Genomic DNA, 72089 nt, shown 5'->3' with positions numbered 1-72089 from the left:
GTCTGGAATGAACAGTATCAGCAAATGTTTCTATATGACAAGCATGAAAGGGACAGATGTTTAATGAAAGAACAGTCACTGTATGTCTGGAACACCAATAGGGTAAACTAGGAATTGTTGAGGATTAAACAGGTCTGTTGTTGTATTGAATTTAGGAGTGCTAGGTTAAGAAGGGAGGTGATGATTAGTGAACAACAGTATGGTTTAATGCCAGGAAAGAGCACTACAGATGTGATGTTTGCTCTGAGAGTGTTGATGGAGAAGTATAGAGAAGGTCAGAAGGAGTTGCATTGTGTCTTTGTGGATTTAGAGAAAGCATATGACAGGGTGCCCAGAGAGGAGTTGTGGTATTGTATGAGGAAGTCTGGAGTGTCAGAGAAGTATGTAAGAGTGGTACAGGATATGTACGAGGGTAGTATGACAACAGTGAGGTCTGCGGTGGGAGTGACGGATGTGTTTAAGGTGGAGGTGGGATTACATCAAGGATCAGCTCTGAGCCCTTTCTTATTTGCAATGGTGATGGACAGGTTGACAGACGAGATCAGACAGGAGTCCCCATGGACAGTGATGTTTGCAGAATATATTTTGATCTGTAGTGAGAGTAGGGAACACGTGGAGGAGACCCTGGAGATATGGAGATATGCTTTAGAGAGAAGATGAATGAAGGTCAGCAGGACTAAGAATATATGTGTGTGAATGAGAGGGAGGACAGAGGAATGATGAGGATGCAGGGAGTAGAGGTGGCAAAGGTGGATGAGTTTAAGTATTTTGGATCAACAGTTCAGAGTAATGGTGAGTGTGGAAGAGAGGTGAAGAAGAGAGTACAGGCAGGATGGAGTGGGTGGAGAAGAGTGTCAGGAGTGATTTGTGACAGATGAGTACCAGTAAGAGTGAAAGGGAAGGTCTACAAGAGGGTAGTGAGACCAGCTATGTTATATGGGTTGGAGACAGTGGCATTGACAAAAAGGCAGGAGTCAGAGCTTGACGTGGCAGAGTTGAAGATGTTAAGATTTGCACTGGCTGTGACGAGGATGGACAGGAATAGGAATAAGTATATTAGAGGGTCAGCCGAGGTTGGAAGGTTTGGAGACAAAGCCAGAGAGGCAGGATTACATTGGTTTGGACATGTGCTGAGGAGGGATGCAGAGTATATTGGGAAAAGGATGCTAAGGATGAAGCTGCCAGGTAACAGGAAAAGAGGAAGGCCTAAGATAAGGTTTATGGATGTGGTGAGAGAGGACATGCAGGTGGTTGGTGTGACAGAGCAAGATGCAGAGGAGAGGAAGAAATGGAAACAGGTGATCTGCTGTGGCGACCCCTGACCGGAGCAGCCAAAAGAAGAAGAAGAGGAGGAGTGGATTCAGAGGTTTCTTACAGGAGACATTCTAACCACTGGAGACGTAGACCAGAAATGACAAAGCTGAAGAGAACCTGATTTAAAAAGTTGGGATAGTGACTGTGTTAAATTTCCAAACAATGAACATGACTCATTTTCTAGCCCTGACCTGTGTCCTGACTCTATACAAGAGAATATCATGCTGAATAATGGCTCTGTTGTGTGAGTGAGCCATGAACTAGCATGAGAACTACAAAGATTGCAAAGGGTAAGAAAATCACTTCAGTGTCTGACTTAGTGCTTTTGAAGTTTGTTGTAACGGCATACCTGTCAGCTTCTAGCATTAGAATCATGGGAATGACCATCAAGAATCGTAGCAGAAGTTCAGAAGAAAGAGGAGTACTTTGTTATTTGTCAGAATAAATAATATTGTGATATTTACACCCCATAAGTGATAAAGGATTTGTGTACAGGCTTACTTAAGTTATTTCATAATATATATAGCCTTAAATTAGGCTGCAAATTATAGAGGAGCAAGGCTAAATCCGAGGGCAAAACTCACAGTACTGTGCCTCGATCCTAGCAGTGGAGAAGTATGTACAAAGGTTCTGAATCTAACAATAAATGGGTCTTATTTGTATTATTTTTTCCTACCAAATCTAGAGAGATTGTAATTCGACACTGAAATGCCATTTTACCCAAGCAAAATTTTAAATGGGTGTAACTTACGAAGGAGAGTGGACAATGTGGTGTATTCATTAGGGGTAAGTAATTACGTAATTGTGTAAAAGTGAGCCTCTGTATAACACATTAAAGTGACTATGCATGTGTGCAGCAAGTTATTCTATGCTTAGTCTTTGCTCAAGCAACATTCTGTTTATGCTGGTAATAAAACAGGTTCAGACACATTGAGCTAAGTCTTTCTGAGTAAATCCTGTAGGGGTCATACAGTGGGACTGTAGTCTAATAAGATGTGATCCAGTCTAGAAGTGATGTCCACCAGTAGGTTATTCAAAGCTAGTACCTACCCACCTACTAGTACAACTTACTAGTTCCAAACTACTTACAAGTAGAACCTTTTGGAGCTGTTGTGTGTATTACAGGTGGGCAAGCTGGTTAATAGGTAAACTGTCTTAACTTCTTTTAACAAAACAATATCTCAATAAAATCTTTACTAATCACTCCACACACAAGCTTTCACACAAAAGTACTTTCTCAAGTGTGACCAAAAAATGGAACAAAGGACGTGGCAATTTTAAATACTATACTGCACAGAATATCAATTATTCAGTTAAAAACTTTAAGAGATACAGCCTATTTTATACTACTAAAAAATAGCTTCACTTACATATACATTAACAAATACAATATATAATATAATATTAAGTAATATTTAAGAATGTCCACATTAGATCATATGTATAAAATTTAATAAAATATTATTTCCTCAATGGTATAGAGTTAAGAATTGGTTTTAAACTACAAACCCCATTTAAGCCTGGTGGATGATCTGCCCAAAGTATGCACATCCATCCATATTCTTTCTTTTTTAGGTTCATAGGTTCATAGGTTCATACTAGGCTATCTGCCCAAGGGCATTTATAAGCCTAGCCCATAGTTATGTGGCTTTCACCACCCCTTTAGTTTGAATAAAAACTATGCCTATCATTTTGCTGTGCCTCTGTCAAGCAGTGACACTGAAGTAATCCCTGGGGTATATCTGCAATCTCCCATCCATTGGTCAAGATTCCTCTTGAACAAGGCCAGAGAGGTGCTCTGCCTCACATGTACCGGGATTTTGTTCCACAGCATAGGGAGTCTCTGGGTGATGAATCTGTCCCTCCAGCACATTCTATTTATAACCGTGTCAAGGTTTAAGTCTCCGCCCTTGTGGTTCTGAGGGATCTAGATTTTTTGAGGTGAAGCATATTCATCAAATCTGGGTTTGACATGGCCTTATATGTCAGGCACAGGTCACCTCTGAGCAAGCGGTATGAGACTGAATAGAGCTGGAGTTCTTTCAGTCGGGCAGCATAAGACATATTTTTGAGACCCTTTATCCTTTTGGTGAGGAACTTTTGGGGCCTTTCAAGCTGCAGCAGGTGTCTGGTCAGATACATTCCAAATGGGGCATTGTACTCAATCATAGGTCTAATAAGTGATGAGTACAGGGGGGCGATGACCTCCCTTGATCTAGATGTGAATCCCTTCATGATCAGGTGGGTGATATAGAAGGTTTTCCTAACTACTTTAGCAACATGAGTGTCAAACGAAAGGCTACTGTCAACCTGGGTCCCCAGATCTCTGATGACTTTTTCTATGCTCAGTGGATTGCCACCTATATGGTAGCTAGGGGTAACCTTGTTTTTCCCGAAGGGTATGACTATGCATTTTTTGGCGTTTAACTTCAGGCCATGGCTCTGGCACCAGTTATCCGTTTCTGTGAGGCCCTTCTGGAGGATATCTGTGTCAGATGTGTTTTCGACTATGGCGCCCAGTTTGCAGTCATCTGCAAACTTTGTCAGCCATAACCCTCCTGTGTTTGCTTGTACTTCAGAAAAGTAGATGCCGAACAAGAATGGACCCAGGACTGAGCCCTGTGGGACACCACTTGTGACAGGCTTTGAGTCTGACATGGCTCCAGCAACTCTGACCCTGTGGGTTCTGTCACTTAGCCAGTTTGCAACCCATCTTGTGATGTATGGGTTTACATTCAAGCTGATGAGTTTTTCGATGATACCTGAGTGGGGTATTGTGTCAAAGGCCTTTGCCAGGTCGAGGTAGGCTGTATGGACTGCCTTTCCTCATCAATGGCCTTGGTGACTGTCTCGAAAAAGTCAACCAAGTTTAAGAGGCAGGATCTGCCTTTGACAAAGCCAAACTGAGTTGGATCCAAAGTCTGCAAGTTCCCTATGTCTTTATTTATGAGTTCCATTATGATCCTCTCCATGGCTTTGCAGATAAGGCTTGTCAAGCCAATGGGGCGGTAATTTCCAGGGTCTGTGGAGGCACCGCCCTTATGTAGTGGGACCACTGTCGCCGTGCGCCACTCCTTGGGTACGTATCCTGAGGTGAGGCTAAGATTAAACAGCTGTCCTAACTGTGGGTTTAATTCCTCGTTGAGTTCATGAAGCACACAGCCGCGGACACCATCCGGTCCCATGGATGCTGTGTTTTTTGCCTTAGTGAGGGCAGTTCTCACCTGCGCGTTGGAGATGTTTGGGGGGCTACAATCCTCTGGAATAGATATCTCTCCTTTTGGGGGGGAGGGGGGGAGAAGTTTGCACTGAACCTGCCAGCCAGTATGTTGGCAATGTGTGTAGGTTCAGTAATTTTCACATCATTTTGAACTAATTCTGAGCATATCTGGGAGTTTCCTCCTAGGTTTCTAACATAGCTAAAGAAGGCCTTATGATTCTCTTTAGAGTCCCTGGCGATTTTTCTCTCAAAATTTGCCTTGGATGATTTTATGAGAGCTCTTAGTTTTTTACTTATAATGATCAAAGGTGTCTTACCTTTCAAGGATTTTGCTCTATCTTGTAGTAGCTTCCTCCTTTTGTTGTAGAGCTTGTTTATGGCTGGGGTCCACCAGACTGGACGCTTGCCTTTGGTACAGAGAGTCTTAGTTTTGTTTGGGATTGCCTGATCCATGCAGTCCTGTAGGTGCTGGTAGAAGGCATTTGTAAGTGATTCAGCGGTTTGAGTAATGTTTACCACTGGCTCAGGGGCCTTAAAGGAGACCACACTAGTTTTTAGAAGTGTGAAATCGGCTTTGAGAAGTTTTTCACTGTGGTCTTTTTTGTTTCAGGTGGGGGCGGGATGAGGACCTCCAGCGAGATTAGTTTATGATCTGATCTCACCAGTGAGGGGTATACTTCCGGTGTTGAACATTTTGATCCCATGTTCGTGATGATGAGATCAAGTATGTTTTCTCCTCTTGTGGGGATGGTGACTAGTTGTTCCATGGCATTTGAGTTTATGAACTCCAGGAATCTTTGGGTTAGAGTGTTCGGGCTTGAGTAGTGTTCCCAGTCTATATTAGGGTAGTTGAAGTCACCTAGTATGATGGTGTTTGGAGATACATTTATCCCCTCCAATGTTTTCAGGAAGGCCATGTGAGGTTCCTGAGTTTGAGAGGGTGGCCTGTAACATGCTACAAATTGCAGAGCAGTCTTACCTATGGTTAATTGCACCTGGATGGTCTCCGATGCATCGTGCGTTGCCACCAACCTTGAGGTGTGGGTGTCCTTTATGAATATGGACACCCCCCCCTCCTTTCTTGGTGTCGTCCGGATTTTGGGGCGGAACGCATGATATGAGGTGAAACCTGTTAGTGCTGGGGTGCTCTCAGGAGCCTTGAACCAGGTTTCTGTCACAGCACAGACATCGATGTTCTCCATATTGAGAAGGGCCTCAAGTGCGTGCATCTTGAGATTGAGACTTCTGGCATTGAGCAGCATTACCCTTAGTTTTTTTTCCTTTTGGTGTTCTAGGGTGGTAGGTTTAGAATTTGAGCCTTGCCTAAAAAGGCACTATGGGGTGGCAAGACCCTTTGCCAATATCCGAAGCCCAGGGGTGACAGGTGCAAGCCGTCCCTTGCGAAGCAGCGTGGCTTGTCCAGCATGTCATCCCAGGCAGACAGACATTGGATCCCCTTTGAATGACACCAGAATTTAAGCCAATTATTAAAGCTGATCATCTTATCACTGTATTGTGGCATCATTCTAGGTGAAGGTAGGATACTGCTCAAGGTCAGGGTCATACCTGCCTGGGCTACATAATCAGAGAGCTCCTCGATGTCCCTTTTCATGTAGTCGAAGGAGGTACAAAATTCCATCAACACCTTTTATAACCATCCTCACAATTTATATCACATTAAACATGTGGTCATTACCTTCATTTTATTATGCTTATACATTAGTCCCTGTATGTATGTTTATTTATTTATTTAATTTAACATTTGTTTATCGGGAAAGTCCAACTTGCAACAAAGCCAATTTTCAGTGGAGGCCTGGGGAGAAGCACCCCAGATGCATGTCTTTGTAACGTGGGAGGAAACCGGAGCACCTGGACACAGGGAGGACATGCAGACTCCTCACAGAAGACACCTCAGCCGGGAATCAAACCAGAGAACCTCTTGCTGTGAGGCGACAACACAGTTGCTGCACCACTGCACCGTCCGTATCCTGTATGTCAGGATAACATTCACAAATTCTATCTTTTAATGTTCTATTACTTTTATCCACATAAAATACCAGACATTTCTAACATCTGGCTAAACAAATAATATTCACTGTATTGCATGTAGCAGATGCATCCAGAAGATATTCCTTCCCTGTTACTGGACAGATACAAATATTATCATCAGCAACACACTTACGGAATGTACAACTGGCTTCTTCAGGTCTTCATTCCTCTGGCATGAATCCAATGGAGAGGCTGAGGTTGAATAGGCATAACAGGGAGACTACTAGATAGTGTCTGGTGTTGACAAGAAGGCAGCGTAGTATATTAATAGGACTCATGGAATAGTTATTTTTGACCTTGATGAGGGCATTCAGGACCTGCTTGGAGGTGATCAGAGGGGGTGGTATGAGTGTGCTAATAAGTTGAAGAAAGCTTGGAGAGCTAGCATTAACCTCTCAGATTTCTAACATAGCTGAAAGAGGCTTTTGGTTGTCTTTACCAGAGGTAGCAATTCTCAGTCCATAGTTATTTTTGGAGGATTTGATTTTGTTTCTGGGTTCTTTGTTGATCTTTTTGAGTTCATCTTTAGATGATGGAGTATTATGTTTATTTTTATTGTAGACCTTGGTTCTAACAGAGTTAATGTATAATGTGAAGTGAAGAGAAGGATCCATACAAATTCCCAAGTATTTCAAAGTTTCTATCCTTTCATCACTGTACTGCAGAAGCATTTATCACAAGCCTTGCTTAATATCTTGGAATTGCCAGAAAGCATACATTTTTGTGTTAATGACAAGGTGTGTCTAATTCAGCCAACCCTGCCTGACTTTGCAAAGGGCTGATTAGATGGCTCTCAAGGAACAAGCTGACTTGCTGGTCTATAGCTTGGTACTGTATGCACATTTCATTTGAAAGATTACCGAGTTTTATGTCAAAGGAATTAAAATTAATTTGTCTGCAGTGACATGAAGACACAAAACAGTAGTAGGGAGACAAATGTTTGCCCACATCTAAGAGTGACCTACACTTTTAGGGGTCTATATTAGTTCTCCAAAAGACATAGTCATTGAATACATCTTCAGTGAACACCAGCCACTGAAATTTAGTTCAATCAACTGCAGAATTTTTCACATGGTTTGCAAACACTTGGCGATCACCTCAACTTTGCACTTTTCCCCACTGTAGTGTGAAAAAAAAAAAAAAAAAAAAAAAAATATATATATATATATATATATATATATATATATATATAGTTAGGGGAGGTGTGGGGGGTGCAGCCTCCCACTTGGGTGGATTTGATTTATACCATTGTTTGTTCCTGACAGTTGGTGGGAGAGTGTTTGCGAACAGTGGGAAAAATTCTGCAGTTCACTGAAGTGAATTTTGGTGGCTGGTGTTCGCTGAAGATGTATTCGATGAATACGTATTTTGCAGAATTAATATAGACCCCACTTTTAGACACCACATTGTGCCAAGAAAAAAAACCCAGAGATACTTATTTCTCTTTCATGTTTTCATATTTTTATTTCACAATGATACCGTGCCACTGGTAGAAAATATGGCTTAAAAGGTCTCATAGAATTAATGTGATTTCATACTCTCATATCAGACATGAAGCACAACCTCACACCTCAGAAAAAAAAGTTTTACAAAGAGGTACAGATGCATCATTATCTCCTACCTAAACATAATCATTTGGTTACTGCCTTCCCATAAAAAGTGAAATTCCCAAAGAAGAATTATTTGATCAGCTGTTTGAACATTATAACCTCTACTCAGACCTCATTAGGCCAATCATTGAATATAATTCCCTGTTTGACATATATCTGTCCAGACAGGTTTACTTCAAAAGATCAAAGACCCATATAATTGACTTTCATAAGAACGAGACCTCATCAGCGAAACTCCAGATAACCGAAAGCTTACAACCAAGAAACTCAGAACATCGAACTCTACAAGTGAGCAGACGTCTGATCGTTACTTAAAGGTACAGTTCTGCAGTGAAACACTGCCTACAGCAAATAACTATCACCAGTTTTGCAGGGGAGCAAGGCCCCCCACACCCCCCTAAATTATATATATCAACTCCAAGATCACACTACAGTGAGAAAATGATACATTTCCCAATGCTCAGTGTACGGTGATCTCCAGTTCAAACCTGTGATAGTTATTTGCTGTAGGCAGTGTTTCATTGTAGAACTGTGCTGTTAAGTGACAATTGGACGTCTGCTCACTTGTAGAGTTCGATGTTCTGGGTTTCGTGGTTGTAAGCTTTCGGTTATAGGGAGCTTCGCTGATGTGGTCTCATTCTTATTAAAGCCGATTATATAGGTCTTCAGTCTTGTGAAGTAGATCCATCCAGACACATGCAATAACTGAAATACCTCAGTTATTCCCATTAGAGGTAATATATAATTATTGACCATGAAATGGAATGGGTAAGGCAGTCTTTAACTAAATCTGATAAGTTATTTCAAGCAGAAAAAGGAAAATTGGCTAGGCTTAAAATGGTCCACAAGGGACAGTGATTTGTTGTGTGTCTTTCTCTCTCTCTCTCTGTCTATATATATATATATATATATATATATATATATATATATATATATATATATATATACATATACATATGCATATGCATATATGTGTAATTTGACATGGCTGCATTACATTGTAGTGATCTGTGGTGTTTTCACAGATCACTAGTCTCCTTTAACAAATAAACTATGGATTAAGGAACACACATGCATATTCCAGTTTAGAGTGCCAGAAGTCACCGCTGAGGCTACACAACTCACAAAGCAAAATAAATTAATACATGATGATAGTATCTTCTCCTTGCTTACTCCATGATATGCTTTGCACTTTCTCTATAGAAGAATAACTGATACCAAAAAACAGTTTAGATCTTTCCTCCTTCTTGCACTAACTAGAGGGAAAAAGCTACATGTAAATGTAGTCTTCATGTCCTCTGCACCTTTAAATCTTTCAAAGTTGTAAAATCCATACTTAGATTCCTTAGTAATCCCATTCTAATCATCCTCAGGATGCTGGTTATGTCACATAAGACTGAGCAGATGTATTGGTCTCCTGGGTCACCCATGTTGTGTTAATTATTTGACAATACAAGACGACTGTGTCTGACATTAAGGTCACATTTTAGTAATGCACATTCATTATGCTACAGGTAATCTCATATAGTGGTTTAAACATTAGATGCACTCGGTGTCTGTGCTTACATTCATTGCTTTGAAGTCTAAATGTATTTCCACTGACCTGCACTGAGGTATATTATCTAAATCCTCTATTAGACTATACCATTTGTTTGTGTACATTAGCAGTCTGTTCTGAATGTTGATGTTTTTTTCTTAAAGCGGTTTTTCTATATGTTGATGTATTTTAATTTTGATGCATTTGAGAAATAGTCTCAACTTTGTTGTTTACCTGGGCTGTGCTATAAAAGGTCAGTTTTCAGTCAGCATATCATGGGTTCATAGGTAAGTACTAGGCAATTGGTCTACAGACCATTTCAAGCCTAGCCAAAAAAATCTACTCAAAGCTTTCCTCTAGCCTCAAGGAGAGCAACACAAGATAGACCATGAGAGAATTTGAGGCTGCCCATCCAGTTATCTAGGTTTACCCTGAAGATGGCAAGGGTGCTACTCTGCTTAACATGTAATGGAAGTTTGTTTCAGAGGTGAGGGATACATTGGGATATGAATCTACCATGCTAGAATGTCTTATTTATCTGCTGATGAAGGTTTAGTTCTTTTTACTGAGTAATTGATGTACTATAAGTTCTATGAAGGAATAAGAGATTAAATAGGGTTGGTTCTTTCATGGCATGAAAGGCTAGATATAGATTCCAGAAGGAGACTGAGTACAGAGAAATGGATGCTAGTTTCTCCTGATAACAGAGATTTTTGAGGCCACTGATCTTTTTAGTTATGAGTCTCTGAGGTCTGTCAAGTTGTGTGATATCTTTAGATAAATACATGTCAGAAGGTCTGCTATATTCAATACTAGGTTTTGTAAGATGTCAGTAAAGGGCAATGAAGACTTTTCTGGATCTAGTGGAGATGTCTTTGGAGATTTAGATGGACCAGATAAAAGGCTTTCTGAGCTACTGTGACAACATGATGTTCAAATGATTAAGAATGATCAACAAGAATACCTAGATCCCTTACAACAGTGTCTGATTGGAGGGGGGGCATCTCCTGTATGGTAAGTGAAGCTGTTTTGGTTACCGGAATGAACTATGCTACATTTATTGCATTTAATTTGAGACCATTGTCCTTACACCAATTGTTAACATGGCTTAAGCCATGTTGCAGCAGTCATGAGTCAGTTGAAGATAACACCACCCAATCTACATTTCTCTGCAAACTGAGTTAACCATAGGCCAAAAGTGCTGGCCTGAAGGTCTGAGAAATATATGCCGAATGGAAGAGTACCCAAATCTGAGCCCTGTGGTACACTATTGGTAACTTTTTTGTTTTCAGAAGTGGCACCTGTGACTCTAACAACATGGGTTCTGTCAGTCAACCAATTGGCTATCCATCACATAATATAAGGATTTATATTCAGATTTTCAAGTCTATCAATAATGCTTGCATGGGGAATAATTCCATAGGCCTTGGCCAGGTCTAAATATTTTTTATGCACTGCATAATGACTATCCACCATATGCTGTATGCCATTATGGCTTTCCACCATATGCTGTATGCACTGCATAATGGCTTTCCACCATATGCTATATGCACTGCATAATGGCTTTCCACCATATGCTGTATGCACTGCGTAATGGCTTTCCACCATATGCTGTATGCACTTCATAATAGCTTCCCACTGCTTTTATTACCTTTTGGAAGAAATTAATGAGGATAAAGAGGCAGGAATTTATTTTAATAAAACCAAATTGATGAGGGTTCTGAGTTGAGAGATTTTCAATCTCCAGAATAATGAAATATGAAATTATGCACTCGATAGCTTTACATATGAGGCTAGTGGGACTAATGGATCTATAGTTAGTTAGGTACGTAGTTGGGCCACTCTTGTGTAAAGGCATTACAATAGCTGTTTTCCATGTTTCAGGGATGTAATCAGTGGAAAAGTTTAGACTAAAGATTTTAAGTAGGGATTCAGAAAGGGCATATTTGGCACTGATAATCAGGCAACCTGGTGTGTTATCAGGGCCCACTGGATGAAGTATTCTTGGTTTTTGAAAGGGCTGTGAAAACTTGTTCCATAGTATTTAATGGAGGTGGCTGGGATTGAGGAACGTGTGGGACAGCTAAAACTGTGGGTGGAGTAAAATTTGCAGTAAATTTTTTAGCTCGGATACTAGCTAGTTCCTTTGGTTCAGAGAGTGTAGTATTATTGTTGACTAATACTGTTGGTGTTAGTTCCTAACTTCCTGACATAGTTAAAGAACGATTTGCAGTTATTTTTGTTTTTAGTGGCTATTTTAAGTTCATACTCAGCTGTAAGCTTCCTAATGGTTCCGTTAAGCTTTGTGTTAGTTTGCATAACTTAACTATGCTGTTGAGGTAGGTAGAATGAGACCTCTTATAAGAGCCGTTTCTTTCTCTTGTTATATCATTTATTTATATGGGCATTCCATCACATGAGTATGTTTTGAAACTTCTCATTATATGTGTTACAGATAAGGACTGCCTTATCAATACAACTGTTTAAGTGGGAGTAGAATCAGAGGCATAGGGAGCAGCTTTAACAACAGACTCCTTCGGAGAAGGATTACAGAAGAATTTATTTAGATCATCAAGTAACTGAAGAAGGTTTTCTTTTGAGAAGTCCTTAAACACCGAGCTATTTACAGGGGAAGTACCACCAGTTTTAAAGGAAAAGGTCACTAACTTATGCTCTGTTTCACAATACATGATGATACATATGGATCTCTGCAAGAAGTGGCCATATTTGTGAGGACTAGATCCAAGATACTGGAGCCCCTATTAGGATGGTTAACTGTTTGTGAAAGAGACTTAGCATTTATAATGTCAAGAAAGTGCTGGGCATGCAACCATTGGCAGTGTAGTTCAGCCAGATTATTGATGGGTAGTTGATGTCCCCAGTAGAAAAGTCTTGGGTTTAATAGGAATTTCAACTCTTATGTTAAGATAGCTGTCTTGTTCAGAAGTGGACATAGATGGTGTTCTATAGCTAACTATGAAGTGGCAATTAGTCTTGTTTATCGTGATTTGGACATCTAGGAGTAGAAATGTGGTGCCCCAAGGAATCTGTCATGAGATGGTCATATCCTTCACAAATACTGATACTCCCCCACAATTGCCAGTAAGTCTGAAGACATGATGAGAATTATACCCAGGGGAGTGTGCTTTCATTAGTCTTAAATCTTGTTTCTGTAACTATACATATATGAATGTGTTCAAGTTGCAAGAAAGCCTCAAGTTTGGGCATTTTTTAAGACTCCTGGCACTGAGTAGAGCCATTTTAATGTGCTCCAAATTAGAGTTTACTAGATTGGAATGTCCATCAGAGGGACTCTGCCTAAAAAAGGCACTATGCAGACAGCAAAGGCTTTAGCAAGAATGCAAAGGCCTTGGTAAGTGAGGTGAAGGTCATCCCTGGCAAAGCAGGAAGACTTGTCAGCTATCTCATTCCAAGCTGACACACACTGTATCTCCTTAGAATGAAACAATCTACATAGCCAAATATTAAAGCCAATTACCTTGTCTTTGAATCTCTGCAACATTGTGGGTGATGGCAAAATACCACACAAGACCAGCTCCTTTCCTGCCTCAGACACATGCATAGCAAGCTCAGATATATCCTTCTGCATGTCCCTCTGGGTAGTGTGTCTAAGGCAGTTCACCTTCATGTGGACCACTATAAGATCACATTCATATTTGTCAGGATGGAGAGATCTAAGAACCTTTGTTACATCCCAGATCCTGGTTCTGGAAAGACAGCTAGCTGTCACTGTATTCTTATCCAGCCTGGTGTGCATGGTGTCTCTATGCCTTACAATAGAGTCACCCACAATTAAAACATTACCATGCTATGAAGCAGTTTCAGTGGGCCCTAAGTACTCAGAGTCTGCACCCTTGTGACTCTTAAAGGTATGCATCCTAAATGTGGGTGTGAAGGGTGAAGGTGGGTGTGTTGCTGTGTATACTAATGTTTGACATTTCTTAGCCTTTAGCCTGGGAGGCTTAGAGAGTGGTCTGTTAACGACCTCAGTATAAGCTGGTTTAGTGGAAGTGCTCTGTGCTGTATGACTACGTGTTGTGTTTACTGAATGTGTACCGAGGTGAGAAGGTAGCCTCCAAGTTAAGTAAACACTTACACCTCACGCATACTGAATCATTGTGAGGTAACAATAATGGGGTTTTGGCAAGCATGAGGCAGTTACTGCACTGCCCCAAAATATCTAATTCTATCAGGCTGGCTATAGAAGGGGAAGTAGCTGACTGTGATTCCATACTATCCAGTACAGATGAAGTGGTATAAGATAGGTTAAGAAGAGGATAACTGACTGGGATAGAAAAAGGTGATAAACTAGGATGTGGCTAAAGGATAAAATAATGAGCTGTGACCACTGTCGTAGTCTCAATGTGCAAAAAAGAACTGTAAACGTGACTGACTATGTACGGTCAGTAAGGAAATGAGTGACAGTGGTAAATTCAACTAAATAGCTTCACCCAGTAGGCTAATATGGTTTCTACCTAGGCAGTAAAAACAATGAACAATGGATACTCTAACTCAATGAATCCGGATACAGCAACTGTAATGGCTACAGATTATGTAAATGAGTAGTTTCAAGTGCAGTAACAGTAAAGCAGTCAGTCATGTAATAAAGGTATACCACAAAAGTAACAGTGTACTCTCTACTGTGATACTGTAGAGAAATAGCTTTAAGTACTGTTACACTATAGTAATTAGAGCAAGGAGAACGTCAACAATACCAATGATAAAAGTGGTTTGTTACTGAGATAATAAGTAAATTTGTTTTTATGTACGCAGTTTGAGCAAAAGACAACATTGCAGTATTATCTTAAATAATGCCAGTAGTAACAGTACCAAAGCAACTAGGTCCAGTTGTACAGTATTATCTAAGCTTAATACAGCCAGCAAATCAAAAGTGAACAGCACTACAATACCAACAAGGAGCAAAAGTGCAATGCTGTTTAAACCCACAAAATAACTGCAGAATAAAAGTGCTAATTTTAGCAATGTGTTCACAAAAAGTACAGTTAGTAACGTAATAAAAGACAATGATTTCCCTGCATGAAATAAGGCTGTATAAAAATCAATCACAGTAGTATAACAAGGTTGTTATAAAGAAGACACTGAAATTTATATCGTATAGAACAAAGATGAGAGGAAGCTCGCTGAATTGAGCAAGTCTCTTGGTATTTTAAGCCTGTAAGGCTCTGCCCCTGCAGAAACCATCCAGTCAAAATGCAGACAATACCTATGCAGAAACTGGCTAATCAAAATCAAGCACTCCAGTCCTTCACTGGAACCAAAGCTCAGGTAGCTGTCATGTAGAAGCCTGTGCTCTCTCCAAGGGCTGGAACACTGCAGACCCAGTCCTAGGAAGCCGATGAAGTAATTGTAGTGAGATTAATTTACAGGAACCCAGACGGAAAAAAAAATTGTACTCTTCTTCTCCTTTGGAGTAGCTGGATTATCTGGCTTGTTAATAAACACCAGTAAAGAGGATTATAATCTGGTCTACAATCATAATCAATTTATTATGTTTTTGAGACATGGTTTTTAAGAAATTTACCTTGACAGTGACGTTCGAGAGGTGAATCTTAGCATCCATGTTGAGAACACATAATAAGGGTTATGGTCAGTGACTTAATCATAATTCATAGTAATGTATGAAGCTTTATTTGCTCCATGTACTACCAGCTGCAGAAAAAAAGTATAGGAGTGTGTAGTGTTTTACTGCCTTTTTAAGCTTTTGAAAGCTGGTAAAACAGTGCTGCCAAAAAGACAGCAGGCTAAAACAAAGCATCCCTCTGAAGAATGAACATCTTTAAACACTGTTGGACATTTTATTTTGCCAGAGATTTTGTTTATATGTGTGGCAGAGAGACGGTATATACTAGCTATTAAAGCTATTTTACCTTCTTCTATTGTTGTTTGCCAGATGGCACTTACTGCTGTTAGTTCATAGTGTGAAACCTGGCTTTGTTGAAGTGTTTTAACCCACCAGATGCGCAGTAACAAGCCCCGCCCAACACCAAGGAGCAGACTGATTTTACATTGCATTCATGAATAAACATTTTCCTGTATTTGTTGTCTGCATGAACATTCATTGGGATCAGCAAGCACATACTGCGGACATGTATAATCTTTGAAAATTCAAAGAAGGTGCCCTGAAGGTTTGGAGCTAACCAGCTGTTATATCATTGGCAAGATATAACCCCATGTAGCTAACACTACTGCAGCAGTGATTAATATGAACATCAATCGTTACTGAATGCAAAAACTCCTACTGTCTTTTTACACCAGGCAAGTCAACACCCTCAGTCCAAAAAACAAAGAGCAAAATGAAATTAATTCCTTTTTGAATGTCTTAATGGCCTCCTATGCAAAATTATTGAGCAACTGTCTATATGGTATATCGCAGTGGTGTGTTAAAATGTTGTAAGGTGAAAGTATTACACATACCCGATGAGAATCTGAAAAATCAAGAAAATGAGCAGACTTGTGCAGCTTTAAAGCTGAAAAAAGTTACTCAATATTCCTTGACAATTGTTTTAAAGAATCTATCAAATACTGTACACAGCTTCAGTACATTTTTATATGTAACAAAGTTGGTAATGAAGCACCAGCTAAGTCAGCATGCTGAGAAGCCAGTCAGTACTATAACTCACATCATCACTGACCTACACATGCTTTTTTTTTTTTTTTTTTTTTTTTATATATAAAAGATTTGCGCTTTTCCCCATAATTTGACTTGTTTTGTGGTGGCACTTCGTATTCTGCTCAGACAGTCTGCATACCATGTAACTAACTTTAATTGTGCACTTAACTTTGTCAGTTTTCCTTGTTATGTTGTGACAGTCATATACTGCTTGGTTCTCTGATTTGGCTGTTGACACAGTTGTCTTCAGTGCAGTGGATGGTGTGCTCACTGCTTCCTTACATGTGAGCAACACCAACATTTGTTTATTAGTCATATCCTAAACAAATTTTCCCTGTCTGTTTCCCCATCTGTGTTTGCTTGTTTTTTGATTTTTAATATACCTGAACTACGAGATCACAGTTCATGCCTGTACCAGGGGGACCTATATAAACATATAAAGGAATCTAAACTGCTGCGAATGAATATGCAAACACCGACGAAAATGAGAGTACACCCTACCACATAACACACTCAATATTTCACCCCTAGAAACAAATCTTGAAATGAAGCTTTTTTTAAATCGAGATCTCAAGGTGCATGTTGTGTATCTGTAGATGCTTTTACTTACAACAGTTGCTATTACGAACTACTTGCAAATCCCAATATATGCTGTTGCCAGTACTAAGCAATTATCAGTTAACGTTTGCAAGAAATGGAATCAAATGTTGCTATTTAACCTGACAAGTATGTAAAACATTTAATAAACAACTTTCAGTCAACTACAATAGAATCATGGATTTGCAGAAAAAAGATGCGGTGTAAGCGTATTTGTAATATATTTGCAGATGATTTCCTTTGGCAGTTTGGCAGAACATACAGCAGCCACACAGCAATGTATGATGTCACTGGCAAATCTGCATGCCATGCCAATCATGTCACATTTGCATATTACATCACCGGCTTTCTGCTTGTCAAACATACTGGTCACGCCCATTCCTGCACGAATTGGCCAGTGGATTAAGACAGCTCAACAAAGCCTGAAACCTGATGTTAACAGCACTTAAGAACAATTAACAAAAGTTTGTTAAGCACCTTTCTGACATCAGGAAGCTGTTTAATAAGCTTGTCATTTTCCAGTTTTGAAGCATAATTGTGGCATTCCATGCACTACAGATAAATAAGAATGGGAGTATATTATAATTATATTAGGAACTTATTTCCAAGTGACAATCCATTTAGATACAGTCATTCATTTCAGTTGTGGTTTCAGTAATGTAAGCTTTCATTTACTTCTTTTTAAAGTGTTCAAGAACAGAATAAACACATCTTACTCAGTATGGTGTACACAACTTATTGTCCCTGGAAGCATTTTCCTCAGTCTTGTGTTTCATTGTGTCACACTGCTGAAATATATCCCTTGTTAGTTTTGGTTTTAATGTACCCTGATGCAGATAACCTTTGTGAACCATGAGTAATAGGATTAATGTCAAGATGAGTCACAGACTTTAATGGAAACATACACCGTTTCTGTGGATTTATCTGGGCTGTGGTTTAAAAAACGTCTACATAGTTTAAAAAATTGCCCAAAATATTAGGAGTGACAGGTGGGGAAATGCATCACAGCATATGGTTCACCACATGCTGGGATGCATCAAAATCTTTTCCAAAACAGTGTGTGTTTTATGACAGATGAGTAACAATAACACAGAAGGGTATTATTTTAATAGAACTATAACCATACTTTCAGTACAATAATCAGTAAAGTATTTTATAGCTAATTTTTTTATGTTCATTTATACAAGCAATTGATCTGGTTTGACATGCCCTTGGCAAGCTTACCACGGAAGAGTTGTTTGGCTTCAGTGTCCTCCCACCTATTATAGGTACTGTCATTTAAAGAAAGCAGGATACATTTAAAAAAATGTATTATTCTGTCAGTTAATTGTATCATGTACGTCTGATATTATTGCTTTGTCATCCCATCCCTGAGCTTTAAATATACTAACTTTGCTGGTGCACCAATTCAGCAAAAAGGACATAAATGTGTCGCTGCTCTGAGTTGGCGCAATTTCAAAGTTAGTATTTTATACAGATGGGGTGGGGTAGAAGCTGCACTTGGGGGACAGGGGGAACTCAGCTTTCCTGGAAAAATTCCCTCTTCAAATATTGTGCAATACTGCAATGGGTAGTTGACAGGTCATTGATGGTAAATTCAATGAATGTGTTTAAAAACGACCCAGCATATTTACTGACTCAAAGTGCTACTGCTCTGTTATTATGGAGCAGATACATCATGCCTATAGAGATTGACTGGGCATGTATCCCCTTAAAGTTCTTGCTTTGCCACTTTTTTCAGCAAAAATTGAGTACATGGTATACACAAAAAAAACTGGTTGCTTATCTGTGTGAGTTTGCAATGAGTTTTAAATTCAGGTAAGTACTGTTTGACTGCTAAAAATGCATACTCTTTCCCAACTGACTAGTAGCAGCAGTGTATACTCCCCTTAAACTTCAAAAAGTTGTAGTCTGTGTCCACCAATGTCCCATTATTCAAATGTTTTGACTGGGAAAAGCTTCCAAATCTGAAAGCATCATGTGAAAAGGCCTTTCTCCTTCATCCTCATGTCAGTTCCTTATTATAAACTGCTATTTGCTGGCTGAAACTGGAATTCCCTTACCCACCTGTTGATGTAGGTGTCATAAGTGCTGACTCTAATATATTTTTTTTTTTTTTATGGGAACTGTCATCAGCCACATAGACTAGCTTAGCTAGTTTTTTTGTACAGGGTATGCTGGATCTAGATCAGTGTCTGCACAACTTTCTTTTCAGATTTCAACAACTTGCAGATGATAAGCACCACATGTTGTGTCAAGCTGCCTGTTTTTTTACATGATGTTCAATGTTCACTGTAGCTAATAATCAAACTCAGAGCCTATTTTAGGCATTCTATAAGCTTGCCACCTGACATTGTTGTGTCATGTACTGTATTTCCTAACCAACTATCTAAACTTTTCTTTAAGGACAATAAGCTAGCATACTACTAATTCTACAAGGTAGCGCATTCCATAACATACCTGCCCCATAATGAAAAGTTCTTATTTTAAGGGATGACAGATACCTGGAAACAACAACCGACCCATTATTACTTCTAGTTTCAGAAAATGATTTTTGATCTGAATGCACAAGTTTACTGCTATTATTGTGCACACATTTGTACATATGGTTTAATTCTCCCATTAATAATCTTTAGCTTATTGTTCAGAGAGATAACTTCATAAGCCTATTAGTGGTGTAGACCAAACCTTTAACACTACTAATTTGTTTTGTAAATCATCTTTGTGCATTTTCTAATCTTTTAATCTGAGAACAGTTATAAAAACAAACATCTGCATAATACTCTAAATGAGGTCTGACTAGGCTTACAAAGCAGTAATAAAACCTGTGCATCCCTACTTGCAGTTGCTCTTAGATTATCCTTAATAGCCATAAAATACTCCTGGCAATTGCCAAAATATTAGCTTCAAAAGACAAATGATTATCCATTATGACCCATAGATCTGCTAAAGTATCCACAGATTCTAACATTGTATTGTTCAGTGCAAAAGACCAACAAGGATTTGTAGAGCCATAATGAACAAACTTTGATTTTTTACACTAAATTCCATTGCATTACTTCTTGACCAAGTTCCTAAGGAATTTAGAAATACCTATGATCTTGACTGATTGACTAGATTCGTAATAGTACCAGCTTTCATATCATCAGTAAATTTACTGACCTATATCCTATTCTGCATTGGAAAGACAGACATTTTAAACAAACACGGCTCAAGCATTGATCCTTGAGGCATACCTACCTCAGTGTTTTTGTCACCTGAGTAAGCATTTCCAATTTTAATCCTATAACTTCTCACATTTAACCAATTTCCTACCAACCTTTTAATAAAACATTTTATCTTATTTTTATTTCATTGTATTCAATAATTCAGTAAGTGGCACAGAATTGAAGGCCTTAGCCATTTCCAGGTATAGCACATTAACCATAAGAACCTCGTCCAGGGCCTCCCAAACTGACTGATAGAAACCAATTAAATTAGTCAAACGTGGCCAGCCTGCTACAAAACCATTTTGATATATAACAAAGTCTGAATAAGTTGCATCAATTGTCAGTTCACTAAGAACACATTCAAAACATATTCCCAAAATGCATGCAAGACCGGGTGGAAATTATCAAAAGAGGTAGAGTTGCCCCCTTTTGAAACAGGAATAACAATAGCCTCTTTCCAAATATGATCAATACCTTAAATAATTTGTAAATGGGATTTGCATGTACTGGAACTGAAATATGATGAGGGAGAAGGTGGGCAAGGAAAGTTATCCTCTGTATGAGCTGGAATTTAGACAATTGCTTCAGTTTTACAGATCTTTTAAAAATTAAGTCAGAGGTTTTTCCTATTTCTGAAAATATGCTTTAAGACTTCCCCCTGGATTCTCTATAGCTTGCAAGATCAGTGCAGGAGCTCAAGCAGGCACTATGTCTGCCGTACGATCCAGGAACAGCCTGCAGGGGCGTGCACGAGCACTCCTGCACTAATCCTGCACGGACTAAGCCCTTATACGCAGATCACCCCATTTTCAGGAGAAATCCATGCAAATGAGATGATTTTGCAATCCAGGAAGCTTGCAACCGTCCCTGCAGGACTAGTGCTATCTGCAGAAATGTACTCGGTTAGTAACCGAGTACATTTCTGCAAAATCCAAAACGGAGCTGTGACAGCTCCAAATAAAGGCTGCATATCATGTAGTAAGCATGTCAATGGCCAAGTATAAGGCCATTGGCATTGCAAACATTAAAAAAATACAAAAATCAAACTTTCATTTTTTTTTGCCTATCTCAGCTGTTTAAGCATAGGGCAGTGGTGAGCAAACGGGCTCGGGGGGGGGGGGGATAACAAAATGAACTTAAATTAAGCATTCCAACTAAAATCAGTATTCTGCCATGCAAGTCAATGGCAGGCAGAAGACAACATGACCAGTGAGTAGTGGTTGCTAAGGGGGGAGGCTCAGTGTGAGACATGTAACTATGCATTAGCAGGCAATCCTATGCAAATGAGGGGAAGGATAGTGAATCCCAGTTTTCCCCAGCATGTGAGTCAGGTCCCAACAGTGTAAGAGTAGGAATAGCTTGGTGCAAGCCTAGGAGTTAGGTGACATCATGGGGGGTGTGTCAGGCTTACTGTAAGTGGATTGGAGCCCTGTGGCTCGGGTTTGCTCCTAGCTTACCACAGCTAAGCTAGGGGGTGTGTCTAAACCTGCCTAGCACTCTTTACAAAGCCTAAGTGGGTGTGTGCGCTGCGCACCGGGTTTTACAGGAAGAAAAAAAAAGCTAAACCAGGAAATAGCAGCAGTGTGCACATTTGAGCACTCTGTTTGCGTGGCGCGCACCCGGGCTTAAACAGGAAGGCAATGGGAAGGGAAAACAGCAGTAGGAAGGTAATCAAGGAGAACTAGCTTAGCTGGCAGGTGAAATGTATCAGAATCAGTCATTTGCACAGGCTGCAGACCAGCCCAGCCCAGAACACTACTCTGAACTATGCAAATACCTTCCCCTCTGGTTTTTCCAACACTCTACACCACCGGTGTAAACAAGCTGGGAATATTTAACACTCACAACAACAAAATGATAGGGGCTGCAATAGCTATCATGCAACAACTTGTGGAAGAGGCTGAGGGTGGTGAGGATGTGAATGCTGTTGACCTACCCACAGTGAGGAGATGGAGAAGAGTGTACAGACCCAGGGTAACCTGCCAGGGGCTACATGAGTGGAGCACTGTAGGGTGGACAGGGACCTCTTACAGCAAACTGTTGAGCTGTGCTGGCCACGCCTGACACACAGAACTAACAGAGGGGAACCCATCCCAGTGGATACCAAGGTATGTGTAGGCCTATAAATACTAGCTACAGGTACCTTCCAAAGGCCAACTGGGGATATGATGGGGATTTCACAGGCATCAGCATCCAGGGTACTCCACCAGTTCCTGGATGCCATGTCAGCACATGTCGATGAGCACGTATATTTCCCCAATACCCGTGAGGCGTTGGCCAGCAATATGCAACTGTTCCACCAAATAGCAGAATACCCTGAGGTAGTGGGTGCTATAGACTGCACGTACATACACATCAAAGCACCACCCGGTGAGCGGTGTAGGGTCTACATCAACCGCAAGGGCTTCCTCTCCATCAACTGTCAGGCCGTGTGCGATGCCCAGGGCATAATAATGAATGTGTGTGCTGGATGTCCTGGAAGCTATCACGAGTCCCACATCTGGCATCTGATGCAGCTGTACCAGAGATTTGCCAATGGGGACATTCCTGACTGTCACCTAGTGGGGGATGCTGGATACGCATTGGGGCCATGGCTGATGACACCCATCGGAAATGCACACACACTCGAACAAGAACTCCATAATGAGGCACACACACAGACCAGAATTATAGTAGAGTGTGTGTTTGAGATGCTCAGGTCACGGTTCCAGTGCCTGGACACATCTGGTGGAGCCTTGCAGTACTCACCATCTACATGTACCCAAATTGTCCTTGTATGTGCCATGCTACACAACATGATCCTGCAGAAACAGCTGCTGCAGGAACAGCATGGGCCAGGGCCATGCAGCCCCCCACCATTGCCAAGGCCTGCACAGGCACAGAGTTACTCAGATGAGGAACAACCTGAGCCTGCCTCAGTAGGTAGAAGGAGACATGCTCAGTTTGCCCTGGCCTTGGCAAAGAGGCAACGCATAGCACATACACTGACATAGGAAGGACTCCGGGAACAACACCTCTCTCTGACTGTCACATACAGTAAAAAGGATGCCAAACAGTACACTACCTGTCCTTAACCATGTGTAGGGAGTGTACTACGTGCATCCAACATAGGCAGCCCTGCAGCAGCACCCTCAATACTGGGACACACACAAGGTAAGTGACTCACACATGCCAGTCAGGGGGGGTTCACATACCCAACAACAGTCACAGCCAGCAGGACAGGTGTAGACAAACACAAACAAAGGCTGTGCTATGGCCTCTGAATGAGGCCTATGGGTAACCCCCCCCCCCCCAAGGCCTACACAGACAGACTACAGCGGGTCAGGCAGTGGGATGTCAATTCTGAAGGGTAGGAAGTCAGAAACTAATATGTAGGTAATTAAAAGCTAAGATCTGTAGTACACTGGTATGCCTCTAGTCAAAACGATAGGTAAGACTACAGACTGAAATGGAGTACCCGACATACCAGTACAGTCCTAGCAAATGTGTACAAGTGTCAGGTGTGCCCCCCCCCATCCTACATAGAAATATAGTCACAGTCAGGTGTGCCCCCCCAATCCAGTGTAGAAACCTAGAAATAGTCAGGTGTGCCCCCCATCCTACGTAGAAATGTAGTAACAGTCAGGTGTGCCCCCCAATCCTGTGTAGAAATGAGAAATAGTCAGGTGTGCTCCCCATCCTGTGTAGAGATATAGTAACAGTCAGGTGTGCCCCCCCCAATCCTGTGTAGAAATGTAGAAATAATCAGGTGTGCCCCCCCATCCTATGCAGAAATGTAGTAACAGTCAATGCCAAATGATCAACGGATACCTTGCAGAGACAGCATTCTACCTGTAGGTGTACAACACAAAGTTCAGCACTGCAGTACAAACTACCTGGACTCGATCAACACATTCAGTACAGATGACCATACCAGGCATACACCCACACACAGAGAAATGAAGGCAATGTCAGTCAACAAAATACTGAAAGGTCATACTGGGCATGTTCACACACTTAAACACATGAAGGCCATGTCTGCAAACATCAGTGGACCAGACATATCTGGCAGCCACAGATGTTAGTGCAGACACTCCTCAGTATGCACCACTCATGCTTTGCACACACAGTGGATAGGAATACAGGCGTATATGTAAGGACAACACACTGTAATAAGCCAAAGGTAGATGTACATAGATGTGTGGAAGAGGGTGACTGTGACAAGGAGCCATCCAGGCCTGTCCCACTCAGCACACAGCCAAAGGGCCCACAACCACATGAGGGTCAGATGTCACTCACTGCAGATACTAGCCACCGGTATTTGTCAGCATTACAGAGTATGTGGTGCACGTGCCAGCTGTGCAACATGACTGTTCAAGGAAGTAGTCATCTAGCAGCTGTATACATGTACCTGTGAAATATGACCCAGGTTGTGTCTGCATGTGGCATGTCAACCCCTAGACTAATGGGTTATGCCCCATGCACACACACTGCCCTCCCCAAAGCCCCACTATGACAAGCATGCTGAGGTCATCCACTGTGAAAAACACGTTTGGGAGAGTTTTAGCCCAGTAATCTCCATGGTGCATCCCATAACTGCTGAAGTGTAATAAACTAGTTAGGTAGGAGTTCTAACCTCAGCTTTGGCAACTGTGTGTGTGTGTGTGTGTGTGTGTGTGTGTGTGTGTGTGTGTGTGTGTGTCCATCTCTGTGTAGAGAGCAATGCTTTTTAGGGTGGTCACACTCCCTACAACTGAAATGCTCTACTTTGGTAAGGCTGCTGATGTCATCCACCTAGAAATACATCTCTGGGAAGGTTGTATCCCAATAATCTCTGTAGCACATGCCATAACTGTGTACTGTTGTAGTGTGATAAAATAGTTAGGTAGGAGTTCTAACCCCAGCCTTGGCAATTGTGTGTGTGTGTGTGTGTGTGTGTGTGTGTGTGTGTGTGTGTGTGTGTGTGTAGAAAGCAATGCTTTTTAAGGTAGTCACACCCCCTACAATTTAAATGCTCTACTTTGGTAAGGCTGCTGATGTCATCTACCTAGAAATACATCTCTGGGAAGGTTGTATCCCAGTAATCTCTGTAGTGTGTGCCATAACTGCGTACTGCTGTAGTGTGATAAAATAGTTAGGTAGGAGTTCTAACCCCAGCCTTGGCACCTGTGTGTGTTTGCGTGTATGTCTGTCTGTGTAGAAAGCAATGTTTTTTAGGGCAGTCACACTCCCTACAATTGAAATGCTCTACTTTGGTAAGACTGCTAATGTCATCCACCTAGAAATACATCTCTGGGGAGATTTTAGCCCAGTAATCTCTGTAGTGCATGCCATAACTGTCTACTGCTGTAGTATGATAAAGTAGTTAGGTAGGTGTTCCAATCCCAGACTTGGCAAGTGTGTGCCTGTCTGGGTAGAGACAATGTTTTTTAGGGTAGTCACACTCCATACAATTCATATGCTCTACTTTGGCAAGGCTGCTGATTTCATCCACATAGAAATACACCTCTGAGAAGGATGTAGCCCAGTAATCTCTGTAGCACGTGCCATAACTGTGTACTGCTGTAGTGTGATATAGGCCTCTGTTGGGGGTTCTATACCCACACATGTTGGTCGTGGATGTTTTGTGTGTGCTTCAATGTCTGTGTAGGGAGCAATGCATTTTAGGCTAGTCACACTTAGTACATGTCAAATGCTCTACTTTGGAAACCCTGCTGATGTCATTCATTGTGAAATACACCTTTGGGGAAGGAGTTCTCCAGTAATCCCAGTGGTGCGTCCCATAACAGCTCCATGCTGTAGTGTGATATAGACTTCTGTTAGGGGTTCTATACCCACACATGTCGGTTGTGGATGGTTTGTGTGTGTGTGTCACTGTCTGTGTAGGGAGCAATGCATTTTAGCCTAGCCACACTCACTACAATTCGAATGTCCTTCTTTGGCAATCCTGCAGATGTCATCCAATGTGATATACACCTTTGAGGAAGGAACATTCCAGTAATCTGCATGGTGCGTACTATAACTGCGTAGTGCAGTAGTGTAATAAACTAGTTAGGTAAGGGTTCTACTCCCAGACGTGACAGGTGTGTGTGTGTGTGTGTGTGTGTGTGTGTGTGTGTGTGTAACTCATATCCTGTGTGGAGGTGGTTGTGAGTGTTTGACACCTGGGCCCAATGTGGAGTAGGTTTTGCAAATTTCTTATATGGTGGCCCTAGCATATATCACAATGTCCACTGTACAGGGATAACAGATGTGAAATAGCTGAGAGGCTGGGGTGCAAATCCATACCCATACATGTGACATCAAGGCCAGGCAATCACAATTAGCAACCCCAGTATTACCCAGAGCACCCTCTCAACCCATGTCTCATGCACACACACACACACACACACACACACACACACACACACACACACACACACACACACACACACACACACACACACACACACACACACACACATGCCGAGGCAACAGCCAATATGTGTGTAGTGCACTGCATGTTGGCCACTGATAGTAACTATGGAGTGATTGCAGTGGCCTACAGAGGGCATGGCACACACTCCATCTGTCTAGTAGTCACATACATGCAGACAGTGCACCTTCCCCATGTTCCCCACTGGACACCTGCAACACCTGTGCTTCCATCACATGTGACCACAAAGGACATACCATGCTTGAAAACATGCCCTGAATAGACAGATGCCACTGACACCAGGGAATGCCATTAGCATGCTATCAATGTAGGTGCAGGAGTAACCTGCTGTCCAGTATCAGTCCCTGCCACAAGTGGTCAAGACTGGCACATCTGATGATAATCTGTGTACACAACATGGGCCCGACACCCCAGGTACAGTTCCACATGTCACTGTACATGCATGTGGGAGGTGTGCACATCCCAGACACCGTCCGTGTCATGGACTAAGGAACACATACATGGCAAACGATGCACAGCATTGGCCACATGCAATATTCACTCAGGTGACTGGCTGGTAGATGTGTGACACAAATATGCTTAAGTTTTACTCTCCCACCCCTCCCTGACTTGTCATTGCCTCTGTCTGCCTCTCTCACTCCCTCACTGGTGGATGTGGAGACCTACACTTGCTTTACTTAGGCAGCAGCATGTGCATTTTAAGTGATGCTCATGATCAGCTGATGGCCTCTGCACGAATTGCAGCCCTCCCCTAGCTGAGTGCATGTGGAACAGCTGTGGTAACATTCCCATAGCCAATTGCATGGAAACACACTCCAATATCTGGGAACATCATGTTGGTGTTGGGCCTTTCCATTCACTGTGAGCAGGAACTCGATCTGTTGTTTGGCAAACAGCATCTCAGATGAATTGGGGATTTACCTCTGACAACATACACTGTGGAAACAGGCCAACACACACGAGGGGGATGTGCCTGACCTGACTACAGACTGTAAGTGCTGCTATACTGCATTCGGAGTACTGTTGGTTTAACAGGGTGTGTGCGGATATGGCTGTCCTACATGTATTAATATCTGCCATGTCAGTTCTATGTTTATGAGGACTCCCCATCTGTAGGGTCATCTGCAGACTGGGCAGTGTGTGCTGCCTTTGGTTTCATGTGTTACCCACACAGCATATATCTGTGAACTGCAGAAGGTAGTGTGAGGATTGCAGTCTGTAGATGTTGAAAGTCGGGACAGTTACTGACTTCATATCCCTCATAGGACATATGTTCCGACAAACCCTGTTTCAACAGTAAATGTAAGATGTTATCACAGCAACTTTTCAGTATTGGCCCTGTGTATGTGCTTCCAGCCACAACTCTGTCAACCTTTGTACATATGTCATGCATTAAGAGGTGCATATGTGCTGTACACCAGAATTAGTGTCATCATATCTGACAACAAGCCAGTGAGATATCAGACTGCTACACATGTTATGTACAGCAGGGCAGGGGTTATATTTGATGTCATAACCTGGACATTCTGTGGTTGTTTGTACAGTACTGAGGTCTGTGTACTTGTGAATATCGGAGTGTGTGTATTGTCAATTTGTACCTTGGCCTGTGTACAGACTGTGGTAGATGTCATCGTTCTAAATCCCATCTTATCTGATGTTACATGCTGCTCCACTTTATGTTACCATATTGGCTTACATGGTTGTAGGGCCATACACACACATGTCCTATACCACAGACAGGCATCAGACGACATTGTGTAGTGGCCCAGTATATGTAGGGTTAGTGTGTGAGTGGCACATAAGAGGATGGTGTTGAACAGATAGTCCATATACTGTAATATTATGCTAGCTTACCATTTGTGGCTGTGTTCACATTGGTTGTGGTTATTCACTTCCACACAGGTGTATCTTACCCTGTGGTGTGACATGCCTGTAGAGCCTGGTATATATGCAGCTACATGTGCATTCCCCCATAGGATATGTAGGTCAGTGTTGAGTCAGTCTGCCTGTAGCCTGCACAGTGCTTTGTTACATGCCTAGCAGCTTAGTATACTTACCCAGTGAGATGTCATGTGCAGATACTTGCCAGATGTACTGCTGCCGGGCCTCCCTTAACAGTCATGTATGTCAGACGGAGCGGTGGGATGCTGTACAGATGTATGTCAATATCTAGTGGGTAGTATGTGCCCATGGCACCTCTGTACCAGCAGTTATTATGTGTCAGGATAGACAGGGGTGTGTGAATGCATAACCTATGTGGGCGAATGTATACCAATCATTATGTGTTATGCCCATCTACATGGCTGTTAACATACATACTGGTAGGCTTGGTCCACATGTTCTGCACTAAGGGGTTCTGTGTATACCTCTGGACTGAACAGAGTATGTCAGAATGTCCACATCTATTGACCAATATCTCTTCTGTAGTCCACAGGAGCATTGCATGCTTGCAGCGGTACTGTACTATGATGTCCTTAGGGTGTCTGTCAGTAGCCAATGGCGCACATGTGAAAAGCAGATATGACCTCCCACACACACCATGTCTATGAAGACAATTCCTATTACAGTAGCAATAGTCTACTAATACACCTGCTATACATACCGACATCCCCTTGCACTATGAAGCTGGGACTATAGGGGCTGAGGTAGGTCTACACCCCATGTTCAGGACATATGGTGAATATATATGTACATATGATTATCCAGATATCTGTATAGATAATTACACATGTACATATCGGCATATATAGATGGGTGTGTATGTGTACATAGATATGCATATACACACCCAGATATATACATATACAGAGCATTATATGTCTACATATATAATGATAGTGACACATATGCACATATACGTATACCACGCTGCCATTCCTGCCAGCAGTCCTGCTGTTGTATCCCCCACACATACGGTGGGGCTGGGGCCATATATGTGTGGGCTTCACTTACACAATACATGTGTGCCCATATGCACTCCAGAGGCCAGTGTATGTAACAGTGGTATATGGCCCTGTATTATTGAGTTTAAGGGGGACGCACCATACATAACCTAGGCTGTTAGTAAATGTGGGGATATCAGGGGTGAGCTGCCATAAGGTATCTGGATGTACAGTACCATGCATTTCACCTATCTTGACATTACTTACATAAAGTGGGTTACTGCAGGCCTGCTGCCTCCTGCCATACAGACTGTTCTGTTTGCCAGTGTGACTGTGATGGTGTCAGTTATGCCTTGTTATGTATCAGTTACATCCCATTTGGCCAACTGAAGTCTGCATCATGTAGTGATTGTGTACAGAGTGTAGATAGGGGCTGCTGGACTATACACCTGCATCACTTACTGCTGATTGTGTGGTATCCTATGGTCCAGTATGTCATTACTATATTACAATTTGAAGGGCTTGGCCTGGACAGCAACATTTGTGGACCTTTCCAGACTACTGTATTAGTATAACTGTTTCATAGTTGCATTACTCTGTTTATATGGATAAAAAACAAAACTCTTGCTCTTCACTCCTGCCCGGAAGTCCTCCCCAGTAGATTTCACAGTAATATCTAATAATGGTACTCTCATATCTCCCGATCCAACTACCAAACTCCTTGGAATAACAATAGACAACAACCTTTACTTTGACACTCATATAAATTAAAACTGTAAATATAAAACTGGGCTCCCTCTATAGGATCAAACCCTTCCTTACTCCAGCAGCCAGAATAGCTATTGCCCAAACCAGTCTAATCTCTACACTCCTCTATGCCTCACCCATTTATACTAATCTGTCAAAAAATAACCTCAACAAACTGGAAAACTCCTACAATAACTTTGCCAGATTTGCCACTGGCAATCCATTTAGAATCCACCACTGTTACAATTTAAAGCAGCTAGGATGGCTTGAGCTACAAAATCAGCTAAAATTTCACCAACTTACCATTGCCCACAAGACCCTTTACCAACCTGCTAATACTCCAATACTTTCTACTTTCATTACCCCCTACAAAAATCTTAATACCTTATGCTCTTCAAATAAACTACTTGTTTGCATAAGTAAATCCAACAACCTGGCCGGAGACTCTCTGTTCTCTACCACTGTAGGAAAAAACTGGAACCTACTTCCCAGTGAAGTTGCATCACTGTCCTCAATATCACCTTTCAAATATAAACTGAAATTATACCTTACAACACACTGGTTATGCCCCTGTACTAACCCTGACTAACTTTTTCTTTCTATTACTAGCTACTGCTTACCCACTACTTCTCTGTACTAAGTCCAGTTTCCTTGATAACAAAGAGAATTTTATCTTGTAGAAAATACCAACGTTTGTAGTGATTTCATTATTATGGTTTGTTAAATGTATATGATAGATTTGTGATGTAGTTGTGGAATGAGTTGTAATCATTTGTTAAATTATGTATTGTACCAACATTTTTATTAGAATTGTGTTCTTGGAGCTTATCTCCCCGGGCCTCTACTGAAAATGGACGTGTATCCAGTTAGACTAGCCTGGCCAACAAATGTAAAATAAATAAATAAATAAATAAAATAAATGTCAGTGTCTGAACAGCTATATGACATGGCATATACATCTGCAATAGTACACAAATAAAGGTATTCCATTTCTGCAAACCTGTGTGTGGTGTTTTATCCTATGACCTCTCTGTGGGTATATGTTGCAGGCAACATATGTCATTTGTATGGGTGGCTCATCCAGTGTCCAGTTGTTAGAGTGTTTAGGCATAGTGGCTGTTCCATATTGTGTGCGCCTACTACATGAGTATCTTACTGTACATATCTCTTCGTGTGTATGTGTAGTCACATGTATATCTATATGTATATGTATATGTATATATATATATATATATATATATATATATATATATATATATATATGTATATCTGTATCTGCATATATGTGCCTGTGTATATGTATCCTGAGGATGTTGATAGCTTCCACATTTTACATTTCCTATGGGAGCCAGACTGTACTGCATGATATGCTACCAATACCAGCCTGACATCATACAGGTGGGACGTCGTACTGTTAATATCTTGTGCCCGTGTCATGTCAGGACCTGGTTATGGGATCTGCAACACTTGGTAGTGTATTGCAGGGCGGACATGTTTGGCTGTGGGGGGGGTATACCTATTCGTACTAGATGTATATTGTTTGGGGCCTCTCAACTCCATTAATGGTACATGTGGACATTTATGATTTAGTTAATCTCCCATTGATATCTACACATGTATGTCCATATATACCTATATGGATATATATATATCTGATTACATATATCTAGATGTTGGTATATATTCTCTGTACTGTTGCATGACTGGGCTGGATGATATGGTTCTGAAAACATCAGATTTATGTATATCTGGCATGGCTTGGTGGTAAATCAGTTTATCTATGGTGTGCAAGGTCCTGGGTTCGAGCCTTGCAGAGGCTGTTTATTTTGTTGCTGGGCAGAACACGGGCCATTGGATACAAAGTGATTAAGGCACTGTAAAGTAGTTGTAAGCGGGTTTGCGCATGTATGCACAGAGGTAAGCACTGCTAACTTCGGTTACAGTTTCTTATACTCAGTTAGCTTCTAAATTGCTTAATATGTGTAGGCAGTGCTGCCCCCATACTAACAGGCTTAGACCCGCTTACTGCTGCTTAAAAGTACTTACTCCTGCTTACCCCTGTGCTAATTTCTTTAAAAGAAAAGAAAAAAGGGTTGATAGGAAAGTGGTGAAAAAGGGGCACAAAGAGGGAAATACAGTAGGGAAAATAGCTGGGGATGTGCAGGAAAGGTGTAGTGAAGGTCCATAGCTGCCCATTTCTTCTGCAGCAACAGTTGTGCATATACACTGAATTTGCAGGTAGATTTGGACACTCAAACCCCTGGCAGAGGGGTGAGGACAACAATAATAAGTTGTGATGCCAATTAGACCGGATTACATGTGTCCAGTGGACAAGTGTGCGAAATGGACAGCTATGTATGGGGCGAGATTTTTTTGTGGGAACATATTGCCCCCTTTTTTTTTTCAGGTGAGAGTGGGATGTTGGGGAGGGATAGTAGGTATATTTGGGGAGGTAGGTTAACGGACAAGACACACAAGACGCATACAGGGGTGGTATATGACACGTGGGGGATAAACACCTTGATGGGGAGGGGTGTTGGGATATCGGAAGCCCACAAGCCCCCTAGTGGTAACAGTGGGACTGAGGTCCCCACCCATGGGCAGTCACCACTGCACCTTCACAAAAGTGGCTGTGCTGGGGGCTGAGCCGCAGAGCCAGGCTAACTCTCTAATCGTGACATACGGCTCTTGAGCTGGCATAGAAGATCACTGAACTGCTTGTTGATCACTCTATGCAGTACGACCCCGACCTGGTGGCAGGTGACAGGTGCCTGTCCGCACCCACTCCCAGGGGGGCGAGCCCCATCCCCTGAGGTGGTTCAAGGTGGTGCAGGACGAACAGACAGGGAGGACCGGGTTGGGCCCCAGACATGCTGATGCCTGGTGCCTCAGCCAGCTGAGGTGGGACAGGTGGGTCCACTGGGACCGGCCTTCCCAAACATGCTATAGTGTTTAGATTTCATCATCATATATAGGTTAGTAATAGTCCACACATTCCAGGGTTAGGTATAACAGCATGCATAGATATTCCCATTAACCCAGACATCAGATACGGAACAGTTGCATTGCAAACAAAACACATGCATATATGGGACCACAGTGGTAATACAAACAGCATGCAGGTACGTTGATGGCACCATGCCAACAATGTTGGAATAATTTAATGTGGCACATGAATGGGAACCATTAAAATATTTATCAAACAACTGGACATTATCAGAGTTAATACTTATCAGTTGGGGTAGGTATTTTGATTATTGTTGGAGATAGGGTGGGAGGGGGAGAAAGATGTCAATTAACAAGTAGTATATTCCGGTAGTCCACATTACTTTCCTAGTCAGTGCTGTTATCTGTACCATACAAGTCTTACTATACTACCGTATAGACTTATTTTGGTCAGTGATATGGCTGTTGTCATCATTACACATGAACTGGTTTTACCTGCAGTATACACCTCTTACCTTGTATACCTGTGGAGGGAATGTTTGTTAACACTGACTAACTGTACACATATGCCCGGATTCTGGGTTGATGTTTTGCACTATGCTATCCATCTCTTTCTGCACATACTCTGGCCATGTGTTGATCACATGCTGGTGTGCCAGGACATATCTAGAATATTGCCCTCTTCCACCTTTAGTGACCTGACACACACATATACATGCTTTCCTACACAGTTATATTATGCAGCACAGTGTGGGTGACAGTGACCAGTGATACTTTATTATTCAGAGAAACTGCAACACTCACTATCCCCTACAGTACCAAGGTGGACAGCACCAGTACAGGTTATATTGGTCTGTATTTCTTAGCACAGTGTTCGTATTCAACGTACCTGTGGGAGCAATGTTTGTTAGCACTACTTGACGGTTCATAGGTTCATAGGTTCATACTAGGCTATCTGACCTAGGACATTTATAAGCCTAGCCAGAGTGTGTTTGGCTTTCGCCACCCATTTTAAATTAATTTTGCTATGCCCTTTTTTGAGGTTAGTATACTGTGTCTCTGTCTAACAGTGACACAGAAGTGATACCCAGGTTAAACCTACGATCTCCCATCCACTCATCAAGATTCCTCTTGAAGAGAGTCAATGAGGGACTCTGCCTAACCTGGACTGGGATTTTATTCCAGAGTGAAGGGAGCCTCTGGGTTATGAATCTGTTCCTCCAACATGTCCTATTTATTTCAGTGCTGAGGTTCAAGTTTCTCAAGCGCGTAGCTCGATGGGATTTGGATTTTCTGAGGTGCAGCATGTCCATTAATTCAGGGTTGGACATGGCTTTATACGTCAGGCACAGATCGCCTCTGAGCAGGCGGTATGCCACTGAATAGAGCTGGAGTTTCTTTAACCGGGCAGCATATGGCATCTGTTTGAGCCCTTTGATCCTCTTGGTGAGGTACTTTTGGGGTCTTTCCAGTTGCTGCAGGTGTCTGGTAAGGTACATCCCAAAAGGGCCTGATGAGGGATGAGTAAAGAGGCACGATGACCTCCCCTGATCTAGATGTGAATCCCTTCATGATTAGGTGGGCTATATAAAATGTTTTTCTAACCACTTTGGCCATGTGGTTGTCAAATGAGAGATTGCTATCAACTTGGGTCCCCAGGTCCCTAATTACTTCTTCTGTACTTAATGGATTACCACCTATGTGGTAATTTGTGGGCACTTTGTTTTTGCCAAAGGGGATTACTATACACTTTTTGGCATTTAGCTTGAGGCCATGGCTCTGGCACCAGTTGTCTGTTTCTATGAGGCCCTTTTGGAGGATGCTTGTGTCGGCTGGAGAGTCAATTATGGTGCCCAGTTTGCAGTCATCTGCGAACTTGGTCAGCCACAGTCCTTCCGTGTTGGCCTGTACCTCCAAGAAATATATACCGGACAAGAGAGGTCCCAGGACTGAGCCTTGTGGGACACCACTTGTAACTGATTTGGAGTCTGACATTGCTCCAGCAATTCTAGCCATGTGGGTTCTGTCCTTGAGCCAGTTTGCAACCCATCTAGTGACATAGGGGTTTATGTTTAAGCTGGTGAGCTTATCTATAATGCCCAAGTGGGGTACTGTATCAAAGGTTTTTCTGAGGTCCAGGTAGGCTGTGTGGACCACCTTCCCCTCGTCAGTGGCCTTGGTGACTGTTTCAAAGAAATCGACCAGGTTTAAGAGGCAGGATCTGTCCTTAACAAAGCCGAACTGGGTAGGATCCAGTGTCTGTAGGTCCCCAATATCTTTATTTATGAGGTCCATGATGATCCTTTACATAGCTTTGCAGACCAAGCTAGTCAGGCTTATGGGGCGATAGTTTCCAGGATCCGTTGAGGCACCACCTTTGTGGAGAGGGACCACTGTTGCTGTACGCCACTCTTTGGGTACATATCCTGTAGTAAGGCTGAGATTGAACAGTAGTTTTATGTTTGGGTTTATTTCTTCTTGGAGTTCATGTAGGGCAGCCGGGACACCGTCTGGTCCCATTGATGCTGTGTTTTTTGCTTTGGAGAGGGCGGCTCTCACCTGAGCATCTGAGATGTCAGGGGGGGAACACTCTGCTGGGATAGATATTTGCCCTTTTGGTGGGGAGGGGGGAGAGAAGTTTGCGCTGAACCTGTCAGCTAGGATGTTGGCAATGTCTGTGGGTTTGGTGTATTTTTTGTCATTTTGGACTAATTCTGAGCATATCTGGGAATTCCCACCCAGGTTCCTAACATAACTAAAGAAAGCCTTGTGATTATCCTTAGTGTCCTGTGCTTTTTGCTAATACTGATCAGAGATGCCTTCCCTTTTTGGGATTTTGCTCTGTCATGTAGTAGCTTCCTCCTTCTATTGTATAGTTTGTTTATGGCTGGGGTCCACCAGACAGGACGTTTGCCTTTGAAGGATTGGGTCTTGGTTTTATTTGGGATTGCATGATCCATGCATTCTTGAAGGCGTTCATAGAATGCGTTTATAAATGATTCTGCGGTCTGGGCCGTATTTTCCACAGGCCCGGGGGCTTTGAAGTATTCCACCTCGGTTTTGAGGAGTGTGAAATTTGCTTTAGAGAAGTTTTTCACTGTGGTTTTCTGGGCAGGGGGTGGGGTCGGGATGTGAATATCCAGTGAGATTTGTTTATGGTCTGATCTTACCAGTGAGGGATACACTTCTGGTCTGGAGCAAAGAGTCCCCATGTTGGTGATGATCAGGTCCAGTATGTTTTCCCCTCTTGTGGGAGTGGTAACAAGTTGTTCCATAGCATTTGAGTTTATAAATTCTAGGAACCTTTGGGCTAGGGTGTTGGAGCTAGAGTAATGCTTCCAGTCTATGTTTGGGTAGTTGAAGTCACCCAATATAATGGTGTTTGGAGAGACCTTCATATTTTGCCACACAAAGTTCCAGATTACACATTAATATTATGCACATACATCTCACTCTGTTACTGTACACACTCTGGCCACAGCTTGACAACATGGGAGTGTAGATAGGCCATACATGAAATATTACTCTCCTAACAGTTTTGGGGGTTGCTACAGTGACAGGTGTGTTCTCATGACGGTTGACAATCACTTGTATTCCCTGTTTTCTGGCTACACATCTGGGATCATCCCACAGACTTACCAGGGGGACAGGGGGATGGGCAGCAGATATGGGCACATATACTGGACATTCTGGCCTCATGTGTACAGGTGTGGGGTATGAATCTGCAGTCTACTTCCACTCCCAGGATTCAGATCATGGCTGTGTCTGCTACAACTTAAACACTGTCCATCACAGTTGTGTCTGCTATATTGATATTGCTGTATATCTCCAATCTGCTTTCTGTCTTATTAATCCCCTGTGCTTATGCATTCTGACCTTGTATAACAACACTCTTATACAGATTTCCTAGACAGTTATATGTTGTTGGACAGTGTGGGTGACAGTGATGTGTAATACCTCATTATTCAGAGCAACTGCATATCATTCTTGTATTTCTGGGCACAGTGTTGGTGTCTGACAGACCTATGGGAAGAATGTTTATTAGCACTACCTGAATGTTCTCACACACAGTACCAGGTTCCACATTACTATTATGCACATACATCTCACTCTATTACTGTACAGACTCTGACCACAGCTTAACAATTTGGGGTGTAAATGGGACATATGTGGGTTCATAGTCACATAAGGTATTGGGGAGTTGCTAGTGTACCAGTTTTGCTGTCATAGATGTGTATCAATCAGTTGTATTTCCTGTTTGCTGCCTATACATCTGGGATAATCCCACTGATTTCTCAGAGGGACAGGTTGATAGGCGATAGATATGGGCCACTTTAATAGACATTCTGGACATATCTGTACAGTTGTGGGGTATGATTCTGTATGCAGACTACTACCACTGGCAGGATTCAAACCGTGGCTGTGTGTGCTAAAAAGACAACAGTTCACATCTCAGTTGCATGTGCTATTCATTTTTGTTGTCTGCATTTTGCCTGTTTACTGTCTATGTGTCTCTCAGTTGTACAAAATGGCCTCTGGTGATTACACCTGTCATATACAGTCATTCCTACACATTCAATTTATGGTGCATGGTGTGGGTAACAGTGCTTAATACTACAGTACTATTACATGATTGCATATCTACATTACCATATGATACCAGAATATACACATGCAGTCCAGTAATTAGACCTGTTTTGTCAGGATATTATACTTTTATTGCCATACAAACAAAATAAGACTTTTCCTGCCATATTCTCTAGTGTATGCAGTACTTGTCTTGAACAATACAGGCTTTATACTAGCAATTAATTTACTACTACTTTTATTTTTATTTCCTACGACAGTAAAAGTTGCCTTGAACAATACAGATTTTATACTAGCAATTAATTTACTACTACTTTTATTTTTATTTCCTACGACAGTAAAAGCATGAGTATTACTGATCTGCCTTGCGTCACAATCGCGCCAGGTGGCAGATGTGGGCCTCCTGGTTCACGGCCCACTCTGTTGCAGCTGTGGGGGACATAAGAGGAATATTTAGTCATACCTATCCATGATATACCTGAGCTGGCACTTATTACACACAAACTGGGGTGATGCTTACACACATCTGGAACATCCTCTGATGCTCTAGCCTCTTTAAGCCACTCCTCCAAGAGGTCCCCCTTCCGCCCCTTCAGGCCAGCATAGTGGTGGCTGAACTGCTCACCAGTTCGGGGTATGTCAGTGGCACCAGTGAGGTTGCAGGTGAGACAGTCCTAGGCCACTGCCTTATATTAGGAGCCCTGGTACTGGCCGTGCAGCAGTCTCTGTGCATGGTCTTTAACTAGGAGTCCTGCCATGACCATGGACTCCTGGATGCACCAGCGCTGCGCCCAGAAGCTCACTCCTTCTCCCCTTACTGCCATAGTGCCTGCAAGGGGAAGCTACAACCAGTTATGAGATGTATTTCCACCTCTTGGGTTTAAGTAGGGCTGATTTCTCGCACCTTTCCATGATTGGCCAGTTTTGAAAAGGCTAAGCTATGGGCAAACCTGCTTACTTAAGGTTGGCATTGTTTAAAGGGGTATACCTCTGGGCACAAAGAGTTAGCTGATCTACACATTGCTCACACCTCCTAAGCTGGCTCGTGCAATGCTTAGCATTGCTTACATTAGACCTTCATTATAATGCCTTTTTGGCATTGTGTTATTATTCATTACACCTTATATGTATGCCTGGTATCCCTGATTGATGTGTACTGTGGGGTCCTTGTGTTTTATTGGGGACTTTAACACTCTATTACAATTACACATCACTTCTGGGCTTACTGCTGTACTCCAGTTCACATATTTATGTTTTATGTAGTGGGTTATGGCACATATGACTGTATACTGATGCCTTTCACAGGTTCAGTTTGGTTATACTATGGTGAGGACATGTTTACTACTACCTCATTCATCTGTACTTCTGTGATGGTGTGGTGGATAACTACTGGGACTATGGTGTATAGGGTCCTGGGTTTGAGACCTGCATGACTGTTTATTTTGTTGATGGGCAGAACAAGGGCCATTGGATACAGAGTGATTAAGGCACTTTCAAGCAGTTGTAAGCTGGTTTGCGTGACAGTAAGCACTGCTTACCTGCCATTACATCTGCTTACAGAGAGTTAGCTTTAGAATTGCTTAGCCAGTGTAGGCATTGCTTACCCGCTGCACAAACGGCCTTTAGGCCGCTTACTAGTGCTTCCATATGCTTACTACTGCTTATTTGTGCTTAGACCTGCTTACTAGTGCCTTATTCATTATGACACTGACACCTCACATGTGCATTTACTGCAGTACTCCAGTTCATAAATATATGTTATTTAGTGGGTTATGCAACAGAAATATTGGTCATAATGTGCTTTGCCATGTAAAATAAAATGTGCTGCAGTGGGACTCGAACCGGGAATGCCTACTCGTTAGGCAAATACTCTGCCCACTAGATTATTGCTATGCTGCTTCATTTGCTTATATCTTCCTTGTTATCCTCTTCAGCCTTTTAAGCTGCTTTAACTGCAGCTAAGCGATGGGCACACCCGCGCACCCACGGTTATCTTCACTCGGATTTTTAAAAAAAATAAAAGGGTTTCTTCTGTTTATTTATATGTACTGTTGCTGTTGTACACATGGGGGACTGTTGGTGGGGATATGCAGACATCTATGCGTGGTCTCGCTCATTTCATACCCCTTTCTGCTGTTCTGCATTGTGGGGGTATGTTTATTCTGAGAGCTCTGCTCTCAGACATACCCCCTGCACTCTTACACGCTCCGTGTAAGCCTAAGAGCTCGTGCAGCGCCCATCATTAATACGCATGGCGCGCTGCCGTCCTGCTCCTGAACGGTCACTTCCGTGCAGGACTAAGCTAGTCCTGCACGGAAGTTTAGTAAATCCGGGGGTTAATCTTTGCAAATAAGTGCAGTGGTGAAAAATTATCTCTTTAATCTTCAGGAACAGCCTTTCTATGCACTTTATTTTATTGAGTTTGCTCAAATACAAAGTGAGTGTGTCAGGCATTACCTCTAAATTATATACATGAAAAACTGACTTACTTTAAGGGGCACAGCAGTAGCAGAATGCCTTTTTATAATCTGTTACCACTAGAAAGTTCATAATAAGGTACGGTTGGATCACTGTCTAGCTGCAAAGCATAATTACAGCTGAATCTGACTTGTCACTGCTTTGGCAACAATATCATAACTTCTCTGACACACAAGAGTTCATCAGGTACAAAACACTGCATAATGTTAAACCATGTCTGTGTGCTGATAGTGAAAACGAAAATGTTCCCAGAAATGCAGGAAGTGTTTACTTGAAAGAAAAGCTGAAATGACAATGCAAGTCTGTCATCTCAAAACATAGTTGAAGTAAACATGAGTTGCATTTTTGACAGGAACATTTTCTTTGAAAATATTTTTTGAGGTTGTTATAATAATAATGCATGTTTATAGTGCTGTCATTGTACTAGGAGAAATAATTTGCTACTAGAAGGTTTGGAGTATACAAAAGATGTTTTTACACTCCCATAGCTGCCTTAGATTTATTAGGCAACTGTCAAATCTTGTAACAGAATGTAATTATACCATGCCTTCAGCAGAAGGTCTAGCAGAACAGTCATTCATCCGGAACATTGTGTTCGGTTTTAGAATCCTGCTACACCACAGTGCTACATACGTGTTTTCCGTAAATGTAAAAACACGAGTTCCAAGGTACCAGTCTAATGTTCATTCTTTGTTTCATTTTGATGTGTAGTGTCAAAATTGATTTGGCATACATTATTCTACAGTTTATCACAAATGTGTTAGTGCAGTTATTTAATATTCCTCTATTATAATGTGCATTGTTTTAAATAAAGTAACATTTGCCATTGCATTTGAGATAATTTAACATTATTTTATTATGCTGAGCTTCAGTATTGTAGCAGAGAAATTAAATATTTTATTACCACATTTAGGGAAAGATCTGTTTTAAGTGAATCTGTACCTAAATGTAATATGTATAACTATTAATATTCTCAGTTCAGAAAGAATGGCAAGATAAATGTGCAGTAACTGATCATTATATCACAGGAACAGTCTTGTTACCATAGTTGTGATTATTCTGTAATAGACATATCTCATATCTTACACTGTATGAACAATAGATGTTATGTAGTCCAATCTTGCCTACATTCTTACGCTTGGGTTCAGAGCCGAACCTCTGCTCCGACTCGGCCGTACTCTAGCTCGAAGTCTTCATTTGGCTCGTGGCCAAGAGGTATCCCATGCTGCAATGCACCTATTCCCAGATCTCGTTTGCTGCTCATATGCTCGGACGTGGTCTCGCTCTTGGCCATGGCTAAGTATAATTTTTCAATTTATTTCTCAATATTGTAGCTCCAAAAGCTATTTTCATAGCTGGTGTGTGTATTGCTTCTGCTGGTTGTGTGGCCTGCTCTGTTGGCCCTTTTTTCTTGGTATTCCATTCCTTTTTTGGTGTCTACGGGCTAGGCCCGTTTCAGTTAGAGGACCTAGTCCTTCTCTGTATTTTTGTAGTATACCCATTAGCTGGTTTTGTTGTGTGCCTGTTCTGGTGTTTCTTTTCCTGCTTATTCCCTGGGCTCGGCCCATTTACCTTAGAGGTCCTCATTCTCCCAGTGGTTATCCCGTGGTCTCTAGGCCGTTTTCAGTTAGAGGCTCTAGTTTCCCGAGCTCTATCGTTGGTTATTTTTGGTGAAGGTGTCCCTACTGTTTTTCCCTGTGTGTGTGTTTTTTTCTGTCAGCATGTCCAAGGATTCTAAAGAGCACAGGCCTTCGGGCTTTAAAAAGTGTGTGAAATGTAATAATAAGATGTCATTGACTGATGGGCACTCAGTGTGTGTGTATTGCTTGGGGGCTATTCATCTCCAAGAATCCTGCTTGTTCTGCCACGCTTTCAGTCTCTGTGTGCTGCAAGAGAAGAAGAACAAGCTTATTTTAAAAGGATTGCTGAAACCTTCCTTTGAAGAAGACTTGGAGAGGTCTTCTAGTTCCAGATCCTTTCCTTCCAAACCGGACAAAAAAACAGACAAAAAATCCTCAAAGAAATGCTCTCCGGCTCCATCAGTTTCCTCGGAGCCGCCAGAGAAAATCACCAGAACTATAGTTGCTTCTTCGGCTCCACTGGCTTTGAGGCTGACAGAAGGCAGTGCATCTATTATGTCGACATCAGCTCCCAGTCTCTTGGAGCCGGTGACAGATTTTCCAGTTTGGAGCCGGTCTCCAGTTTTTCGACCGGTTTCTCTGACTCGCAGGTCTCCCTCTGCAGGGAGATCCAGATCCCCGACCATATCCTCTAGGACCCTTTCCAATGATGATGTCGATAAAGTGGTGAAGAAACTGCTCCAGCAATCGGTGCTGGCTAAATTGCTTTCAGCTCCGGCCCAGTCGGCTCTGGAGCCCATCATCCCTTCATCTTTGGCTGTTCCTCCTCTGAGCCTTTCGGAGCCAGAGCTGTCAGTTCCGTCGAACGCCGTGAGGTCGGTCCCAGTAGCCCCTTCTGGCATCTTGGCTCCGATCTCCACTCTGACCCCATCGGCACCGTCCACAGGGTCCATGATTTACAGTTCACTGGTCAGACCTGAGAGGGAGGTCTCGGATCGATCTTCTTTGGCTCCTAGCCTTCCTCTTGGTGCTTCGGCTAGGTTGAACTTGGGCCCGACATCGGCTTCATACTTCATCTCCTTGGCTTTGAGGGCTACTACCATATCTTCCATGGTTAGTTGACCTTCGAATCCAGGGGGATCAGCATTCGAGGTCATGAGGAGTGTGCTGACCAGGTCGTCAGCTGCATCTTATGGCGCCAACACTCTTCCCCCTCCAGCACCGATATCAGTCTCAGATCACCCTCTATCCAGGGACAGCAGAGACCCAAGGCCTCAGGATACCTCCATGAGTGGTCCCCAACTTTCTGAGGCCTCCCCAGAGTTTTTACCTGAGGAGCCCCCCAGAAAGAGAATGTGCAAGAGGAAGCACATTGACTCCCAAGATGAGTCTCTCATGTCTGGCACTGACCTCGAGGAGTCAGAGGGGTCCCCCAAGTCATCTTCTGATATCTCTTTCTCAGATATCCTGGAAATATTGAGACAGAGAGGCAACTGGCCCTCCAAAGCCCCTTCTGAGGAGGAGTTGGTTTTCCTGAAGGCCTTTGGGTCTCAACCTTCCGCCTCTTGGGTTTCTCCCCTGTTCGACAAGCTCCTGGACCTCGTTTGTCAAAAGGTGTGGGAAACTCCAGATACTGTGGAACTGGTCCCTAGGAGACCCAATAAGTTTTTGTCCGCTCCCCCTGACAGAGAATTTCTTATGAAAAGCGTTCCAGTAGATGCCATGGTGGTGGCAGCAGCTACCAAGAAGGAACTTGCAGAAACTTCATCTACCGTCCATCCCACTAACAAGGAGTGTAGGGCTATTGACAGGTATGGGAAGCATGTGTTCTCTTCAGCGGCCTTTACACTGTGGTCGCTGAGCTATTTGTCGCATTTTACACAGCTCCAGAGAGATCTCCTAAAAGAGCTGGGAGATTCTCTACAGGGTAACGTTTCTGATGCTGTGGCTCAGAAGGTCAATGCTCAGATGTTTACCGTAAATTCTCTTACCAACTCCTCCATGAGGTTGATCTCTTACGCAGCCAATGGAGTGAGCAGGGCTGCGGGTTCCGGAGTCTCTCTTAGGAGACACTCCTGGATGCGCCTGTGCAACTTCGCGGAGGCTTTCAAGTCTACTTTCACCAATGCCCCCTTTGACGGTTCATCCTTATTTGGAACCAAGGTGAAGGACACTCTCACTAGGTGCGAGCAGGAAGGAAAAACCCTGTCTGTCGTGGGAGTCTGTTTTTCCATGCCTTCTAGACCTTACCCCAAGGGCCAGAAAGGTGGAAAAATGTGGTTCAGAAAGTCGCAGAGGTTTTTTCACGATGCACAGAGTGATTCCCCCTCCAGAGGCAGAGGAGGGGGTGGAAATTCAGGTAGAAGCTGCCCTAGAGGCAGAGGAGGCCCACATAACCAGGGGGACCACGATTCCTTTTGTGGTTCTCCCTACCAGCGCTCCTGAGGGGAGGCCCGACTGTGCGTTTCTAAAGCCAGTCGGGGGGTCACATTTCTCTATACCCAGAAGCCTGGCGAGACATCACCCAAGACGAGTGGGTATTAGATATAATTTCCAGAGGTTATCATATTCCCCTTCTTTCTTATCCCCCTCCAAACAAAAGAATCCCAGACATTCCACCCAGTCAAAGGGATTCTGCAACTTTAGAAGTACAAAAGTTGCTGTCAAAGGGAGCCATCCAGCCTGTCCCCTCAGACCAAGTAGGATTAGGGACTTACTCCAGATTCTTTTTGGTGCAGAAAAGAACAGGGGACCTGAGACCCATCTTGGATCTCAGCCGTTTGAACCTTCATGTAGGGAAGTCCAAGTTCCGCATGGTCACGTTACAGTCAATTCTCCCATTATTAGGGAAAGATGTGTGGATGTGCTCCATTGACCTCAAGGATGCTTACTACCATATCAAGATGGACAGGGCATCCAGAAGTCACTTACGCTTCCGGCTGGGAGCCAGTCATTTTCAGTTTTGCGCCCTGCCCTTTGGTCTCACCACAGCCCCCAGGGTGTTCACCAAATGCATGGCAGTAGTAATGGCTCACTTGAGATGTCAGGGATTCCAAGTGTTTCCGTACCTGGACGACTGGCTCCTGTCTGCCACCACCAGGCATCTACTGCTACAGACCAGGGACGCTGCTTTTGTGCTGTACAAAAGTCTGGGAATTACTCTGAATTGGGAAAAGTCTGCCTTGTTGCCCTCGCAGTATGTTACCTATATTGGCGCCGAGTTAGACATGGTGCTCATGAGGGTCTTCCTACCAGAAGAGAGAATTCAGGTTTTACAGCAGCAGGTCCACACTTTGCTACCATTGAAGAAGGTCAAGGCAAAAGTGGTCCTCAAGTTATTGGGGACCATGTCTGCCACGATTATGCTAGTTTCTCTTGCAAGACTACACATGAGACTTCTTCAGTGGCTACTTTTTGCCCAATGGTGTCTACAGCATATCCCGCTCTCCTATCTTATTCTTATTACAGACAAGTGCAAGCAGGATCTGTGGTGGTGGCTTCAGACCAGCAGTCTCAACATGGGCATACCTTTTGTTCTTCATTCTCCAGTTGCCATGGTGACCACGGATGCCTCCCAGATCGGGTGGGGGCAGCATTATCTCGGCAGGACAGTCCAAGGCACGTGGCATGAGCACAAGACCCATTTGCATATCAATATCGTGGAGATGAGAGCAGTGCTATTAGTGTTGCAAGCACTTCAGGCCTTTCTTCCTCATGGGACAATTGCAATCCACTCAGGCAACATGTCAGTGGTATGGTATCTGAACAAACAGGGAGGAACCAGGTCATATCCGCTTTGCAGAGAGGCACTTCGAGTGTGGCAGTGGGCAGTATCTTCCCGACGCTTTCTAGTGGCAACGCACATACTGGGGAAGTCCAACGTGATTGCCAACAGGCTGAGCAGAGCTATTCTGATGCCTCACAAGTGGTCCCTGAATGAACAAGTGGTGGAGCGGATTTTCCCAGGATGGGGTTAGCCTTGCTGCGATGTATTTGCCAGCCCCCTCAATGCCAAATGCAGCAGCTACTTCACCCTTATCCCCCCAAAGGGAGAGGCACCCAGGGGCACTCTAGTTCACGATTGGCCCGCCGGTCTTCTCAATGCCTTCCCTCCAATTCCCCTGATAACGAAGGTTATTCAGAAAGCACAATCCTTGGGAAGCAAAATGATACTATTGCACCACACTGGCCTCGTCAGATCTGGTTTCCTTTTCTCCACCCTTATCTAATGGATGATCAGTGGATTCCGGACCCAGAGCCAGATCTGCTGACTCCTATGTCAGGGCAGTTCCATCCCTCCATTCAGACCCTCAAGTTGACTGCATGGCTGCTCCAATTCCATCCCTAGTCAGGCTTCATGATCTTTCCCCGGAGGTGGTTCATATTCTGTCTTCTTCCCACAAGCCTTCTACTAGGAAGATTTATTCCAATAAGTGGAAGAGATTCTCCATTTGGGCTCATGAAAGGCAGATTGATCCCTATGCAGCTCCCATTTCATCAGTTTTAGAATTTCTTTCTCAACTGTTCAGCCAGGGATCAGCTGCGGCAACTATCAAAGTGCAGTTAGCAGCCATTTCTACTTTTCATGTTGCTAATGAACCCAATCTAATGGTGCATAGGCTTTGGTGGGCTTTTCTCAAAGGGACTATACTACTTCAACCTCCAGTCTTTGATCCTGTAATGCCATGGGACCTCAATTTTGTGTTACAGAGGCTTACCTCACCTCCTTTTGAGCCCGCAGCAACTTGTGACATTAAATTTTTGTCTTGGAAGACAATCTTTTTGATAGCCATCACTTTGGCTAGGCGAGTCTCTGAACTCCAAGCTTTATCGGTTCGGCCCCCTTACTTGGTATTTCACAAGGATAGGGTTTCTCTAAGACCTAATCCTTCCTTTATGCCTAAGGTTGCTTTGGTTGTCAACCTCAACCAGTCCATTGAGCTGCCTGTATTTTTCCTTGAATTCTCTAACAGGGCAGAAGTTAAGTTTCATCAGCTAGATGTTCACAGACAATTGTGTTTCTATTTACATAGAACTAAAGATATTAGGAAATCAGATCAACTCTTTGTCTCATTCTCAGACAATAGACTTGGGGCTCCAGTTTCTAAAGTAACTCTGTCCAGTTGGATTTCTAGTTGCATTTCCTTCATTTATACTTCAAATGGCAAGGAATTACCCTTTAAAGTGAAGGCTCATTCTAGACGATCGGTGTCTACCTCTACTGCTTTTCAGGCTAGGATGTCTATGGATGATATTTGTGCTGCAGCCACATGGGCATCGCCTCGCACCTTTATTAGTCACTACAAATTGGATCTGATATCTAGAGGCAGATCTTTCTTTGGTTCCACAGTGCTCAGGAGTATTTTCCAGTGAGCCACCCAAGGTTTAGGTGCTAGGGACGCTGTCCCAAGGGTAAGAATGTAGGCGATATTGCACTACATAACATCAAGAAGTTATGTACTCACCATAACGTTCGATGTATGTAGTCCATCTCGCCTCACATTCTTACTGACCCACCCACCTACCCCCTCCTGGAGGACCCAGAGGTTTAGTCTCTGTTTTCAGCACTCCTTTTTGATTAGTTGGGTTGGTTCATCCTCTCAACTTGTTGGTTTGTGTGTGTGTGTATGTGAGCTTGCAGAAAACAAGATCTGGGGATAGGCACGTTGCAGCATGGGATACCTCTTAGCCATGAGCCAATTGAAGACTTCGAGCTAGAGTATGGCTGAGTCGGAGCCGAGGTTCGCATCCAAACCCAAGAGTAAGAATGTGAGGCAAGTTGGACTACATACATCGAACGTTATGGTGAGTACATAACTTCTTGGTTCACCTCAGGCTGTGCTGGGACCAAAGTAATAATGAATTTGGGGCTGGTAATGTAGTTTTATACATAACTGACTATTTGTTTTTGAGAACTTTGCCTGAGAAATTAAATCTACAATAAGAGTAGGCATAACTTTCATTACACCTAACAACAAATTATTGGTATAATATATTTGTTGTGCATGGAGTGCACTAATTATGTTCTAATATTCCAGAAGAAGACAAATCAGTTAAGTGCCAGAATGGCTCAGGACCCAAACTTACAAATTTTAAGCACCTCCTGTGAAAGTTGTTAAGAGCAGGTCCTGCACTAGGCAGTAAAATCTGCCTGTACTGATTAACAAATGAAGGCAGCAGAACAAAAGAGTTGTTTCTACCTGCTATCTATACATTTAACATGTCTGTAACTTCCTGTAAAAAAAAAAAAACCTTAAAAGAGAGTCAGCAGAATAACAGGATGTGCATTTACCTGTATAATATGAAAAATGTGAATGCTGAAACTCAAATGTATGTCATTATTTAGTGACTTCAAGGCTCAGTGTAGTTTGACCAAAAAACACGTTTTATGAGGAACACACCAAAAATATGAAGGAATAATCTGGATGTCCTGTAAAAATCTAGACAGTTGAGAGATGTGGAGAGGAGTGTAAATGTAACAGACAGCATTCAGTGGCGGATCCAGAACAGCTATGGATGGGGGGCTACCACTGTGTAAAAACAGATGTCAGCAGTTATCTAGTACTACACAGTCTCACATCTTGGTACACTCATTCTTCACTTTCTATTCAAGTTCTGTATATTTATATATATATATATATATATATATATATATATATATATATATATGAAGCTATAAGCACCGAATTAAAGAAAGCAAATACATTTCCTAAAGACATTAAAGGCATAAGTAGTTTACAACAGCAGGTATTCACTTTAGACAGAAGTAATTTCTTATTTCACTTACCCCCCCACCCCCCCCTCCAAGTCTGCCCACACCATCTGGATGACATCATCCTGCATTTCCATATCTTGTCTTAGTCTTCAGCTTATTCTTCAGTTCTTTCAGCACACTAACTGGCCAATAATTCACTGAAATAAATTGATTAAGCCAGGAGTCTGGGTAGCTGGTAGGCCCCAGAAGCCTTGGTGTTCTAGATTCTGTAAGGTGCATTTTATGAGATTTTTTTAAAATCTTTTGATCCAATAAAGGCCTGAATAAACATCTTAACTAAGGAAAGAAGTTGTGTAGAATGTTTAAGATTAAAATATTTCCCAATAAAATAAAAAGGCAAGTGTTTATGATACACGAGTCATAACTCAAAATAGTGTTTACCTTCCTAACCTTCCCAAAGCAGTCACCTTCTATTAACTACTTTGGTGTTAGATCAAGATGAAAGTGAAAGAACAAGTGGCTACACTCATACTTTTTACACTGTTGCTGTTATTCATATAAACAGCATTCCCACTAATACCTACCGCCAACGGATTGTCATCTGCATACGTCTATGTTTCTCCTGCATGGTGCACTGCCTCTAGATAAGCTATAGTAACTTTCTGTGCAAGCCTCTGAGTTCTGACAGTGAGAAAATTAAGGCAAAAAATGGCCACACTGTCTCCAGACCCCACATAACTTGCAACACACCCTTCTGAGTAGAAACCTGGGCATGAGTAATTTAGATTGAGACCTAGTGAATAGGTTGAGTCTCCCCTTCTAAGTCTGTCTCAAAATCCACTTACACGTCTGGGGGTGTGGGTGTTACAAAGCCCCAAGAAACTCAGAGTCTACATTCTCTGTGATGTATTTTTGTTTTATTTGGAAAGATAATTTGCTCACTCACTCTCTTATGAGTCCATTCTCACTCCTAGAGTAACCCTATGGACAACCACCTGTGTCCTCAGAGTTTACAAGGCAAAAGTGTTCCATTACTTGGACATTTCTCCCCAATTATGATAAAAGCTGTTCAAAGCCATCAATGTGCGTACTGTTTTATTTACTTCTACAGTGATTACAGATATCGAAATAAAATAGCACAAACACTGACAGCCATGTGCTAATACAAAATACAGTCTCACAATGAAGACAGACTTAGCATGAGCAATAAACTTTTTGCCCTTGAAACTCACATTCATTGAAACTGCATTAAAACCCACATTCAAAAAATTGCATCTGGCCAGTAGAGAATTAAGTTTACCTTTGGGTTGTTTTCACACCATAGGCTCCTTGCACACATTTTAGGGCCATACATATATATTCACCTTCCCGATTAATTTTCCTTGTATTAAATTATATTCCTTGTGTAATACAGCACCACTTGTCATGTGTTTTAAATTTGTAATTTTGAACATTCTTCTAATAAGCAATGAAACAAAATGTATGAACCAATAATGACAAAATTACCCATTTCAGAAAATTTCAACCATAAAACGCAAACACTTTTCATTCAGTTCACCAATATCACCCAATAAGCACAATCTCTGCAAAAGTAAAAGTCATATGAATAATTCCAGAATAAAGAGAGCTGTAAGTAACAAAGAGGTTGCTACTGTCAAACAACTTTGCATTTCAGTGTTTCATTTACAAATTCAGTGCCTGCTGCCCTTGAAGAATTACTTCCCAATGTTACATTAAAAATACTGGTAAGCTGGTAATATTCAATAGGGAATGACTGACAAACCGACAACAGATTCATCGTTACTAGCATCTCATACAAAGGAGGACACACTCAGGAGTGTAGATCCCCATCTCCCCTTAAAATGCACCAAATAATCGGCAGTCAAAAGGATACTGTAATATCAGCACTCCATTTACATGAGCAACGTCATATGTAACAATATCAAGTGTTAACCAACCAGTTAGTACCAAAGTCACTGCACATGAGAAGTTGTAGGAGAAGTCTACTGATTTATTTATTTTTAATTCCTGTAGTTTTTTTCTTGCCACATCAGTGCAGCACTGTCAAACCTTGCCATGTCCACAGCTTTCTGAAAGCTGCACTGTGTATATAAGTGAAACAACTACAGCTGCAGTGTGGGCAGCAGCACCATAAATAAACTTGTAGCATGGTCAAATTCTGTGTCTGTATCTGTGTCTCAGTGGGTATCTGTGTGCATGTCGGTGTGTCTGTGTGTATTCCAGGGATACAGGATGACCACCATACAGTTGGGTAAAATATACATTTCTTTAAAACCTACTATAATTAATAAGCTTTATGATACAGTGGTATGCATCCTTGACTATGCACTGCAAAGGCAGGGCACATTTCTTTGCAATGCCCACTGCATGTTCCACCCAGTGATACCACCTAGAACACTGCAGGAAGCAGAGCTAAGAAATGTCCCACACTTAAAACAGTGCTGGCAAGGACTCATCCCACTCACCATTCACTTAATACTTTCACTAGGACAGCTGGAGTTGGGACACTGAAGATTCCAGAGTTTTAATTCCATAGAACTTTGTTTACTGTTTCAGATGGATGTTTGGGCAGCCAGTCAGTTGTCAATGGCTTGATGAAGATTGGGATTTTGCAGCTGCAGTAATAAAAAACAAATGAAAACGCAAACAGCAAAATAAATTTAAATCCAGCACAGCAAACAACCACATGTGTAAAACTGCCAGTTTAATTTCTGCACGTGAGTGTGGAATGCCTTGTCTATCCCCATTAGTGTGCGATGCATGAATGCATGGTCCTCCTTAAAGGAGAAGACCCACTGCAGAGTGAAGAAGATTTTTTTTTTTTTTCAATTGTCGAAGTCTCCTGTAGCTTTAAAAGTGGGAGGGTGTGTGACGCCCATGCCCTGGCCCAGCAATCAAGGAGCCTCAATCTTCACCACTAATACCAGAGAGGGCGTCTCATATATGAGGAAGGGATAACAAATACACACAGTAAAGTGCAATTTCCCTTAAGAGCACACAGAGATCACAGTCAGTCTGGGGCTGGTCGCTCCCTTGCTCTCCAGGTCCCCAATAAGACTCCCCACTGGCACAGCTATAGGGTCCAGATCTCAGTCAGCTGGGCAAGCTAAAATCTCTAGCACCCTCTTTGTCCAACCAGTGCTTCGTGTCCCTGCCAAGTAGCTGGCACACACACACTTTAAGATAAGAGGTTATACAACCACACATACACTTCTGGGGAAGGCTGGCACAGGTTCTCCAGCTGTGCCCCTTTTACGCAGACTGTACGGTAGTACCCTGCCACCACCCAGGTAATAATTATCAGCTACTCGAAGGCCCTTAAAAGGGTGTCCAATTATTACTGTGCAATATTATTATCCAGTTGGTTAGTGTGACTAATCAGTCAAGGCTTATTAGAGTGGCGTTGTACAATAAATTCTATAAATATGCAATGTACTCTAGAGCTTAACTTATCCTTACACAAAACAGCCACAGTTAAAAGGTTTTAAAATATTTAATAATAAATAATTAAAACCACAAGAAAATACTTTCTACTACACAGTCAGTGCTAGTAAAGAGAGTTCAGAGATCACACAGAAATACTTAAAATAAATCAGTAGTACAGTTCTGACATCACAGAAAAACACTTAGTCTACACTTTCTAATTCCTGGCTATTGCTACAAGAAAACATACTTCTAAAATAGAGCAACAGGCAGTTCTGTGATTTGGATAGTCAGACAAAAATGCTTAATAATCTCTGATTCCCTCTGTTTAAATCGCTATTGCAGTTCTGATAAACATTACATCATCTTTTACACTTTCCTGGTGTTCCCAGGCTGACAGAAACTGCATTTGCATTCTTTTACACTTAGAGCAATAAAGGACATTCCATATGTAAATTCTGGTGATTAACTTTAGCCTTAAAACAATAGGCAGGAAGCCTTCATCTAGCCAGACTGGAGCCGACATGTGAACATGAAAGGCAGTGATGAAATAATTTTAATTTCAAAGGACCAACAATAAATGCTTGACTTAGCTTTCTTTACAGCAGTTGGCAATGTTGCCACATTGTTTTAAGTTCAACATTTCACATTCACAAATGATAGAATTATCTGCACAATTCTATCTGGCTAGGCTGGCAGCCTTCACCCATCTCTACCAGTCTTCACAGGGTGCTCGCCCCCACCCTCTCCATATGGTTCTAGCACCCTTGGCAGACAGGCAGGAAATAGAGTGCAAGAGCTGAGACAGAGAATCACTGCCAGGCTTGACTAGTGGCATAGCTAGAGTTTGTGCTGCCCAGGGCTGTCTTTGAGTTTGCCTCCCCTCACAAAATCATGGTCAAATGCCCCCCCCCCCACAGCCATTCCAGTGTCCAATTACTTGGCACTTTTTCTCCATTTACCATAAGCACAGTAATGTGCATACTGCTTTATGCTTTATTTCTACAATGATTATTTGGATTTCATTTAAAACTTATTTTATATCACAAACACTGATAGATATCTGCTAAACAAATCAATGCAGTCTCAGAATGAAAACAGACTTAGCATTAAAACTTCTCTGCCCTTGAAACTCACATTCATTGAAACAGCAATAAAACCCACATTCAAAGAAAATGCATCTGGCCAGTGGCAGATAAGGTTTACCTTTGGGCTGTTTTCAAATCATAGGCCCCTTGCACACATATTTAGGACCATGCTAACATACATGTGTTCTTTGATTCACCTTCCTAATTGTATTAAATTATATTCCTTGTATAATACAGCACACTTGTTACAGCATGTTTTAAATTTATTGTTTTGAACATTTTTCCAGTAAGCAATGAAACAAAATGTATGAACCAATAATGACAAAACTGCCCAGTTCAGAACATTTCCATCATAAAAGTGTACTCAAATGTCTGTCATTACAATCCACCAATTATCAGTAAATATGCACAATCTCTGCAGAAGTAAAAGTCATCTAAATAATTCCATGTTAAAGAGATCTGTAACTAATGAAGAGGTTGATGCTAGCAAACAACTTTATATTTCATTGTTTCATCTACAAATAAAGTGTCTGTTGCTCTTGAAGAATAAATTGCCTATGTTACATTAAAAAATGATAAACTAGTAATATTGCAATAGGGAATAGATGGCAAACTGATAACAGGTTCATAGTTACTAGATATCTCCTCCAAAGGAGGACATTCTCAGGACTGCAGCATCCACCCCCTTTAAAGTACAATACAGTATAATATCAGCAATCCATCTACTTACTGTGGGAGTAGAACCCACAGCCTTATGCATCAAAAGCAAGTATACTAACTGTTGTGCTACTAACAATGCAAGTAGAATTGGCATAAGCAGTAGTAAACTTCTCCAACCCTGAAGCTCTCAACTCCTTGTAAAATCCGCTTGACACTCAGCTGTATCTCTTAACTTTGCAGCACAAGAAATCTGGAAGAAGCCAAATGTTATTGGGCTGGGGGGGGGGGGGCAAAGGCCCCAAACCAGGGACACATTTTAAACATCACTTGTATAATCTTAGAAAGTTTGTAGAATAAAATGTTTTGTGTTACAATGCGTTTTCTGAAAGATAGGAAGACTGAAACTTAAATGGCTATCATTATTTAGTGAATTCAGTTCTCACTGATCTGCCAGAAACCACAAATTTTAAGAGGGACAGACCAAAAGTATGAGCCAAACATTCCAGACATTCTGTGAAAATCTGGACAGGTGAGAGTTATTGAATCAACTCCTTGAATCACAACTGGTGGTATGGGTAGAGAATTCAAGCTCTTGTTCCTTGTACCTAAGGTACAGGGCTTGAGCCTGAGTAATGCTATCCACCAGGCATACCCGACTGGGGTATTCTACACACACACATAGAATGGCAGCAAACGAACACACACACACACACAAACACACACACACACACACACACACACACACACACACACACACACACACACACACACACACACACACACACACACACCGGCAGCAAACAAACACATGCACACACAATGGCAGAAAACAAAGACACACACACACACACACTGAATGGCAGCAAACACACACACTGAACGGCAGCAAACACAAACACACACACACACACACACACACACTCACACACACACACACACACACACACACACACACGCACACTGGCAGCAAAATATAATTCCCCTTATTTGGTCCATGCATTGAACACTTTGAATGGTAGCAAAATAACAGGTGTAGTTTCAAAACTGAAGAGCAACATTCCATGTGCACTTGTTAGCTGCTAAACACTATATTTAAAATTGGGTAGACAGGAAGAAAAAGATGACAGCACACGCACAGATGACAGGTGTGTGTGACCGGACCAGCTACAGGACGATTCTTATTGATGCTTAGTAATGCAATGGGAGGCTTCAGCCCCCCAGCCCCTCCTGGTAAATCCGCCAGTGGGATTATGATACCTCTCTGACAGCCCTCACTAAGTGATTTATGGTTTTGAAAGCCAGGAAAATACTTGGTGATTTTTCTCCCTTTTAACTTGTAATACATGGAACAGATGAAGCTCCATGCATTGCAAAGAGTTATGATTGTCTGACCGATCATAATCCCTTATTTTGTGTTCTTGACATAGATGCCCAGATTCACCTTTTGAGCTTCACTTGAGAGGTGAATTTCTTGGCATCCATGTCTTGAACACATAATAAGCACATTATGATTAGCGACCCAATTATAATCCGCTATGTTATGTAATAATTTCATTTTTAGATAAGTTTTACTGTATCATTAGAGACATTTTAAAAATAAAAAGTCGTAAAGAAAAAAAAATTTCCATCTCTCATATCACTTATATCAGAAGTGAGCACCATTTTCTGCTAAATGTGTAATTAAATTAATATAGAGGATTATGATCCAGTTTACAATCACAACCAACGTGTTATGTCTTCAAAATAGTAATGTCAAGAAATTTACCTTCAGAACCAAGAAGAATGAAGCACTCAAGATGAAGCTTAATATTCACGTCAAGAGCAACTAACAAGTTGGTTATAACTGCAGACAATCATAATTCTTTGTAGTATATGGAGTTTAAGGTGCTCTTATGTACTACAAGATCCAGGCAAAAAAAAAGTGTAGGATTGCAAAGAGCTTTGAAAAGAGCAGATAGAAACTAAAACCTTTTAAAAGCTAAACACATCAGTTTGCTGCCTGTATGTTGGGGGGGGGGGGGCAGCAAGATGATTTTAACAGCTTTTAAAGCTTTTACATATTTTCAGGTACTGTTCTCTGGTGGCTCCTATATCTGTTGTAGCTATAAAACTAGAGCATAACAGCTCTGAAAGCCATGCATAACTTAGAGGATGGTGTCCAGGTCTATAGGTTCATAGGTTGGTACTGGGCTATCTGCCCGAGGGCATATATTAGCCCAGCCACGTTGTGCGGCATTCACCACCCCTTTAGTAGTTCCCTAGACCCTTGTACTAGCAGCTAGTACCCTTGGCTCCTATCTAGTAGTGCTGTTGGTGTGATCCCCGGTGTGAACTTTCTGTTACCCATCCACTCATCAAGGTTCCTCTTGAAGAGTGATAGTGAGGAGCTCTGTCTTATGTAGATCGGGACCCTGTTCCATAGTAAGGGAAGTCTCTGCGAAGGGAATCTATCCCTCCAGCATGTTCTATTCATTGTTGTGTTGGGATTTATATCCCTAGAGCATGTAGCTCAAGTAGATTTGGTTTTGCTAAGATGGAGCATGTTCAACAATTCTGGGTTGGACATGGCTCTGTACGTTAGACAGAGATCGCCTCTGAGAAAGCGGTATGCAACAGAGAACAGTCTTAGCTTTTTCAGTCGTGCTGCATAGGGCAACTGTTTGAGGCCAGTAATCCTCTTGCTTAGGTACATTTGTGGTCTCTCCAGCTGCTGGAGATGTCTAGCCAGGTACATTCCAATTGGTGCATTGTACTCAATAATGGGTCTGATGAGGGAAGAGTAGAGGGGCACCATTACATCCTTAGATCTTGATGCAAACCCTTTCGTGATCAGATGGGTCACATAGAAGGATTTTCTAACCACTTTGGCAACATGGTTATCAAAGGAAAGCTGACTATCTACTTGGGTCCCTAGATCCATTATTTCTTCTTCAGATTTCAGGGGATTACCTCCTGTGTTGTAGTTTGCGGGTACTCGTTTTTTTCCAAAGGGGATTACTACTCATTTTTTTGCATTTAGCTTGAGACCATGGCTTTGACACCATGCATCAGTCTCATTTAGGCCCTTCTGGAGGATCTGCATGTTGGCCGGAGATTCTATTATAGCACCCAGTTTGCAGTCGTCCACAAACTTAGTCAGCCGCAGCCCTTCCGTGCTTGCCTGTACTTCTGAGAAGTATATGCCAAACAGTAGGGGCCCCAGGACAGAGCCCTGAGGCACACCACTCGTTACTGGTCTGGATTCGGACATAGATCCCACTACTCTTACTTTATGGGATCTGTCTGAGAGCCAGTTTGCTATCCATCTTGTGACATAAGGGTTTATGCCCAGGCTGGTGAGCTTATCAATAATACCTGAATGGGGAATGGTGTCAAATGCTTTAGCAAGTTCAAGGTAAGCCGTGTGTACCTCCTTTCTGTTATCTATAGCCTGAGTAACTGTCTCAAAGAAATCCACCAGGTTCAGGAGGCATGATCTGCCCTTGACGAAGCCGAACTGTGTGGGGTCCAGCGACTGGAGGTTCCCAATCTCTCCATTTATGAGTTCCATAATGATTCGCTCCATAGCCTTACAGATCAGACTGGTCAGGCTTATTGGTCGGTAGTTCCCAGGGTCAGTTGTGGCCCCAGCCTTGTGTAGCGGGACCACCATTGCTGTGCGCCATTCTATGGGCACATATCCTGTGGAGAGGCTGAGACTGAACAGGGTATTAAGATGTGGGGTTAATTCCTTTTGGAGCTCGCGTATGACACAACCTGGGACACCATCTGGTCCCATGGAGGCAGTGTTTTTAGCTTTAGATAGAGCCTTGGTAACCAACGTATCGGTAATAATTGGACTTACGCAATTCCCTAGAATGGTAATAGGCCCTGTAGGTAGTGAGGGGGGGATTTGCACTGAACCTGTCAGCCAAGATGTTGGCAATGTCAGAAGTGTCAGTGTATTTTGTTCCATTTTGTACTAGCTCAGAACAGACCTGAGTGTTGCCATTTAGGTTTTTGACGTAGCCATAGAAGGCCTTATGGTTATCATTGGCATCCTTGGCAACTTTCTTTTCAAAATTAGCTTTAGTTGACTTGATGAGGGCCCTCAATTTCTTACTAATGCTGATCAGGGATGATTTTTCTGCTTGAGATTTGGCCTTTTTTTGTATAAGTCTCCTCCTTTTATTGTAAAGTTTGCTTATGGCCGGGGTCCACCAGACTGGTTTCTTCTTGCTTGAGGAAGGAGTCTTGATTTTATTTGGGATAGCACGGTCCATGCAATCCTGAAGATGCATATAGAGTGCCTTGGTGTAGGATTCCGCATCCTGGATATCATTATCCTTCTGCAAGGGAATAGTGAAGCTTTCCACTTCGGATGCAAGTAGTTTGAAGTTTGCTTTGGAAAGGTTTTTGACTATGGTTTCTTTGAATGGGGGAGGTGGAGGGGTGAGGATGTCCGGGGTTATCCGTTTGTGGTCGGATCTGACCAAGGAGGGGGTGATAACGGGTGTGGTACAATGGGCGCCCATATTTGTGATGATTAAATCCAATATGTTGTCCCCTCTAGTGGTCATAACCAAGTTGTTATGTGTTTGAGATATCATTGATGGGAACCCTAACAACTGAGTTATGATCAGAGGAATCCAATCATATTTCTTTGTAGTCCAATGGAACTTTAACTGGTCTAACTTACTACTGTCATAGAAAAAGTAGGTGGTGGAGTGCCAAGTGTTTTACATATTTGAAATATGTAAAATACCTGGTGCTGTCACACCTACAGAAGCTAGAAGTCCCTCTGATGACCAAATGGCTTTAAAAGCTGTGAGAAACTGCATTCTGCCACACTTAAAGCTTTGTTAAATACCTTTCTTCACCAGAAGGGAGCTTCATAAAGTTCTTTTTTTTCCTAAATTCAGGGTGTAATTGCAGTGCATGTACTACAAAATGTATTATGCACTTCTCATCAGAGAGATGCTTACAAATTGTGCTTTTTTCTCAGTTTCAGGGCATAGTTATTAAGCCTTGTGTATTACAAAGCAGTAAGTTTTATTTATGGTAGTTGTGAGACTGCAGTTTACTCTTGGTGTGATTTTTTAAAGCTGTTTTTGATGTTTCAAAGAATACCCAGTACATAACTCTCAACTGCTTGGCTCAAGCACCAGTGTCAGAACTGAAAATACTGAGTAACAAAGGGCCTAGCTCAGAAGCATTTTAAACATATCAGTGTTCCTAGGTATACTACATGTGCTCGAGACACACGTCCTTGCTGCCACTCTCTCTTTTTGGCAAGTGCTCTTACTCCCAGTAACCTGTCTCCCATAATGTTAACTATCGATCCACACAGACCTGTATTATTTTCTGGCTAATACTGCTCTGGAGTTCAGTGTGGTAGTATTTTTAATCTCCTGCTTCTGTTTCTGCTTCTGTGTTTGGTCAAACCATTTTTTTGCTCAGAGAGAGGGGGGATTACTTGTGATGGCTCAAGGAAATACTGTCTCCACCACACTGATCAGTGACAATTTTGAGAATGAAAATTGTAATTCACAAGATGAAATGACCCAAGTTATTGGACTGTTAAGTCAACACATCAGCACTTTGTCTTCAAATATTGAGAAATTAGTTACAACAGCACTTGCGGTGGTGCAGCGGTTAGCTTTGTGGCCTTACAGCAAGAAGTTCTCTGGTTCGATTTTCAGCTGGGGTGCCTTCTGTGCTGAGTCTCCATGTCCTCCCTACAGTCGCGTAAGTTTCCTCCGTGTGCTCCGGTTTTCTCCCACATCCCAAAGACATGCTGTGGATGGATTAGACACTCCATATTGGCCCTAGGTGTGAGTGTGTGCGTATATGTGGTTTCTGTGGAAGGTTGGGCACCGGGCTGGCAACTCGACACCGTAAAACTCCACTGCCAATCATTCTGCAGACCGTTGTTCCACTGTGGCAGCCCCTATCTGGAAAAAGCTGAAAGAAGAAGACAACAGCACTTGCACAAGCCTCACAAATGGTACATTCTGCCAATGGAGGAAGTCCGGGTTGGAAAAAAGAAATACACAGCATGATTTTGAACTTAATACGTCTGTTAGCTGTGAAGGAAGAAGGGAATTTTCCACATTTCAAAGGACTGATTTGGAGACTTGGTTCAAACAGGACTTGAGACTTCATAGTATGGGACCAACAAATGTTAATGGTTCTTTTAGTACCATCTGTCAACTTTTAACAAAAAGCTATTCAAGGTGCGTAATTTGCAAGTAGATAATAAATATTTAACTGAATGTATTAGACAAAAAATGGTACGAAAACACTTGCAAGTGTTCAGATTTCTGAATGGTATTGTTTATGGTACTACTAGGTTCATAGGTAGGTACTAGGCTATCTGCCCGAAGGCATATATAAGCCTAGCCAGAATGTGTTGGCTTTTGCCACCCCCTTAGATTAGTTCCCTGTGCCTCTGTCCAGCAGAGCCACTGAAGTGATCCCCAGGGTAAACTTTCTGTTTCCCATCCACTCGTCAAGGTTTCTCTTGAAGAGTGTTAATGAGGAGCTCTGCCTAATGTAGACTGGAATTTTGTTCCAAAGCATGGGAAGTCTCTGGGACAGGAATCTATCCCTCCAGCACGTCCTATTTATTGTTGTGGTGAGGTTTAGATCCCTAGAGTGTGTGGCTCGAGGGGATAAGGTTTTCTTTAGGTGGAGCATGTCCATCAATTCTGGGTTGGACATGGCCTTGTATGTCAGGCAGAGATCACCTCTGAGTAGGTGGTATGCAACCGAATGCAGCTGGAGTTTCTTCAGTCAAGCTGCATAGGACATCTGTTTGAGGCTAGTGATCCTCTTGGTGAGGTACTTCTGTGGTCTTTCCAGCTGTTGCATTTGTCTTGTAAGGTACATCCCAAATGGGGCGTTGTACTCTATGATGGGTCTGATGAGTGATGAGTAGAGGGGCACAATGACCTCTTTTGATCTGGATGCGAACCCTTTTGTGATTAGGTGGGCCACATAGAAGGATTTTCTAACCACTTTGGCAATGTGATTATCAAAGGAGAGAATACTATCTACTTGGGTCCCCAGATCCCTTATTACGTTTTCCGTATTTAGGGGACTAACACCTATGTGGTAGTTTGTGGGTACTTTGTTTTTTCCAAAGGGGATGACTATGCACTTTTTGGCATTTAGCTTGAGGCCATGATTTTGACACCAGGTATTTGTCTCATTGAGACCCTTTTGGAGGATGTCTGTGTCAGCTGGAGAGTCAATTATAGCCCTTAGTTTGCAGTTGCCTGCGAACTTGGTCAGCCATAGTCCTCCTGTGCTTGTTTGTACCTCTGAGAAGTATATGCCAAACAGGAGGGGTCCTAGGACTGAGCCTTGGGGAATGCCACATGTAACTGGTTTAGAGTCGGACCTAGTTCCTGCAACTTTCACCATGTGGGTTCTGTCCATGAGCCAGTTGGCAACCCATCTTGGTATGTAGGGGTTTATGTTCAGGCTGGTGAGCTTGTCTATAATACCAGAATGGGGAATGGTGTTGAAGGCCTTTGCGAGGTCTAGGTAGGCTGTGTGTACCACCTTTCCATCATCTATAGCCTTGGTAACTGTCTCAAAAAAGTCCACCAGGTTTAGGAGGCATGATCTGCCCTTAACAAAGCCGAACTGGGTAGGGTCCAGTGTTTGGAGGTTCCCAATGTCTTTGTTAATGAGTTCCATGATGATGCGCTCCATAGACTTGCAGACTAAGCTAGTCAGGTTTATAGGGCAATAGTTCTTGGGGTCTGTTGTGGCTCCACCTTTGTGGAGTGGAATAACCATTGCTGTGTTCCACTCTACGGGTACGTAGCCTGTGGAGAGGCTGAGTTTGAACAGTGTGTTTAGGTGAGGGGTTAGTTCGTCTTTGAGCTCGTGTAGGACACAGCCTGGGACACCGTCTGGTCCCATTGATGATGTGTTTTTGGCTTTGGAGAGGGCTGTTTTATCCTGAGTGTCTATGCACAGCATCAATGGGACCAGATGGTGTCCCAGGCTGCGTCCTACATGAGCTCAAAAATGAACTAACCCCTCACCTAAACACACTGTTCAAACTCAGCCTCTCCACAGGCTACGTACCCATAGGGTGGCACACAGCAACGGTTATTCCTCTCCACAAAGGTTGAGCCACAACAGAACCCAGGAACCATCACCCTATAAGCCTGACTAGCTTGGTCTGCAAGGCTATGGAGCGCATCATCATGGAACTCATTAACAGAGATGAACATTTAGAACTAGTTAAAATGTTTGTCGAGCATGTTATAGAGTTAATGCGGTTTATTATAAAATGGAATAATACACAGATTAATAGTTTGTTTGAGGAACTGAATATTTTAAACAATAAGCTCACAAGTAATTTGTTGTTTGAATACAATATAGGGAGATATGATAGTATTTTAAGAGGGTGGAAGGTGAATAATAACCTTTACAAAAAAAAAAAAACAGAAGAAAACTGCTGAGGGATGAAATGGACTATATCCAGAATAAGGCTGAATACAGTATTATTATTGGTCATGAGAGTGTTCAACCTTTTCCAACATTAAATTTAGAAACTAACCCCAGCCCCCGGTTTTAGGAAGGGATAGATGTTGGTTTGGTTTCTGATACCAATTTTCCACCGCTAGCTAGACCAACTAGGCTGGGAAACCAGCAAAATACTAATCCAAGTGAGATAGATGATACATCTAATGAGGTTTATTTTTTTTACCTTATCCTCAGGACCCCTTAGGGAGAGGTACCAGGACCAGGGGAGGGGACACAAGAAAAACATCTGGAACAGATAAATGTCCCTTTTATCAACAGTACCACTGATAGGGAGATACATGTTAACACATGGAGGTATACTACATTCCTACAAATGATTTAACATCTTTAATTATATTAATTTAGAAGTTTCTACCATTTTTTTTAAAACTTTTTATCAAGTGATTGAAATTTGTTCCTGCATGTCCAGTGAATTTAGCCAGTAACCTGATTGAATTAAAATTAATCACAAGGAAATTAAACTTGAAATTGATGTACATTATTCCTGAAATGGAGGTGGAAGACACACTTGATCATTTATTTAAAAAGAAGAGTAAACACAACCCTCCACTGAACCCCACCTGTGCTATTTTAGAAAAAGCTTTCAAAACAGAATTGCATGAATTGAACGAAGCATAGAATTTTATTAAGCTTAACCAAAGATGAACGGTCTCTGTTACACAATCTTAAGGACAATCCTGATATAAGGATCATGAAGCCAGAAAAGGGTGGGGTATAGTTATAGTTAACAAGCTGGATTATGTTAAGCAGATTTCCAGCATGCTCTATGAACACAGATAAATATACGAGTGCATCTATTAACGAAATTAACATCACGCGTCATAAAATTTATTTTTTTTTTTTTAGAAGAGTCCCTTTTACAAGGTGCAATTTCTCCAGAACTGTTTAATTTCCAATACAGTGTGCATCTTTCGGTTTTTGGAATTCCTAAAGTCCACAAGGACATAATTTCCCCTCCTTATAGGTTGATTGTGTCTGCACTGAATGCTAAGACACAAATGTTGGCTGTTTTTGTGGACTGGATCCTTAAAGGATCACTAAATTATGATCCACACATCTTAATTGACTCCTGGAATTTCCTTAGGAAAATTCAACCAAGTTTTTTTGACACCTGTGTGAGTTTTTTGACTGTAGATGTGGTTGACTTATTTAGTTGCATTCCTCACAAGAAAGGACTTGTCCTTTTCCACACTGCTATTGTTGAATTCACTAGATTGAATGACAGTTTAATCAACTTTTTAGCTGATGTTATAGACTTGGTTCTGTCCAAAGTTCTGTCCAACAGTTTTGTTATTTTTGAAGGTGAGTTCTTGAGACAGACCAAAGGTGTCGCTATGGGGGCTAACTGTGCTCCCATCTATACGAACTTGGTCATGTATAGTTGGGAAAGGCAGCGTGCTATGGAGTCTGATTATCAGAATTATTGGCACATGTATTTTAAGTTTTTGGATGGCATTTTTATTCTTTGGAAAGATACAAACTCCATCCCTTATGAATTTGTTACATACATCAGCAATACCACAACCTTTTTGAAATTTACATGCACGTATTCAGTGGATAATGTGGATTTTTTGGATGACACCATTTCTAAGAATTTGGAAAAAGGCTGTTTTGACTCTAAAATATATAGAAAACCCTCTTTTTCAAATAGCTATTTGGACTTCCACAGCTGCCAGCCACATTTTTGTAAGAAAAATATTTTCAAATACAAACTTTTAGGGAAATCAAGATGTGTTCAGATTAAAATAGTTTCCTGGTAGAGGATGATAAGATGGTTAACATATTCCTGGATAGGAACTACCTACAGTCATTGTTAAACAATATTAAGACTTCTGAGGTAAAGGTTGGGGCACCAGGTATAAACCCCTGTTGGGTGCCGAACAACCATTGGTTAATGCATTTGATGCACATGATAGAGCTAATTATGCAAATTCTTTTGTGTTGACTTTCAATAATTGTTTGAATAAAATTAAGGATATATACTTAATAACTGGAACATTTTGAAAGTCAGTGATGAAATTCTTAAAACATTAGGTGGGAAACCTAATTGTGTTTACAAAACAGCCAAGAACTGTAAATACCTACTTGAACATCCTTTTAACTATTAAAAACAGTAATAACAAAGGTACTCATAGAAGTGGAATGTGTAAGCAGTGCCCCCTTATCCTGGAACAATCAGTTATTACCTTTACCTGTTTACTTCACAAGGCACACTTGGCATCTGGCAACTGTACCACTGAGGGGATGGTTTATACAGCCTTATGTAAACTGTGTTCCAGATTCTACATAGGAAAACAGGAATGCAATTTAGGAAAAGAATATATGAACACACATATGCAATCTTGAAAAGTAAGCAAAATAATGCCCTATACAAACATACTTTAGTTTGTGAAAATTCCAAATTCATGGTTGGACTCTTGGAAGTAATTTCCCCTGACATAAGGGGTGGCTTATGGGAGACAAAGTTGGAGCATAGGAAGTTGATAGGGAAATTGAAGCTAGGTGCAACAGATGGTCTGGGACTTAACAACCAGGTCTCTTTAGCTTCAGTATTAAAATTGAGGGCCAGTGCTATTTAAAGTCTTTTATTTATTTATTTATTGACTTTGGTAAAGAGGAAAGTCCGACTGGGTTAGGAACTCATTTTCAATGGAGGCCTGGGGAGAAAAGTCCCAACAATGTTATTCAGAAAAGTTTAACAAAATAAACATAGTAAAAATATATATACAGAAATGCACAGGTCATTTCAGTGGATTCATACATGAGATACTATAGTGGTAGAGAAAAAAGTAATTGCAATAGTAATTGACATCAGTTTAAAAATAATAATTAGAAATATATTTTAAGAATTAAAACAGTAAGTTAGAAAAGTAATGCAATAAGCATTTGATGGTGTGTATATGTGTGTGTATATATATATATATATATATATATATATATTTTTTTTTTTTTTTGATGGAGGGTGGAAGGTTAGATGTAAAAGTAGGGATGAGTGTTGTAAGGACATTTTTAAACAAACTTTCTTATATTGCTTTTAAAGTGTTTATAACAACAAGATTTGTATTATTAATTGTATATTTTGTATGTTTTGAAAAATGGTTTGATATTCTATTGCTATTAAAACACCATTTCATTTTAATCCATGAATTTTAATTAATGATTTTTAATTAATGGCTTCAGTTTTGTGATTGGATAAAAGTTAACATGTGATTGTTTGAAAATGATATTTAAACTGACTAATATGTGATAGTATGGTTCTGATGAAGTCCAGTACTGTTTTAGAGATGAAAGCGCTCAGCCTTTACTTTGATATTTAATAAATTAATATGTTCTTAGCATTCAGTTGTTCCTGTTTTTGGAGACATCTTCTGAAAAATTTGTGATCTGACAGTTCTATTTTCAAGATATACACTACTTGAGCCTGAATTGTTTCTTTCTAAGTTTGTTGTTCATTTGGAGGCTGCACAGGCACACACTGCTTTATTTGTATTCTGGGTAACATTATAGGATGTAATAGGAATATCACTAAACATTATTTTACCTTACTGAATGGCTGTTGGAATGACACAAGTCACATGACTCATTCCATAATTGTAGATAATTGAGATTTTCTTTATTCTTCTGTTCTGAAAAAATGTGTATAGACAAAAGCACTTAACAAAGGCCTTTCTTCTTAGAAATGGGTGTCACATAAAACACTGTCCCCGGGATTCAGAAACATGCTCTCTGTAATGGCAGTGAGCTTCCTGTAACTCCTGATCTGGGAGTGATGTGACTTTATCAGTTATCATTATTAAATAACTATGTGAAAACTTGTGTCTGAAGATGCAGATAATTACTAATCATACCTGCACCCAACACTCGACTTGTGAAGGAAAGTAAGCTGCAATAGTGGTCATGGTAGCAAATGAGCAAAACTGTTGAGCCTAGAGGGTGTATGTGCCACAGTGGGTACACCTGCGCTAAAAAGCAAGAATACGAGAAAAGCAATCTGCAGTGTTAATGGGTCACTGTCCTGCTGAAATCTGCTTTTTGACCAAATGAAAGTGTGTAAATGAGAGTATAGAATAGAAGGAAAAAGAAGTGCTGCGAACAAAGGAAGAGGAGGGGAAGTAAGGGTAGTATTTTTTTTTCTGGGACAGGTGCTTTTTTCTTTTTTTCTGAAGAAAGAAAGCTGGGTAAGGATGTAAGGAAAAGTGAAGGTATAGCAAAAGACTGAGGGTGGGTAACAGGAACAAATACACACACATAGAAACAAAAGACTGACAGGGGAGGTGCTGACACACTGAGGCAGAGAAAGGATAATTGATTTTGAGACATCACACAAAGGGAAGAAGTTGGTGATAGGGAGGACTAGACAACAAACAGGGGAAAGCAATGTCACAAAAGGGAGGGCTTCACCAGGATGGGTGACAGGGTCCCCTAAATCACCCTGCTGGTATGATCCAGGGCAAGGTCAGACAACACTCTGTACATCCCTGCCCCCCGGTTCCTGCCTTACTTGTTACTAGCAGGGATGCAACTCTACTGGTCACAAGAGGAGCCTTTGCAGGTGACCAATATGGACATCAGCCCACCATCTCTCATCTCCACCTCTGCCAGCTCCCTGAGGGTGATAAATTCACCACCTTCTGTAGAGCAACCAGTGAGAACAATGGTGCTTCCAACCAGTGAAACTCCACAAGGGGTAGGAGATAAAGACACATTGTTCTTCCCCAGTGTAGCTATGGTGGGGGGGACCTGAATGTTACCTGTGAATGCAGGGGCTGACAGGACATGCTGGGGGATGGTGTACCTAGGCCTAGCCAATGGCACTGCCATGACAGCTGTTGTACATAACTGCAAAAAATAAAGGGAGAGAAATAACATAACATAACATTAATTAACATAACATAACAAACAAACCAACAAACAAAATAATTCAAAAAGAAAGGATAGTGGCAAAGAGGGGAGAAAAGGAGAATAGTTAATAAAGCAATGTATGAACTATACAAGACATATTTATGACTAATGATCTTCTACAAAGTAACACTACAACTGCAAAAATGTAAGCTGGATGCCTGCATAGCTGTCTGATAAGTAAAGGTGGCAAAGCTATATTTGGTATCCTAACAAGCTGTTAATAGGTAAACATCCTGATGGGGCATTACCTCCTTTGTATATTACACTGTGGTGTAGAAATGATAATCTAGCTAGAAAACAATGGGACATCATGCAGAGTCACTGACCACTTGACTGTTTGTCCAGGCCTACAACTGGAATGGTCACACACATTTTCTGCATGACAGTAAACCTCATTATCAATACCTGCTGAAGTGGCTTAGTGGTAAATCACTTTGGCTGTAGTGTGCAGGGTCCTGGGTTTGAGACTTGCAAGGGCTGATTATTTACCTTGTTGGCTAGGCTTACTTAAGCCCTTGGGCCGATAGCCTAGTACCTACCTATGGACCTATAAATACATTCAGAGCCCACACTTGACACACTACACCTGCTACCAAACAAGCAATGTAAAGAAAACAAACAATACCAAGGCCATTGACGAGGGGAAGGTGGTCCACACAGCCTACCTGGACCTTGCAAAAGCCTTCGATACAATACCCCACTCGGGCATTATAGATAAGCTCACCAGCTTAAATATAAACCCCTATGTCACTAGATGGGTTGCAAACTGGCTCAAGGACAGAACCACATGGTTAGAATTGCTGGAGCCATGTCAGACTCCAAACCAGTTACAAGTGGCATCCCACAAGGCTCAGTCCTGGGACCTCTCTTGTTCGGTATATATTTCTCGGAGGTACAGGCCAACACGGAAGGACTGTGGCTGACCAAGTTGGCAGATGACTGCAAACTGGGCGCCATAATCGACTCTCCAGCCGACACAAGCATCCTCCAAAAGGGCCTCATAGAAACAGACAACTGGTGCTAGAGCCATGGCCTCAAGCTAAACACCAAAAAGTGTATAGTCATCCCCTCTGGCAAAAACAAAGTGCCCACAAATTACCACATAGGTGGTAATCCATTAAGTACAGAAGAAGTAATTAGGGACCTGGGGACCCAAGTTGATAGCAATCTCTCATTTGACAACCACGTGGCCAAAGTGGTTAGAAAAACATTTTATATAGCCCACCTAATCATGAAGGGATTCACATCTAGATCAGGGGAGGTCATCGTGCCTCTTTACTCATCCCTCATCAGGCCCATAATTGAGTACAATGCCTCTTTTGGGATGTACCTTACCAGAAACCTGCAGCAACTGGGAAGACCCCAAAAATACCTCACCAAGAGGATCAAAGGGCTCAAACAGATGCCATATGCTGCCCAGTTAAAGAAACTCCAGCTCTACTCAGTGGCATACCGCCTGCTCAGAGGCGATCTGTGCCTGACGTATAAAGCCATGTCCAACCCGGAATTAATGGACATGCTGCACCTCAGAAAATCCAAATCCCATCGAACTACGCGCTCGAGAGACTTGAACCTCAGCACTGAAATAAATCGGACATGCTGGAGGGACAGATTCATAACCCAGAGGCTCCCTTCACTCTGGAATAAAATCCCAGTCCAGGTTAGGCAGAGTCCATCATTGACTCTCTTCAAGAGGAATCTTGATGAGTGGATGGGAGATCATAGGTTTACCCTGGGTATCACTTCTGTGTCACTGTTAGACAGAGGCACAGTATACTAACCTTGAAAAAGGGCATAGCAAAATTAATTTAAAATGGGTGGTGAAAGCCAAACACACTCTGGCTAGGCTTATAAATGCCCTAGGGCAGATAGCCTAGTATGAACCTATGAACTTTTAAAGCAGTTGCATGCCGTTCAAGAAAGTAAAGCCTTGTGCACCAGAGGTCTGTACATCCTCCTCTGTAATAGAAAATTATTCACCTCTATAGCTTCATAAGCTGTAGAGAGGAAAAATATACTACATATTAAGAGGGGAAGCCAATTAACACTATAGACTGAGCAGATACTTGTACTAATAATACATCTTTGATGCCCTTACTTTTCTTCACATCAGCTCAGAAAGACTGGATGGCACCTAGGAAGTCACTGTGGTAGAACATGCTATGCTCACTAGAGTGAGGTATGCCAGGGGTATCTGATTAAGCACTGGCAAGACAACGCCAGGCATCCAGCTTATACTGAGAACCCTCATAGGAATCCCCAAGTAAGCACTCCCAGTGGTTCTGCGCAGTAAATAAAATAAGCTTTTAGACACTTTACTGCACCACTGTGGTGCCCTGCCAGACACAGTGCCCCAATGTCGCACCTCTGTCCTTCATGGATGGGGCAAACAGGTAAATGTCCCAACATATCCTTGTTTAGTCCAGCTCTGTGCTCTTAGTATGCAAAATAGAAGAGCTGAAAACTTCCATGGGAATGTAAGGCTAGGTTTCTTAATATCATGGTGGATCAGTAGCCTAGTAAGTACCTATGAATTTATAGACCTATTAGAAGCCATGGCCATACTCTAGGTTTCATTCCAGATAATAATGGCTGGCATCGTGCAGTCATGTCCATTTTCTGTATCACCTATTGCTAAGCAGCATAGGGTATCTCAGTAGTTTGACCTTTTGAGGGTATGCAAAATATAGCACTGAAAATGTTGACATGTCATTGTGGCATAAAGGTATAAGAAATGTCCTGACATGTATAAACTTCCTGCAAGAAGTAAACTTTTGAGGATAGACTTGCCCTTTAATGCTTCCATTCATTGCAGTTATAAAATATATTGCATGACATCCCTATTTTTGTTAGCTACTTGCCCATGCATACTCAGTGCGCTCTGTGTGTTGGTTTATGAGACTGAGTCTGTTAATATGACTAGGTTTATTGCTGTGATATGCAGAAACAGCAATTCAGACACATTCATGAGTTGGGCCCTTATTTGCATAATTATCGCACTCAGGCTTGAGTCTATGTAATATAATCCCCTGTGGCTGCTGCGAGACTTATTGAGCTATGGAAGAATACATGCAGCAACCTGTTTAAACTCCACTACTGTATACAGGCTTTGGCTAAAAGGAAGCATTGATTTGTGAGTTGTGTTGCCTTTTATAGCTTTTAAATTGCCTGATGTATCTTTAGCAAGGAAACCTGTCATGTGGACAAATGTAGTTTCATCAAACGCAAAAAGAGCAAGTGCTTTTTGCTGAAAGTACTTTCACTGACAATGAAGTTTGCTTTTTTTCTTCACTGTTGTGCAATCTCAGAGTTGGTATATAGGGAGTGGGGGTTGAGGAACTTGCTTCCCTGCAAAACACTTGTTGCAATACTAGCCAAAGGTAGTTTCAACAAACAGTTTTCAGTTTGCTTCCATTTACTGAAATTGTCTTCAGCAACTTGACATGAATCCCTTTAACAGTTTATAGCTGTGTTCTTGCAATATGAATGTTTTGATTGTGAAAAATGTGTAAATTACCGCTGCAGTAAGATGTGCAAGCAAAGCAGGTGTATTAATCAAAAGAGGAGGTTTCCTAGGGCAAACTGCTGGAAATGAAAGGGCAGTTCAGCAGTAAAGGTTCAAAGACATGTTGTTTGAATTTATTGTGTACTGTCAAAGTTCACCCTAGCACAAGATGATGCAGATGTCAGGAGTGTTTTGGGTTAAATAATTTATTTCATTCTTAATTCATAGAAGGTTGCTTATTTTACATTCAGTCAAGAAGTCATTTTCATATGTATACTGTAGTAGCAATGTGAAAGGAGAATTTTTGGGGGATTACTTGACAATAAAACACTATCACAGGGGAAATAACCTTAATGTGAGATGAATATTAAGGCATTATAGTATTTGTAATGTGAATCATTGTAAGGTTGTCTGGTTAAATTACTTGTCAGTTAACCCAAACTACAGGCACAGCATAGCAGGTCTATGGTCTACCCAGCAACATTGATAAGGTATTGGTGTATATATGTATGGGGGATGCTATGCTACTATTGGTATTACAGGAAAAATGTGCGAGGCTACATACAGTAAGCAACACCTTTCACACTCAATCACCCTTGTGATGATATGACAAGTCTGTAAATATATATTACCCTAACCCTACACATTACATTAATAAAAACCTTTTCCCTAGCAGTATCACTACCAAGATGGTATTTGATATTGTTTTTTTTTTTTTTGCTGGTGGTATACTGATATAGACATATTTTTAGTGGGAGAGAAGTATTCAGTGTTTTGTGATTCTGTTTTTTTTTGTTCTACCATTTATGATCTCTTCTGAATTTTCTACCTTTCATGATGTAATTATATATATATATATATATATATATATATATATATATATATATATATACACACACACGCGCGCACACACACACACACACACACACACACACACACACACACACACAAACACACACACACGTATGGGATTACTGACCAAGGCCGACACAGCAAAATGTCGATGGCAAGAACATCAACCACAAAAGGACAACAACGCAAATGTCAACAGTAAATTGCACATGTGCGAGAAAAATCCTCATCACATGCATCACCCATGGGGGGGGGGGTTGCATGCCCATACCCCCTCGTAATTACATATACTAACTCTAACTAACTAATCACTCAATCCCTGGGGGAAAAGGTATATTCTCCCACCTGGGGATTGTTGGTCTAGCACATCTATCAACCATCTACATATGTGGACCAGTTGTGGTGGTCAATAAAACAGCTGATGACATTTTGCTATGCCGACCAAATTCAGGAGTCCCGTATATATATATTATTTAGATAGATAAATGCAAGAAAGCTGGAACACTGATATATTCTTTAAATGTCACTTGCATATGTACCATAGGCCTCCACT

Source organism: Protopterus annectens, chromosome 1.part0, assembly GCF_019279795.1.
Source record: "Protopterus annectens isolate FY-2018-M chromosome 1.part0, PAN1.0, whole genome shotgun sequence".
Lineage (NCBI taxonomy): Eukaryota > Metazoa > Chordata > Ceratodontiformes > Protopteridae > Protopterus > Protopterus annectens.
This window is presented reverse-complemented; position numbering follows the sequence as displayed.